Here is a 72,089-nt window from a genome sequence, read left to right on the forward strand (position 1 = left end):
TCTCTAGTGACTCAAAATTCGGAAATTACAGAACGTGGGTGTTTTGTACCTTTATTTCATTTGGGATGATCTCATATTTGAAATTCCCTTCTGTTGTTGCTGTCACTGCATGCCTATGAGATTCAACCTGAAAAACAATTATAACAGTTAATATTCAACTTTCAATCCTTACCTTCGCTGATTAATTCATATGAAGTACACCAGCATTAGCATCACTCAAATCAAAATATTAAAACAACATCCATATACCATTTCTTAATCCTGGCCTTGATGTGAAACTCCATAGCTCTCAACTACATTTTTCTGAGGTGATGCCCATGGGAAAAATACAATCTTGTGCTTTTCTGAAAAAATCAACCTATTGCAAGGGGCAACAAAAGCCATTAGTGCCTTTCACACAAATCTTCAATGTAGTACTTATATATATATATATATATATATATATATATATATATATATATATATATATATATATATATATATATATAAGAATATGAAGGCAATAGTAAGCTATATTAAAGACATATAAGAGTATGGACAGAAACATCAAATTGAAACCACTGTCAAAATTAAAGGCCTTATGTTTACAATATCATCAAATTTTATTGATGCCTACCTTTGAACTGATAGAACCTTCCCATGCCATAGGATTGACATTGACTCCACCCCTGCACCGATTCCTAAAGCAGACAAATTGAAATCAGAAACGTTTCTAAATTCAAACCTGCTATGATAATCCAGTGGTAGTAAACAAATATTGACATACCAATGTCATAAAACACAAATTTAACTGTAGCTAAATATGAAGGCAATAGTAAGATATATTAAAGACATAGAAGAGTATGGACAGAATCATCAAATTGAAACCATTTTCAAAATTAAAGGCCTTATGTTTACAATATCATCAAATTTTATTGATTCCTACCTTTGAATTGATAGAACCTTCCCATGCCATAGGATTGACATTGACTCCACTGCTGCACCGATGCCTAAAGCAGACAAATTGAAATCAGAAACATTTCTAAATTCAAGCCTGCTATGATAATCCAGTGGTAGTAAACAAATATTGACATACCAATGTCATAAAACACAACTTTAATTGTAGCTGCAACATCTTCCACTACTTTTAGGCCTGAAGGGAATTGTCTATTGACAATCTTGATAGGTATAGTCTATGGAGAGCTGACATGGTAAGAAGCAAGCAGTTGTCACAAGAACGCAGGAATACCACAAGAAAATAATTCATTTGGCACAAGAAATGGTAGGATATACACCTAGGAATCCAGCATAAACAACGACCATCTTGCACTTATTGGCAAGTTGAGAGTCAGGTGCAAGAACAATACCCACTACAATATCACCAACTTCAACTAGATTAAGCCCACTCTTGTCAATCAATTCCTGCAAGAATCTAGCGAACATTCAAAGACATTCATGCACTCATGGTTCATGGACCATAATGGTCAGGGGGAATTTTTAAACTGTGTAAAAAAACATCAATCAATTTATCGGTGTAACCACTAATTTAAGCCATCAAAACAGGAGCAAGAAAGTCATAGGCAAGATTATTCTTAAATCCTACACGTTTATCCTTGGAAATAGGGGTACAATAAGATCTGCAAAAGTGATAATCAGATAGAGAAATACTAGGTGTTGAACATAAATTAAGTGTTGGAAATACTGAGGAGGGGGGGTGGGGGGTGAATCAATATTTCTTTTCAATTGTTATTTTACCAGTTAAAACATTTATATTCAGAATACAAGATGAACAACAAGAATAAATGCTTTTATTAATATAATCTTTGCAATAAAATAGATACAATATATATATGGTTCCAATCTGTTGCCAAGCACCAACTTGGACTTTTGTGAGGCTCCAACCTCCAGAGAACCAACTATGTTTTGTCAAGGCACCAACCTTGGACTTAGGAGCACCAATTACTAGGACACCAATCCTTCCAGTTCTGAGGCACCAACCTCAAGGGCTCCAACCCTCTGCTGTCAAGGCATGTTTGATAGTGATTCTCTAATCCCAAAACTCTTCTTTACTGAATTTTGTCTGTTTATAGCTTCACTTTAGTCTCCATGCTACAACATCAATGGAAACCAGTCTTTGTATGAAGAAGTCTTTACAACTCTTCATATTGTCCACACAGAGTCTGAAAAAGTTATCTCATGATGATATCAAATAGCCATCATGATCTCTGGTAATATCTCCACACAACTTTAGTGAGTCTACTATTAGCTGCACTAAGCTCTGCACAAGAACCAACTCTCTGTTTCAAGCCTCTATTCTCACTATCACGGTGAATGCTTCCAACGTGACTATTGCGCACTGTTCTTGCTATTGCAATCGCTTACTTCCCAGAAATACATTCAAATATGCTTCAATGCTGGTGTTGGCTAGTATTCCCTTCAAGCGACATCAAATGAAACTTTATTTGTCTTTTCACAAAATTGTTCTTCAGGTTGTGTTATGTACCTGATTAATTCATCGCTGGTCCGAGCCTTTCACAGGTTAGCCCGATCAACAGATTTGCTCATCCGACGGCTTCCTCCTATCCTACTGGACCTTTGGCCCTTTTCTATCCTGCTAGACCTATGACTTGCTCCTTTCTTCCAGTTCGCCAACTTATTTTTTTTAACCTTCCTTGTTCTCTGTTATAGAAGCCTAATACACCTGACCTTTGGCTTCCTCCTTGCTCGCTTGAGCTTCGGCTTCCTCAATTCTCGCTCGACCTTCTGGCTTCCCTCCACTGGTCACTTTAACTTCCTCTGCGCTCGTTTGACCATCTATTCTCACTTGATACTTCAACTTCCCGATCCATGGCTTCCTCTGTCTATTTTAGTGTTCCAATACTCACAGGACATGTTAATTCGGAAGAGAGGCCGAATTACAATAGTGTTGCATATTAAAAAATATTAGAGAGGCTCTTTTTTTCTTTAATAATATTCATACAATAGACTTCATTATTTATGGAGGATTTCATAGGAGAGGCTGTACCAACAGGGAGGTCCCACAGGCCACGTCACTATCTCAATTGCAATCGCAACTTTCTGGAGGTCTTTTATAAGTTGTTCCTATACCATTGTCGATGGTTGATTGCTCCTACTAGATGCAATATTATATACAACTCTATCGCAATCAGAGGTTTGCACATAACATGGCCAATTCCCCTTCTACAGATGGGATGGATGCGACATGATATTAAAATGTAGTTAATATACACGTCGGGTCCATATGTATATATTGCAATCGCAGTTTATAGTGTGCCATCCCTTTAAATCTTGCGATACATACCTTCTGACATAGTAGATGTGATATAACATAGGGTGTGTTATAATAGTGGTCCTTGTTCCGCACCGTCGATTTCTTCTGTATTAGATCCGACGATCAACACTCAGTCTGATCAACACAATCCATTGGAAGCTTGCTACGCCGTAGATCTCTTCTCTCCAGATCTAACTGTCTCGACTTAACCCTATCAACCCAAAACCATCTGTTGATCATTCGTCATCGATAAACCCGTGCTAGATCCAACGGCCTACATGCATTTTGGGTGAGCCACTTGTAAGGGAAATAACCACCCGAAAAAAGGTGGTTTTCTCTCTCCACCTGAGTGCTACATGTTGCTCGGTTAATGGAATCAGGGGAGCTCCTCTAAATACCACTTACTGCCTAGCGTCCACCTGATAACCAATGCCACTATTACAAACCCAATTTTTGGAATATAACCATGTGCATTAATCAATCACTTAAATAAAGCGCTTAATCATTTAACCACGAGATTAACACTTAACACAAGATAATCATGATTTGTGAATAAAAGTGTTAAGTACTGAGATTTATGTTTTTCAGTGGGAGTACAAAGAAATACTCAGTTAACTGTTGAACGTGGATACACAAAGTAATGAGAGTCCACACCAGGCACGATAATGATACACACTTGAATCAAATTAATTAATTTAACATTTGTTACAGAGTCTTGCCCTCTCGCTTCTCACTCAAAACCTAATCATCTCAGCTCCCTTGACTTTCCACTCTTCTCTGGTCTGATATGGCTCCTCTGTTAACTCCTCTATTACTTTGCAATACTCATGGCTTGGCTGGCTTGGCTTTCCTCTGGCTTCTCCTCATGGCTTTGCTCCTTGGCTTCTTGCTCCTGTTTATTCACGGATCTGCTCTGCTTCTCCTTGGTTTCATATCATCATTTAGTATCCTACAATATTGCCATATTGACATACTCTTTTTGCTTCATGGATCTGCTCTACTTAGCTTCACATCATTGTTTACTATCCAGAATATTGCCATATTGACATCAATGACAACCTAGATTAACAATCTCCCCCTTTGTTATTGATGGAAATATTCTTCTTCTCTCCCCCTTTGACATCAATGGAAAAGGAGTTCACAAGGACTCCCCCTGTTGAACTGCTACTCTTCTTCATGAATAGTAGATCTTCACGGGTCTATTACTCCCCCTGTCATAGTGTTCTTCTTTTTACTCAAGATAGAAGGATTGCTGCAACTAGCACATTATCACATCTTCATGTCTCAGAACTACTTTATCATGGCTTCAACAATGCTTAGAGATTCTTCACTTCAATGCTTCTAAATAGATTTCAAATAGCCACGCATCAAATGTTCAAGTCCAAGTTTTTATGCTTCAATTCGTATTCTGTTGTCTCCACAGTCAGAATTAAGGGGCCTTCATAGTCCGATCAAGAGAAAAATTGCCACTGAAATTGCTATCTTTCTTTAGATCCAAGTTCCTTTGTATCTTTGTGCTTCTCACAACATTCTCCTTTCTATAGTATTTTAATGAGCCATCTTTTCCTTGAGTTCTTGTAAAAGTCTCTGCAAGTTATCTCCACTAGAAGATTTTGATATCCAAACTGTGACTAACTTTCAAATTCTTTTTGCTGATTTGCATCTTTTTGCAATGCTTCAGTTTTGTTTTATGCTGCTAGATGCTCTTACTTCAAGCTTCATTCCCAAATGTATCTGTTTGTTTGAAGGTTGCTTCTATTTGTGTCCATAATTTACCTGTTCTTCTATGATTTCCAATGCTTCCATTGTCTTCTTAGCTCCTTGGGATAACTTTCTTGCTTCTTGTAGTTGAGATTTGAGAGAGGAGACCTCTACCTTATACTGACCAATCTATTCTTCAAGTTTGTTCAAGCTCTTGTGCCTTTGTTTATGCTGACTTGACAAGGTATCTTCCCATTTCTTTGCTTTATCCAATTGATTTGTCATGGATATGACTTCTTCATGCTACTTTCTTTTGCTTTGATGAAATTCCTTCTTAAGCTTGGCAAGCTCTTCATCCGTTTTGTGTACTTGAAGCTTGACAAGGTCAACTTTCTTCCTTGTTTGGTCTTGGTCACTAGCTAGTGCTTTCTTCTTAAGTTCCTCATTTTCCTTTTTTCAAATTGATAATCACTTCCATGGCATCCATACGTTGAGCGAGGAGATCTTCTACAAAATCTTTTTAATTCTCTTCATCTTCTATACCTTCTTTAGCATTGATATCATCATTCTCATTTTCAGCTTTTGTGATGGGTTCTAGATTTCCTTCTTGATTTCCATCATCTTCTTGACTAATGGTCATGGTCAATGCTCCTTTTGAGTGAAGGTCATGAAGTTTGTCTCATATACCCTTTGCTGATGAACATTTTCCTAAATTGTTCTTTATAGAATCAGGTAGCCCATTCAAGATTGCCTTCATTGCTTTTGCATTGTACTCCTTGGATTCTCCATCCATCATGCTATCAACAATCACTGATTTCCAGATTTCAATGCCTTAAGTCTTTAAGAAATTCCTCGTTCTTGCTTCCCATATATTAAAGTTTCCATTGATCCATGGAGCCTTCTCAAATTGATTGTCTTCTATTTCAGTGGTAGAGGGAGACACATCTTTAGGAGGATTGGAGACTTTCTTCCTTGGCTTCGCCATTTGTGTTCTAAAGATCAACCTTCCAGCTATTAGGCTTTGAGTGAAGGTAATGGCTCTAATACCAATTGTTGGAAATATGGAGAGGGGGGGTGAATCAGTATTTCTTTTCAATTGTTATTTTACCAGTTAAAACATTTATATTTAGAACACAAGATGAACAACAAGAATAAATGCTTTTATTAATATAGTCTTTGCAATAAAATAGATACAATATATAGATGGTTCCAATCTGTTGCCAAGCACCAACTTGGACTTTTGTGAGGCTCCAACCTCCAGAGCACCAACTCTGTTTTGTCAAGGGCACCAACCTTGGACTTAGGAGCACCAACGCCTAGGACACCAATCCTTCCCATTCTGAGGCACCAACCTCAAGGGCTCCAACCCTCTGCTGTCAAGGCATGTTTGATAGTGATTCTCTGCTCCCAAAACTATTCTTTACTGAATTCTGTCTGTTTATAGCTTCACTGTAGTCTCCATGCTACAACATCAATGGAAACCAGTCTTCATATGAAGAAGTTTTTACAACTCTTCATACGTTCCACACAGAGTCTACAAAAGTTATCTCATGATGATATCAAATAGCCATCATGATATCTGATAATGTCTCCACACAGCTTTAGTGAGTCTACTATTAGCTGCACTAAGCTCTACACAAGAACCAACTCTCTGTTTCAAGCCTCTGTTCTCACTGTCACAGTGAATGCTTCCAACGTGACTACTGCACACTCTTCTTGCTATTGCAATCTCTTACTTCCTAGAAATACATTCACATATGCTTCAATACTGGTGTTGGATACTGTTCCCTTCAAGCGATATCAATTGAAACTTTATTTATCTTTTCACAAAAATTTTCTTCAGGTTGTGTTATGTACCTGATTAATTCATCGCTAGTCCGAGCCTTTCACAGGTTAGCTTGATCAACAGAGTTACTTGTCCATTGGCTTCCTCCTGTCCTACTGGACCTTCAGCTTCCTCCTGTCTTGCTGGATCTTCAGCCCTTTTCTGTCCCGCTGGACCTACGGCTTCCTCCTTTCTTCTAGTTCGCCAACTTATTTTTTTTAACCTTCCTTGTTCTCTGTTATAGAAGCCTGATACACCTGACCTTTGGCTTCCTCATGGCTCACTTAATCTTCGGCTTCCTCAATGCTCGCTTTAGCTTCCTCTGCGCTCGTTCGACCATCTACACTCGCTTGATACTTCGGCTTCCTCTATCTATTTGAGTGTTCCAATACTCACAAGACACGTTAATTCAGACGAGAGGCCGAATTACAATAGTATTGCATATTAAAAAATATCAAAGAGGCTCTTTTTTTTCTTTAATAATATTCATACAATAGACTTCATTATTTACGAAGGATTTCATAGGAGAGGTTGTACCAATAAGGAGGTCCCACATGCCACGTCATTATCTCAATCGCAATCGCAACTTTCTGGAGGTCTTTTATAAGTCGTGCCTATACCATCGTCGATGGCCGATTTCTCCTACTGGATGCAATATTATATACAACTCTATCGCAATCAGAAGTTTGCACATAACATGGTCAATTCCCCTTCTGTCGACGTGACAGATGCGAGAAGATACTAAATAGTAGTTAATATACTTTTCGAGTCCATATGTATATATCTCAATCGCATTTTATAGTGTGCCATCCCTTTAAATCTTGTGATACATACCTTCTGACACAACGGATGCGATATAACATTAGGGGATGTTATAATAGTGGTCCTTGTTCCGCACCATCGATTTCTTCTGTATTAGATCTGACCATCAACACTTGGTCTAATCAACACAATCCATTGGAAGCTTGTTGTGCCGTAGATCTCTTCTCTCCAAATCTAACGGTCTTGAATTAACCCAATCAACGCAAAACCATCCGTTGATCCTTTGTCATCAATCAACTCGCACTAGATCCAATGGCCTACATGCACTTCGGGTGAGCCACTTGTAAGGGAAATAACCACTCTAAAAATGTGGTTTTCTCTCTCAACTCGAGTGCTACATGTCACTCGGTTAATGGAATCGGGGGAGATCCTCTAAATACCACTTACTACCGAGCGTCCACCCGATAACCACTGCCACTATTACAAACCTACTTTTTGGAATATAACCATGTGCATTAATCAATCACTTAAATAAAGTGCTTAATCATTTAACCACGAGATTAACAGTTAACACAAGATAATCATGATCTGTGAATAAAAGCGTTAAGCATTGAGGTTTATGTTTTTCAGTGGGAGTACAAAGAAATACCCGGTTAACTATTGAATGTGGATACATAGAGTAACGAGAGTCCACACCAAGCACGATAACGATACACACTTGAATCAAATTCATTAATTTAACATCTATTACAGAGTCTTGCCCTTTCGCTTCTCACTCAAAACCTACTCATCTCAACTCCCTTGACTTTCCACTCTTCTCTGGTCTGATATGGCTCCTCTATTAACTCCTCTAATACTCTGCAATACTCATGGCTTGGTTGGATTGGCTTTCCTCTTGCTTCTCCTCATGGCTTTTCTCCTTGGCTTCTTGCTCCTATTTCTTCATGGATCTGCTTTGCTTCTCCTTGGCTTCATATCATCATTTAGTATCCTAGAATATTGCCATATTGACATACTCTTTTTGCTTCATGGATTTGCTCTACTTGGCTTCACATCATTGTTTACTATCCAAAATATTTCCATATTGACATCAATGACAACCTAGATTAACATTAAGTTGAATTTTGCATAAGCATCCATTAAACCCCATACAATAGAACCTCAAGCATTCCTAATCCATTAACACATTCAAACATATATCATCAAATTTCTCATTTGAAAACAGTATCAACTACCAAAACCATTGCATAGAAAGTTATGAACAATAGTTTTTCACCCAAAACTCCACAAAACAAAAGATGCACAACCCCTACACCAACCCCCAACCAGACTAAATTCAAAAAGGAAAACAAAAATAGGAAAGGCAGATATGTAATCATAGAGTAGAGTTCACCATATTTTTTATTTGAAAGAATTCTCAGTTATTTTCAATTTGTATGGATTACTTTAACTTTATTTCTAGTGTTACAATTCCCTTTAGGCTTTGACACAATAGATAGATGTGCGGGTTGGGGCTACCCAATCTTCAAGGCACATAAAGAGTTTAATTTTTCCTTTCATTCCCTCCTTTCTAGTAGCTTTTTGGAATTCTTTTGAGCAGTTCCAAACATGGTCCACTAGACCAGACTCATAGATAATCCTAAAAATGAATTGTAACACTTAATAATTCCCAGAAAACCATAGCCTCAAATTGCACCCAATAACCAAAATAAAAATGAAAAGGAGCAGAAGGATCTAGTTCCATTTTGAAAAAACAAAACATCTTGTATGAAGTTAGGTTCTACTGTAATTTTTAAAACCTATGTGGAAAAACCCATCAAAGTTCAAAGAACAATAATCCTGTAATTAAATTTAAAAATGAAGAAACCTCTTCATATTTTGGTTGTGAATACAATTTCCTGCAACCTTGGCTCTCATCTATCATCACTGAAGAGTCTGACCCTGATGTTTTCTACATCCCTCCGAATTTCTTAGATAGTTGAACTAACAATACCTTGGTCTAGATTGAAATGGTTTTGTCTATTATTAATATTCAGGTTGTCATCTGTTATGATGTCCTCTAGGTATGTGATTTTTCCATCATTATCCTTTACCATCTTTGATGGAATTTTCCATTTAAACTCAATGTTCATAAAACCCTTAACTTCAAGATGCCAATCCTCTTTGTTCAACTCCATTCGTTGTCAATCCTATACCTTCTATGCTTGTTTTCTCCACGTTTTATAACCTTAGGTCACCTCACATGATACAGTCTCTTCCTACTGACCGAATCATGTAAGTGGTGGAACCGTGGCTTGGTGACCTAACAAGCTTGAAGGAATTGTACATTTAACATGACTAGAGGTGCCAATATTCCCATACATCCACGTGTCACATGTTCTATTATTTTATTCCAACATGAAGTGGTCTGAATTCTCACTTAAATTTTCTTTAATCCCAAATGATCTCCTTAGTTACCTATTTGGTTCCTCATTTTATAGATCCATCTTGTTACATAACAAAACCTTATTACATTAATCTTTGCAACAAGACACCTAATTTCCTCTGAGAGATCTTGAATACTCCAATCTCTGATACCCCATTTATCTGAAACATGTTAATTGAAGTGTATATTCTCTTTCAATATTGAGCTTGTCATTTCCTTATTCAGTACTTAAGTTAGTCCCTGAATTGGAGCCTCAAATTCAACTTTGTTTTAATATGTTGATGGAGAAATAAAAAATGATACTATATTTGTGATTCATTATTCCCCATCCCAAATCTATCGGCTTGGACCCTAGTTGCCCCATCAAGATTTAGTATGAACCAACTCTCAGGAGGTACCTCTGTAGGCAAGGTGTTTAGTTTGGTGACAAATTTTATCAAGTTGTGGATGTATGTATATATGTGCTCTTGTTTCTATTACTTTGATTTTTATTTTCTTTGTTGACATACCATGTTGTTTTTCTTTTCTTTGTTGATAGACCTTGTTTTTTTTTCTGTGTACCATTTTTTACATTATTTCTACGATGTGTGATTTTCACACAATTTGGAAGATCCGTGACACTACAAAATATGATTGAATGGTAATATAATATTCTTCACATTATATGGATTATTACTTATCTTTTGGTATGCATGTTCTAGTATTTGGTGAGAATTTTTTGCTTGTCCCTTTGGAGAGCCAAAGTTCCTATCGGCATATGCTAAGTTTATAAATTTATGGAATTGATAATTTGTGTAATTTAAGAGGAAAATAAAGTGTATAAAGTGAATAAAAATTGTAGCCATTATGTGTGTACCTATATCATTGTTTCATAGTTCCATGCATTATGCAAAATCTACAAATAGTTGGTTACTCTTCAGACAAGCAATCTCATGATTTTTCCTTCTTGAGTAGTTCATCATGAACAACTTTGTAAAATAATACTGCATTTCCTCACATGTTTCTTTTGCATTTTAACTCTTAGTTGCATTGTGAGTAGACATTGTTGGGCCCTTGGCCAAGTTTTCTAGTCACTATCTTTGACAGTATCTTCTCAAAATATATAAAAATTGTTTAGAGACTACATCAGAATCTAGATCATATTATATTGGTTGCTTGTAGAATATTCTTAATTGTGCTTCTATTTATATCAAATATAGTTCTCTATTATTCATTCATTTTAGATATTTGGCAAATAGTTGAAGAAAAGTAAAATTTTTGAACACTAAATGGTTTTTGGAGCAAATTTCATTTGGATATATTTTTGCATCATAAATTTGCATGTAACTTTACTGATAAAATTATGATTATTGAAACAATGAATTTTCAAGATATGCAGATCCTTTGTAATTCTAGCACTCATTTCAAGGAATAGTTGTTGCATGAGTTTGATAACTATTCAACTATATTAACTTGGATTGAATTGTGTCCTGCAAGAGTTATGCTACTTTTTTCCTACTATTTTTTCCCTTCAATAAATGGACATCCTTCCATATAAGTTTGGTGATTATAGGCTCTGCTCTGGTCTGTTGTTGAGAAAAAATATTTTTATTATATTTTGGCGCGGTTGATGATTGTTTAGAATCATGATTGTTGGAAGTTGAGACCATGTTGTGGATCTGTCTCAACTTCTAGTGGAAATTAGAGGAGTGTTTGGATTGAACATGAAGTAAAGAGTTACAAACAAACCTAATATGAAAATAGATCAATTCTGTTTCTATATTCTAAGGATATCTTTCAGTAGTGATTCTAACAATTGGGAACAATGCATAATCCATCATTAAAATGCTAAATTTTGCAGTCTTACCCATTGCAAAGGTGTTGGTGATGTGTTTCCTTGTGTTCATCATGGCTACAAAGTACATCAATGTTTTAAATCCCAACAATTGCAAGCTTCTCAACGGGTAATCTTCCTATTTATCTTTGCTACTCATTGCATGTTGTAGCATGTTCATTTTGGGTGTGGGGGGGGGGGGGGGGGGGGCGGACAAAAAATTTCTATCGCAATTACACATAATTACATTAGTGCCTAGCAAAGGGTTCTACCAAGACCTTTATTCCGTGTCATCATTGGTTTGCCTAGAAAATACCACTGCCTAAAAGTTTCTAACCATTTGAACACGAACCACTGGTTCCTTGAGGGTGTAGATGGATAAGCAAAGTCCAGTTAGACACCTAAGCGATGTCATGAGTTAGAAACCCAAGGGGATAGGGTGGGTGCATCCCCATCAGGTGGATTTGGCTTGTTGGCAAGGGTTGTGACAAAAAAAAAATCTTTTATCCTTTACCAACTATGTCAGGATCTAATCCTTAAGTGCCTTTTCTTCAGGCATTCCTGCATGAAATGGAAAAAATATTTCCAATGTCCCTTTGTTCATCTACCATCACCCTCACCAATGTGTTAGCACCAAATCTCTATTGAAAGCTTCATCTTGTTTTATTGCTTGGGGTATTGTTGAGGGACATGTAGAACTACAAGGCCCTTTGTTTCTAGCAAGAGTCTGAAAAACTCTTAAAATTGGTCTACTCAATGCACTATGTTTCAAACTAGATCAGTGACTGCATTATACATATTTTAGATGTCTTATGTTATTATTTTCAAAGTAGGCTAGGAAAATAGAGGTAGGCAGTAATATTTTTCCTCCACCCAAAACTATGATAGTTGTGCTACTGATGTAATTCATTATGGTTGGTGGAGGAAAGTATGCCTCTTGCCTTGAATGAGAGAGCCCCGATTTAACATTACTAGAGGTGCCAGTATTACCATACATCCATGTGTCACACTCTTATTTTCTTCCAACATTGAATGGTATGAATTCTCACTTAAATTAGCTTTAATCCCAAATGTTCTCCTTAGTTACCTATCTAGTTCCTCATCTTATTGAACCATATGCTTACATAGGAAAACCTTATTACAAGAACTTTTCAACATGACACTTAATTTCATTCGAGAGATCCTGAATATTCCAATCTTTGATACCCCATTTATTTGAAACCCGATTATTGGAGGGGAGAGTCTCTTTCAATATTGAGCATATCATTGCCTTATTTAGTACTTAAGTTAGTCCTTGAACTAGAGCCTCAAATTCAGGTGTTGTTTGATATGTTTATGGAGAAATCTAAAATTATGTTATCTTTGTGATTCATTATTACCCCATCATTCCCATATATGTTTTCTTGGACCTTAGTTGCCCCATCAAGATTTAGTATGAACCCGTTAGTAAGAGTCAAGACAATCCGAGCTTGAAATCAGGCTTGTAGGAAGCTAAGCTACATAAGCCACCTGTAGTGAAACATAGAATTTGGTAGATACTTTAAATTATGGTTACATTGCTCTGAGGTAGACTTGGACTCTTGGGGTCACCTCTAGAGCAAGAGTTAAGCTTAGAATGCAGATATGATCATGAGTTGAATACAATAATTTTTTCTCCTATTGAAATCTCATGTTGACATATGTAGGTTCCAAGTGTCCACTCTCTAAAGGAACTAATGTATTTTTATCTTTCAACATGCCAGATAATTTTTTTGCTTGCATTGACCATCATTGGTACACATTGAAACATTGTACATACTCCAAAGTAAAAAATGTGTTTTTTAAACATACTATGTACCTATTTGTCTCCTTTAGTGATTACAATTTTAGCAGCTGGAACTATTAATTCTATTTTGTTTTCCTTTTTGACGTATGATAGGTTTAGAAATTTTGTTATATGAGAGTGGGTTCCAAGTACCCACTCTCTAAGAGAACTGATGTATTTTTATTTTGCAACATGCCACTTGATTCTTTTGCCTACATTGACCATCACTAATACCCATTGAAACATTTCACATACTCTAGACTAAAAATTGTGTTATTGAGACATGCTATATTTTTTTTCCTTCAACGATTAGAAATTTAGCTGCCACATCTATTAAAGCTCTTTTTGTTTTCTGTTTTGTTGTATGATTGGTTTGTTACTATTCCTTGTTATTTTGTTTTTTTTTGTTAGTGCATGTAAATCATAAGCTCTATCATTCAATAATTAAGGATACATGATGTTAATTTGTGACTTTGGTTGAGCATATTTAGTATCTGTAAATAAGTTTCTCACAAACAAAAGCATTGAAAAATTTGACTATACAACATAACTTCTTGATGAGTGGCATTCTGGGATGAAAATAACAATAACTGGAAGCCTTTATATTGAATAATGATTGCCATTAATACTATTTTTATATATGATGTACATAAAAAATTTGTTTCATTAATGGGTTGAATATCAGAACTAAGAACTTATTTCCTTTTCCAAGTTAGTTGATCATAAATTCCCTCACATATTAATATGAGATTAACATGTTTTTTTTGGTTTGAATGATTCTTGTCAATGATAGGAATTTCACCTGTGGACTTATGGAATCCATTCTTAGCTAAGTTGCCATGATTGAGGAATCTAATCCATCAAAAGCCACTCAAGGATAGCACTTGTCCCATCCACACGAAATATTCCCTTTCAGAGGCTATCAGCCTACGAGATGCAAGCATGTGAAGAGTGAGATTTGAATCTATATGGGGAGGATCACAACATCTCCTTTTAGCCACCCAAGCTAGATCTCAATGGCATGGGGAACATAATTTGGCTTCCACATAATTATAAATGGTAAATGACAATTTTTGTATTTCTAATTTGTGTTTTGCAATAATTTTTTCTCCTAGTAACTTTGAATTTAGTGACAATTTTGTAACTAAATGTTAGAGTTTTGTTGGTAAATAATGCAAGCTTTTTGGTGCTTAGTTACGTTGTGGTTAAATGTTCATATTATACATTGATATTATGCTCATATGCTATGCTTCTATACATTTTTCATCAATGATTATTTGTTCTTTGAAATTTTTTGGATGATTTGTAGTTAGACTCAAGTTTGCAATATATTGAGGTGTTATCTAACTTTACTCATCATCAGACACTTCTTCAATTATTTGTAAGTTGTATGAGCTTTATAGGTCAACCATGCAAAATTGTTGATGTAATTTTGTGTTTTTTCTTGTACAAGACTTTAGTCAATATGATAAATATGTTTATTTTAACTAGAATGATGTCGGGTTTATTTGATATATTTACTTGATAGATTTACATTCTCTAACTCTTATCTGTAAAAAAATTTCTTCCCTCTCCACTGCAGTCTAGCAGCTAAATATTAAGCCTATGATGTGTTAATCGTGATCATTCAACCTATATAACTTCGTACAATCCTGAAACATTACAAAAAATAATGTATGGACTATTTACTTCCACATTCCCCCCAGTCCTCCTATTGGTGTTCCTTTACACCACTTAGTGAAATTGCTAGTTATCATTGAAAAGTAGAGAGTGCTTTCCTTGTATTCATGCAATTGCATCTTTGAATACTCATGCTTGTTTTGGATTTGGAAGTGCTTGAATGTCCCCTAGATATTTTTTTGGTGTAGCGGAGCAATTGCCTTCCACATTCCCTCCAGTCCTCCTATCGGTGGTGCTTTGCACCTCTAAGTGCAATTTCTAGAAATCATTGAGAGGTAGATAGTTCTTTCCTTGTATCCATGCAATTGCATCTTTGAATACTCGTGCTTGGTGTGGATTTGGAAGTGTTTCAATGCCCCTTGTATATTTTGTTGGTGTAACGGATCTTTTGCCTTACACATTCCCCCCAGTCCTCCTATCAGTGTTCCCTTGAACCTCTTAAAGCAATTGCTAGTTATCATTGAAAGGCAGAGAGTGATTTCCTTGTATCCATGCAATTTCATCCTTAAATACTCATGCTTGGTGTGGATTTGGAATTGTTTGGATGCCCTTTGGATATTTTTTTTGGTGTAACAGATCTTAGCCAAACTTTGTGCTTACAATTTTAATGCTTGTTTAGAGGTTACATTTCAAGATCATTGTTATTGAGTTGTATTTTGACATCTTGAATTAATTAATAACAAGAATCACTCCCAATCAATTTTTTAGACCCCATATCTAGGGGGATTCAAGCATGTAGCTCATTATTCATAATTGCATCATATATACCCATTGCTTTTTACTTTTTGGCATGCAAATCAACTTTTTAGAGACATATTTTTATGACATCGCAACATATTTACATGGTTCAAAAGATGAGAAATCAATATTTGGTGTAATTATAGATTTTAGGTTTGATAATTATAGGTCATTTATAGTCTATAAATGTCTTCAATGTTTCACTTCTATTTGAGTATTCAACTGAACATATTATCTTATACGTAACTAATTTTCCCTTCACTTACTTTTCATAGCTTCCATAACCATTAGGTAGGGACCTACAACGTCGATGCTATTTTGCTTGTTTAGTAAATATTTGCCAAGACATTACAAAGTTTTATAATTTATTGAAAGTTGTAGATTTTACAATTTATAAAGTTTCAAGGTATAATTTTTTAATTCTAATTCTTTAAAGGGTGCTAGCTCAATGGAAGAGCACCTCCTTTACAAGAAGGAGGTTGGTGGTTTGATTCCATCGTGCCTTGATATTCATATGGAATGGCAATGACCAATTTGGAAACAAAATCTCTTTTGACCATCACCAATGAGCTTATGGTGACATTTTTAGATCCTTACAAAAATATGAAATGGAAATGGTCAACAAACGCCACCATATATGTGCATTAATAGTGAAGGCCATGAAAGGTTCATCACTATAAATTTTTGTTGTTTGTATGAAATAATGATGGTCGCTATTTGTCATTATAATCTTATTCGTGATAAAATTTGAATGTCACCACAACACCTACAATTTTGGTGATGAAGCCTTTGGTGACGTTCAATTTTTGGTGACAGAGGCTCTTTTGACCATCACCAATGAGCTTATAGTGACATTTTTTTACCCTCACCAAAATATGAAATGATGACAGTCAATGAATGTAACCATATATATGCATCAATAGTGACGAGCGTGAAAGGTCCATCACAATAAATTGTTGTTGTCCATATGAAATGGTGATGGTCACTCTCTGTCATTATAATAATTATTTGTGACGAACCTTGAATGTCACCTTAACACTTACACTTTTGGTGATGCCACCTTTGGTGAAGTTCAGTTTTTCAGTGATGGAGGCTAAGGTCCGTCATCATTGCTCATATGGAACAGTGATGGTCACTATCTGTCATTATACATCATTATGTGTGATAGACATTGAATGTCACCACAACCCCTATGTTTTTGGCGACGCCACCTTTGGTGATGTTCTATTTTTGGTGACGGAAGCTCTTTTGACCATCACCAATGAGCTTATGGTGACATTTTTCGACCCTCACCAATGTCCTTTTTTCTTGTAGCCCCCCAAATATAACATTTTATTATAATATGTCAATTATAATGATATGTCCATTGGCGGGTGGTGAGTTTGGTGGCCCGCCACCCCATAATTTTTTATTTTTTATTTTTTATACAACATAGTCGTTTTGTCAAATTGGCCGAAAATAGGGGTCATTAGAAAAATTAGGCGTTTGACAAATTCGCCCTCTTTTAGGAGCCAAATTTCATGCCCTAGACTTGGTTAATTTGTAGGATCATTAAACCTGACCCACATGCCCACTTTGACCAAAAATTTTACCAGCCATATCTTAATCATACGAACTCAGATTGGAGTTTTGTTTACAACATTGGAATCATGGCAATGAACACTTTGATTTGTCCCTAGTTTCACTTCTATCCAACAACTTTGATTTTTGAGCCATTCTGAGCCCTCTTTGACCTCTAAACATCTCTGGAGCCACCTGGATTAGAGGGGGTCCCAAAAATTTTTCACTTTCAATCTTCATTTCAAGAACCAAAATTAGAGTCACCATTGGACTTATATCTTCAAGATATTTCCAATGATATAAACTTTGTTCACTTTTAAATTCTAGGCACAAAATTGTGCCCTTAAAAAATCTCAACCTTTTTCCACCATGCCCACAATATGCACATGTAGTATACTAAATGAATGCCACAAAGCTTCTATGATTTTAGAAATCAATAACCACAAAGTGAATTTCATAAGGATTCCAAGAGTTCATGCCCATATACACAAAAAAGCATGTCAAAGGCATGCTAGAAATGCATGCTCAAGGAACAAAATGCATGCCTATACCACAAAAAAATATTGGCTAGGCTTAATGTTATATACCTAGGGGGGATAATATGGGGTACAAAGGGAGGTACCCAAGGGAATAATGTAATAATGGAATGGGCCATAGTAATAAATAAGGTGGTTAACCTGTATCATGTAAGGGACCACAAGTAGTTAGTAATAATGTAATGGGCCCATGGTATTAGATAGATGGTATTGAAGGAACCATGGTAATGACCCATGGTATTGTATGTATGAGGTCTATATAGAGGCTAGAGACTCCACATTGAGAGAGGTCAAGGAATATTGTATGAACATGCATATGGCTTGTGGAGTGTTCTCCTTCCTTAAGGAGTGAATGTATGGTGTTGCCCTACCTTAAGGGTTTGATATCAATAAAGAAGCATTTTTATCTATTTCTATATTATTGTTTCTGGGTATATTTGTATTATCTTATATTTTCAGATCAAATCTATAACAAGTGGTATCAAAACACTTTCTTGGGCAAAGTAGAGAATTTTTTTTTTTTAATTTTTTGCAGGAACTTTCTGGGGCAGCGAGTTTGCAGATCAGATCTGTACATTTTGGGGTAAAATCTGCAAAATATAATTGTAGATCTAGATTCTTTGTGAAAAAATACCTGATTTCAAAAAAAAAAATCGGCTTAATCGGAGTCTGGATTAAGGAGATATCGCTGATCTAAAAATCAGTGGTGTTGCAAACATTTTTTCAGAGCAGCGAGTTTGAGGCGTAGATCTGTATGTTTTGGGGAAAAATTTGCAAAATATATTTGTAGATCTATATTCTTTGTGAAAAATACCCGATTTCAAAAAAAAAATCAGTCAAATCGGAGTCAAGAGGAAGGAGATGTCGTTGATTTAAAATCATGTCTTTTTTTAGAATTTTTGGTGATGGCGGGAGAGTTGCAGCATAGATCTGAAATTCCAGTGCCTAGATCGGGATTTCTACCACATGGGAAGATGCAGAATGGTTGTTCCATTTCTGAAAATAGGTCATAATAGAGATTCTAAGCAATACTGACAGAATTGTGGCCATTTCAAATTTTCGCCAAGTAAGTGAATTTTTCTCAAACCCTCTTCATGGAGATGCTATATTTTACAGGGAAAGATAATGGTCCTACTATTGAAGAAGACATAAAAGAAGGAAAGATCATATATGGGAAAGATTGGAAGAACTTAGTGTGGTTTGGTTTCCACGATGAGGCTACCAAATGGTGGTTCTCAATTGACAACAAGTAGTTGACCAAACTTTTAGATGCAAAATTTGAAAGAGTCCTTTTAGACAAATGGTCTCGGGCTAGAAAAAAGAGAATGAGACACGTAAGGGGTTATTTTCTATGGGTGTCTCCTTATTGCAGGTTCATGGATTGATTCAGAAGGAGAAGATCGTTGTGTCTATAAATCCTAGTTGCAAGCATAATTTTATCAATGTTAATTTGGCAAAAAAATTGCAAGTTCTAGCTAAACACATTGAAAACACATAGGTGGATGATGAGGATGTTCAAGTGTATAAGGATTTGAAGATTTATATGGATAAGTATGTGTTGCATGGTGACTTTTATACTTCAAAGATGGATAATATGGATGTTGTTTTGGGAAATCCTTGGATGGAATCTGTGGGTATTATCAATATTAATGTGCAGAAGAAATTCCTGAAGCTCTGGTATAAAAAGAAGAAAATTACATTACAGGATATTTCCATCAATAAACAGGTAGAGTACATGGAGGCTGAAGCAGAAGATGTTCCAAGGACTGACATATCAGATGATGAGCCAGTGATGATCGACAATCAAACACAAACAAAGTCTGAAGCAGAAGAGGTTACAGGTGATGATACATCAGACGAGGGCTCAGTGGTTGAAGTAATATTGGAAGATAAGACACCACAGTAAGCACCACAACATTCACCAGATAACAGTCAAGCTCCAGTAAAAGGTGAATTAAAGAAAAAGACACGGTGGGTTAAAACTTCAACATATCATCATCCACATCACCCTGCAAGAAAACAACCAACAAGATAGCAACCAATTAGCCACAAGGACAACAACCCCCACATGATGGATAGCGAGGAATGAAGATCCACCTACTACACATCAACACAAAAGAGCTGCCACGGCCAACTTCCATCTCAAGTGAGCGAGGCACCAGCGAGATCAAGGGTTCACCTTTCTCTTGGATGGCTAGATGCACGTGCATGGTCCCAGTGGACTACTCTTTTGAGTAGATCTTATTATTTGTGTTCTTCCCATGTTTCGGGGATGAAACATGTTAAGGGGGGTGGAATGTTATATACCTATGGGGGATAATATGGGGTACAAAGGGAGGTACCCAAGGGAATAATGTAATAATGGGATGGGCCATAGTAATAAATAAGGTGGTTAACCCGTATCATGTATGGCACCACAAGTAGTTAGTAATAATGTAATGGGCCCATGGTATTAGATAGATGGTATTGAGGGAACCATGGTAATGACCCATGGTATTGTATGTATGAGGCCTATATAGAGGCTAGAGACTCCACATTGAGAGAGGTCAAGGATTATTGTATGAATAGGCATATGGCTTGTGGAGTGTTCTCCTTCCTTAAGGAGTGAATGTATGGTGTTGCCCTACCTTAAGGGTTTGATATTAATAAAGTGAAGCATTTCTATATTCAGATCTTGTTATTCTTGGGTTTATTTCTATTATCATATATTTTTAGATCAGATCTATAACACTTAAGGAGAATGTAAAATTACATTAAGAAAAATGATTGTTAAGATTAAGAGGATTGCACACCTAACACTTACGAGAAATATCGATTGCATAAATTAAATATGTAAACAAGTCTTGGATATATGCCCACAATGGCACTAGGATACCACCATGACACCCAAATTGCATTATACAATCCATACAACAATGCCAATATAATCATAGTTTTCCCAATTCTCAATAATATGTATTCCTTTTCCTAGAAATGAATTTGTAGGCATGTAAAAGCCTCATTTAAGAAGTTATAGTTGTCTTGGTATACAAGGTTTATGAGGATTTCATAGTTTACTCATTTAGATGTTCTATGAAGATAATTGAATGCAATTTTATCACAATTTATCATGGTTTCATGCAACTTGAGACTCAAGGTCAAATCCATAGTTTGGGGGATACAAAATTAAATGAACTAGAGTAACAAAAAGCAATAAGGCCACATAAATAGCATACCTTCATATATAAAAATAAGTGTTATATCTCAACATTTACACGTATGAAGAAATTTTGGTATTCTTAAGATAATGTCACATTCCTTTCTCCATTAGTCCCAAATTCCCAAATTTGATAATTTCTCCATCCTATGGGAAACAATCTAATAACAACAAATTCTTTGCTCATGCACAAGTTCATAATATACTATTTTAGAAATATATTAACTCTATCATTGGCCATGCATAATGCTCTCATGAGCTCATTTTAATTACTACTTATCCAATAAATTTTCACACAACATACAAGGGTATCTCACAAAACAAATGCATCAGCCCTGGTTAAAACTCCATGTAAAATATATAAGACCATGATTGATGGGACATGTATTCCAAGTTGAATGGTGGGAAAAAAATCCTAGCGGGTGTTCATTTATATTATTATGGCTAATGGAAATTGGCAAAGGATTTGGAAAGGAAAAATGGCATTTTTATGAAAAATGATGGAAATAAGCAGGAAAGGAAGGTGAAAGGCCACAAGTTGCATGTGAGAAGGAAAATGAAGGAAAATAATGGAAAATGAAGAAAATAGACGCCAAATTGATAAAAACGCTTCTAAGGATCAGTTGGTAGGCTTTTTCTCAAGTTTTGCATTGGATCAAGAAAGGAAAAGAAGGTAAGAGGAAGGAAGGAGCAAGCAAGGAAGATCAGGATCAAGCACCTACTACAAGGTTTTTTGCAGGTATCAATTTGCATGTGTGTTTTCCTTGCTAGATTTTGCATGCATGGTATCGCATGTGGTTCTTTTCTGTCATGGCATGGGTTTTTCCATGTGTGACAGTGTTTTCAGCGCAGCCTTGCCATTTCTAGATAGCCTTGATGAGATGGGTTCTCATAATTTGGTTGAGTTGGATTGCCGGATGGATTTGAAGCTGAGTGAGGTCGATCTCCAAAATGACAAACACATGGCCTAGTGGTCCCTGAACTGCATTTTGGATCACGATAAAGCCTCTATCCTGGTAACCTTTGAGATAGACTGTGGGTTGCGGTAAAGCCAGGATTATGTGCTTTGGTGGGCTTCAGAATACTCGCCGATAAATGGTGAGATATACGATAAAGCCAAGAGGTGGATTGCTCTCTGTTGGCCTAGTAGTCTCGGGATGGGATGTATGGTAAATCCTAGAGAGTGGGTCTCAATGTAGGGCCTAGTGATCCCTGAATCAGACTTTGGATTACGGTAAAGCTTGAGAGACTAGGAGGCACTAAATTCCTAATGGTGTACATGGAGAACTATGGTAGCATCCATGCTTGTTTGGTTCTTTTTGGTTGGTTATGAGTCCCACATTCATGCTTGGAATATGGCACGGGGGTGATTGGTGGAAGAGAGATTTAGCTCAACCAATATATGATTGGGTGGAATGTGGTAGTCCCATCCTCGGTTGGTTCTACATTCATTAATGGAAAATTCATTCCCTTGGATTTTCATGTGTAAATGTACTGCTTATATGTGGATTCTATGGATGATGTATTCATGGTATTTCTGTTGTTATTTTGCTGGTTATGAGCGTGTATTCTGACATTGATGATGTATGGATATCCTCATGTTTTTATTTGTAAATGAATAAACAATGTATCTATGACCTAATAGGTGATAACGCAACTAATGATGTAAGTGAATAATGCTTCTTAGTGATTATCAGATAAATATGAGACCCCTATGTTCAGATATGTTATTTAAACCTGTAGGTTTCATTCATACCAAAGTGCTTGACAAAATGTCAGTCCTGGTTGAGGATGGTTAGACCAAGTCTTAGAGTTGGTTTTTGGTTTAGTATTCTTGTTATCATGTGTTTAATGGATTCTAGAAGTTAAAAAAAAAAATTGGGCAGCGGCCAAAATTCTAGGCTTGAAAAGTGCCTTAAATCCTGTGGACTCTGGCATAGGTCTGCTGGAAATAGTCCCTGGATGCAGGCATGCAGGCTTGTGGGAGAATCCAAAGCTCTTTGGAAATTGGAATGCTCATAGAATGGGAGTGTTCAGGGGTTAATTAGTTTAAAAAATCAATGGGACCCAAGGTCATGATACCTAAGTGGATGGGATGGCTCCTGGGAGTGTTTTTTATGATGTGGAAGGTATGTTTGATGTGTTTCCATCGATTCCACTTCCTTAAGGTCATCTAAGAGGTTGAATCATATGATAGTCTCCCCTCATCACATGTTTACACCAGTTTGTTGGTTACTTGGGTAGACGTGGGAGGATGTGTTACAATGGTATCAGAGCAAGGTTCACCCCTCAAACTAGATGAGCATTGTGTTGGCCATGAATTCATGTCAGTTGCATATGTCTTTCTTATGGTTGTAGTCCATGTGCTTGTTGCATTTGCATGGTGTCGAAGATGGTTGTTGTGGTTGATGAGCCCCAAATTTGGTAACATTTTGGGCTCATTTGGCCTAATTACCCTTGTTCAATCCTTCATTTTTCATAACTTATGCATTATTTTTTAGTATGTTTATGTCATTTGTACGGATAAGGGTAGTCACTATTCCTAGCTGGCTAACACGTGCTCATTTCAGGATTTTTTGACACATGTTGGAGCAAAACCGAGCAGACATGGGCTAGGAGACAACCAAGCTTGGGTTGAGGATTCGTAGGGGGGTTGTCTATGGCATTAAATAGCCTCCCTCGGGATCTTCACCCCCAACTCCGAGCCCCAAAGGCCACCAAAACCGGATCTAGAAGGTAGCCAAACAGATTTTTGAAGGAGCTGTTCACTCACAGTTTGGGCAGCCAAGTCCCATAGATTTAGGAGGCCAGCTAGGGCCTCGTGGTGTATAAATGTTGAGGCCTCAGCCTTCGAAAAGGACTTTTTGAAAAACTCTTGCATATTCTGTACTACAGTGCTGCTAGCTCTGTTTTGTTCTTTTGTAGCCATTGTTGGCATAACTCTTGACTTATGATTATTTTTTGATAATGGGAAGCAGTCAGATTTGATATCACCTCTGAGTTTTCTATAGGAGCCATAGCTCTCGGGGTTGGGACCAACTTGAGAGCCTAGGACCTCCTTCTTTGTATTGTTATCTTTCCTTTAAGCACTGTGATTTTCCTTTTATGCATTTGAAACGTGGTTTTGTTGAGAAAGATTTAGTTGTGTTGGTTAAATAGGTCATTGTTGAGGAATAGAATTGCTTCAGATGTGTAGAATAGATTGATAGGATAATTGGTAAAGCTCCAGAAAAAGGGTTGCCTGCACTTTTAGTTTCACCTCTCCCTTATTGGATCAGGGGTTGGAATTGCAAAAACAGTGCTGCCCAACAAAAACACTAGTTTGCTTGACCATGCAATCTTTGGTGAAATGTCTTCATTTGTAGAAGTTAGTCATGCATTCAGACCTTTGTGGATGTTTCTTTGATTCAGTGCTATACATGGTTCTCTTTGGAAATAAAGCTGTTGTTCATTTGTTTCGTTGATAGTTAGGATAGATTAGCTAAGATTTTGATTGTGTGCAGGATTTGGTTGATTCGGTTAAGTACACACCGTGCAGGGCATATCCATCTCTCTCTCATCCACCTAAGCTTCGTCTAGGCCAGCTGCTCCATCTCCTAGTTAGCTTCCTCATCTCACAACTACTCTTCTGCCCACGTAACCCTACCTTCTTGCTCTTCCATTGCCTTAGCCTTCCTTAAGTCAAGTTAGCTTTCCACATCCTCTCATCACTTCATCCATCAGTCACTGGATCATTTCAGACCCCTACCCTACCTCTCTATCCATTCATGCATCCTCTTTCACTCACCCATCCTCCAAAATCAAATTTTAGAACATCCTGTAGAAATTCCTGAACATCCTGTAGAAATCCCCGAAACATCCTGTAGAACCCCTGCAGACTTCCTGTAGAAGCTCACAAGTGAGGTTGTTGGATAGCCAAACTTTGTGAAACTCTCTAGAAGGGTGTTAGGGACTCCTTAGACCTTCTTTGAGCCTTCCCAACCTTTTCCAAGCATTCCCCTTCCTTGATCCACCCCTGCACAGTAAAAATCTAGTTAAAACACATGCATGAAAATTCTGATAACTTATTTGAAAACACAAAAAGATGTTTCCTTCAGATAGAGATAGCCTAGGCATGTGCATTTTACCTTCATAGAAGTAATGGCATCCCTTCTAATAGTTTGCATTCTCTCCTCTGCATTAGTAGGACTAGCTGGTAGAATTAGGGTTTGCTAGGGTTTATGTTACTTTCTGGCTTTCAGTTTCTTTCTGCAAGTAGATTAGCTTCCTCTGAGTTAGCTTCCATCCATCAGTTAAAAAGATTCTTCTAAGAGCTCATAGAAGTTGGCTTGAACCCTAGCAGACTTGTGCCAGCTGACCAAGTGACAGCTGTGGCAAGAGCTAGTACTTGTGCATACAACACCGTCGCTTCCGAGTTTGTTACGAACTACCGGGTTGATACAATTAAAGAAGGGAGTTCCAGGAGTTGTAGCATTATTGCTGCAATACTGGGGTTCACCATATTTTTGGCGCCGTTGCCGGGGAAGCGTCAAAGTATTGGTGATTGTTGCTTTTCTTCTATTTTCCTACACTCGCCTTCTGCTAGATAGTTTATTTCATTTCCATCCTGCAATTTCATTTCTGCAAAAGTAAAATAGATATTTCCTACTTTCATAGATTAGCATTTCAATTCTGCAATTTCAATTCTGCAAGCGTAGATTAGCAATTTCAATTCTGCAAGCGTAGATTAGCAATTTCAATTCTGCAAGCGTAGACTAGCATTTCATTCCTGCAATTTCATTTGAGCAAAATAGATTAGCCATTTCCTGCTTTCATTTCAATTCCGCATTTTCATTTCGGCAAGATAGCTAGTTGCAGTTCAATCTATTTCAGTTTTGCAGGTACAAGCAGAAAAAGAAAAAAGCAATCAAAAGCCTTTCCATTTCATGCCTCGTAGGAACAGAGATAAAACCGGAAAATTCTTACCCAACACCCCCACCACTTCACTGAGTCACCCTTCTCTCTTCTTTGGTGACAGTGATCCAGAAGAACCTATAGGCGAGCCTCCTGAGATATACGAAGATCCTATACCAGAAGAAGAGTTAGAAACCACTCCGCCTGAAGCCATGGCTGAGAATGGAAGAGAAGATGAGAGAATAGAAGGTGCCTTTCCCATCGGAGAGACCAATGGAGACATGAAAATGAAAAACATAAGCCCCTCCACTTTACCTCACTTCCATGGATTGACTACTAAAGACCCTGATACCTTCCTATTTGAGTTTGTTGCCCTTTGTCGAACATATGACTATACAGAAGATGAGCAAAAATTGAAACTCTTTCCCTCTACCCTCAAGGATGCAGCATTACGCCGGTTCATGGGCTTACCTGGAAACAGTATCACCACTTGGGCTCAGATGCAGCAAGCTTTCAATACCAAATACCGGGACTACTGTAGGTCCAAGGAAGCCAAGGGAGAGATATTTCGGATGACCATGGGAAATGATGAGTCTTTAGAAGATTATGAGGAAAGGTTCCAACTTAGCTATAAACGGGCCAAGTGCACACTTGACCCTGAATCTCTCAAGTTGGTCCTGCTCCGAGGAGTCGCTGAAGACCTTTTAGATACCCTTCACATGTTAGCTGGAGGAGATATTTACCAACTACCTTATGAGGATATAAAGACAGTGTTTAGAAACCACTCTAGGGCAGCCCAGAAAAGAGGTAGGGGAAACCCCCTTTCAGCTAGTGCTACTTTCTCCAAGCATGAGTTTGTTAATCAGCTGGAGGACCTCAAAAGTGAGGTGAGACAGACCATTTCCATGCAACTTGATACATTCTGAATCCAGCAAAAGAAAGAGGAAGCTGAGAGGGCTTTGGCCATCTTCTGTCCTAGGTGTACAAGGAAGCACCCTAGGAACGAGTGTCCATTACACTCGGTAGAGGTATGTTTCGTTTGTGAGGAGGATCACCCCACAAAACAATGCCCAACCTTACCCGGGTTCAAGGCCATGTACCAAGGAACCAAGGCACCCACTGAACCTCTCTACTTCCTCAACCAAAGGAGGCCGCATGGACCTAGACCTTACCAGCAGGGGATGCAAGGGACATCCCAAGCTTATTATAGCCCTAACCAATTTTCTCTTATGCCTTCTTGGGGTCCCCCTGCTCATCCTTCCTGGTCTATGCCTCCTCCATGGTCTTACCCACCTCAATACCATACTCAGCCCACTACTCATTCGTTTCACTCCCATGTCCAGCCACATCCTCAGTGGAATGCACCTCAATCGGGGTGGAGGCCCCAATACAACACTCCTCCCACCATTTTGCCTCCACCACCAGTTCAACCACAACCATTACCTCCTGCTCCTCCAAGACAACCCCAAATGCTTGCTCAACCAAACCCGAACCCTAACAACCGACAGACCCAACAGGTATATACCGGGGAAACAACATGCCCTACCTATGCTGTGGAGATCCAGGAGATCAACCTGTGATCCGGGAAGACTCTTCCGGATCGCCAACCTCCTCCCCCAGAGGACGAGGAAGATAAACAGGAAAGTGAACCCAAGGCCACTCCACCCTTTCCTGAAAGACTAACAGTCACCACACAACCCGACCCAGAGGAGAATGAGCTTCTGGGAGAACTCAAACAGTTGTGTGTGAGAATACCACTTCTCCAAGCCATCAAAGATGTACCGATATACAACAAATTGGTTAAGGAAAAGTGTTTCAGGCACCCAGGTAGGCGAAAAAGAGATGCCTCAACCATCAATGTCATAGGACAACTGTCTGATCTTATGTTGGGGCAAGTAATCTGTCCAAAGTATTTGGATCCTGGGAGTCCTGTAGTTGATGTCCACATCAATGGCACCATCATACCCCACACTTTGATTGATTTAGGGGCTGCCATTAATGTGATGACCAAGGATACCATGCTCAAACTCAACCTTCAAGGTTCCTTAAGGAAGACCTCGACGGTCCTGCAGTTGGCAGATCGCTCCACCGTGACTCCCGAAGGGATCGTGGAGGATGTCTTGGTCTCTTTTGACTCTTGGGAGTATCCTGCAGACTTCCTAGTTCTTCAACGAAAGGCAAAGCTTACTGGATACCCCCTTATTTTGGGAAGACTTTGGTTAGCCACTGCGGATGCTTACATAAGCTGCCGAGCAGGAAACATGACCATCAAAAATGGTCCTATGTCCAAGCAGCTAGTCCTATACCCTCCTGCCCAACCTCTATTAGAGCATGACTTACCACTTTGGTTGGAAGAAGGAGAAGAGGACGAGGTGTGCTCTGCACCCTTATGCACCTTAGAAACCACCAGGGGAGGTCCTCAAACTAAGGATGATTTGATTGAGACCTTGATTCAGAATTCGCCTCCCAGTGCATTGTCCTTAGAGAAATTGGTGGAAGATACTCAGCCAGCACCTTAGTGGACCTTTGTGTGACCGATCCACTCTCTCCCAGAGTCAAAAATGTGGAGTTTGGCCCCGAGAGAACGTTAAAGATCAGCTCCTCCCTATCTCCTTCCCAGGAAAAGGAGCTGTATAGTTTGTTGGCCAGTCATCTAGATGCTTTCGCTTGGAACTATAAGGAGATGAAAGGAGTCCATCCTTCAGTCTGTACCCATCACATCTACATCAAAGAAGATTGTAAACCAGTCAGGCAACCTCAGAGGAGAATGAATCCAGCCCTTGAGGACATTGTCAAAGAAGAGTTGCAAAAACTGTTGGATGCAGGATTCATCTACCCCATCTCGGATAGCGAGTGGGTGTCCCCTCTGGTGTTGGTACCCAAGAAAAATGGAAAGTGGAGAATCTGTGTGGACTATCGAGAACTGAACAAAGCCACCAAGAAAGACCACTTTCCTCTGCCTTTCATAGATCAAGTGTTGGATGGACTGGTGGGGAAGAAGTTTTTCTCTTTCCTAGATGGGTTCAGTGGGTATAACCAGATCCAAATCAGCCCGGAAGACCAAGATAAGACCACCTTCACTTGTCCTTGGGGTACCTTTGCTTACCGAGTCCTTCCCTTTGGGCTATGCAACACTCCTGCCACTTTCCAAAGAGCAGTATTGAGCATCTTTTCTGAGTTGGTCCATGATTCGGTGGAAATATATATGGATGACTTCACCCCTTATGGGTCCAACTTCCAGGAAGCATTGTCCAATCTGGGAAAAGTTCTAACCAAGTGCATTGAGATGAACCTGTCCCTTAGTCCTGAAAAATGTGAATTCTTGATGACTGAAGGGACCGTGCTAGGACATACCATTTCTCGCCAAGGATTGCAGGTGGATCCTAATAAAATTGTTCTCATCAAAAAGGTTCCACCTCCTCAAAAGGTAAGAGATGTTCGGAGTTTCTTAGGCTTAGCAGGATATTATAGAAGATTTATTAAAGACTTCAGTAAGCTAGCTTCGCCACTGTTTAGCCTCTTAGCAAAGGATGTTGAGTTCAAATGGACGGACGACTGTTAAAGGGCTCTGAATGAATTGAAGGATAAGTTGGTGTCCGCCCCGATATTGAGAGGTCCAAACTGGGCCCTACCTTTCCACATCCACACTGATGCCTCGAACAAAGCCATAGGGGCAGCCTTAGGACAGGTTGAACAAAAACTCCCATATGCCATATACTTTGTCAGCAAAAACTTATCCAAGGTAGAACTGAATTATACTGTAACTGAGAAAGAGTTCTTGGCCGTGGTCCATGCCCTGAACAAGTTCCGCCACTACATCACTGGCTATCAAACATTTGTACATACTGATCATGCTGCAATTAGATATTTAATGAATCAACCATATGTGAATGCTCGTATTATTAGATGGTTACTTCTGTTGCAGCAGTTTGATTTGACTATCGTTGACAAACCAGGTAAAGAAAATGTTGTTGCTGACTTCTTGTCTAGACTGGATTTACCTGCAGGTGAAGATGGGACAGTGGATGACCAGAAGCCAAATGAACATCTGTTTGCTATCTCAGTACTCTCTCCATGGTTTGCTGATATAGCAAACTACCTGGTCTCAGCACAGTTCCCTCCACATCTACCTTCAAAAGAGAAAAGCATAATTGTAAGGAAGAGTGCCTCATTCACTTGGATCGAGGGCAACCTGTTCAAACTTGGCCCCGATCAGATCTTAAGGCGTTGTGTCAGGGAGGAGGAAGTCTTTGACATCCTCCTAACCTGTCATGATGGGCCTTGTGGAGGACATTTTGCAGCCAAGAGGACTGCCTTCAAAGTTCTACAGGTAGGCTACTATTGGCCCACGCTTCATCAAGATGTCAAGAGATATATCAGCTAATGTGACCGATGCCAAAGGATGGGGAAGCCAACCCCAAGGGATGAAATGCCTCTCCAACCTCAAGTGAATCTTGAACCATTTGAGAAGTGGGGTATGGATTTTGTGGGTCCTATCAATCCTCCTTCAAGGCAAAGGTCTTACATCATTGTGTGCATAGACTATCTGACAAAGTGGGCGGAAACCAAGGTAATCAAAGCAGCGACAGAAGAGAAGGTGGCTGGGTTTTTAAGAGAAAACATCTTCTACAAATTTGGCTACCCAAGAGAGCTAGTCACCGATCAAGGAAGCCAGTTCACCTCCAACTTAATTGAAGACTTGCTTGCTCATCACAAGATCAAGCATAGGACTTCCACCCCCTATCATCCTCAAGCAAATGGGCAGGTGGAAGTCACCAATAGAGCATTAGAAGGGATTTTGACTAAGGTGGTGAGCAGCAGCAGAAAGGATTGGGCAGATCGTCTGGTTGAGGCCACTTGGGCTTACAACACCACTTGGAAGACCACAACCGGCTTCACACCTTATGAACTGGTCTATGGGAAGAGAGCTTTGCTGTCAATTGAGTTTGAGTACAACACATTGATGATGGCAGCTCAGCTGGACCTAGATCTCAGCCATGCCCAACAAAAAAGGTTATTGCAGCTGAATGGGCTAGATGAACACCGAATGCAGGCCCTTCTCCACTCAGAAGTGGTTCAACTCCAGAGGAAGATATGCCATGACCGGCACCTCAATGACAAGCAATTCCAACCGGGAGATTGGGCGCTGCTGTATGATTCCAGACATAAGGATTTCAAGGGGAAGCTGAGGACAAGATAGCTAGGAGCATATGCAGTGGAGAAGTGTAATGATAATGGGTCTGTTCTTATTCGGACCATTGATGAGGAAGCCATCCCCATGCTCGTCAATGGGAATCAACTAAAGATCTACAGGAAACCTCTTTCGAGGCAAGAGTTCATCAAAACTGTGGAAAAATCAGTGCTGGTCATAGAGAAGGGTTTTGCCTCTGTTTTGGGCATACCCTGAGCATCATAAAAAAAAAAAAAAAAAAAAAATCATAATAAAAAGATCCTTGGGTGAAAACCTTTCTGAGGCTCCCAAGGCAGATGGTAGGGGTGAAAACCTCATTGAGGCGCCCCTGCTGTCTCTTTGAAAAAATTGGAATAAAAAAGACCCTTGGGTGAAAACCTCTTTGAGGCACCCAAGGCAGATAGTAGGGGTGAAAACCTCCTTGAGGCGCCCCTGCTGTCTCCTAAAAAAAAAAAAAAAAAACAAACAAAGGAAAAGGAAAAAAAGGAAAAAAGGAGGAGGCAGAAACAGAAAAACAGGCTCAACCTTTGGAAATTAATGCAGGTTGCAGGTATTCCATGCAAAAAGGAGGCCTCTCAACTCCAGAACAAGGGTCCCTACCATGCTACCAGGAGACCTCACCAGCATTCCCTCCATAAACACTCATCTCTTCCAAGGTTTGGGCACAATCTGGTCATAGTTTAGCCTTCTACAGGAAGCTACAGGACTTTCTACAGGAAGTTCTGTATTTCTACAGGAAACTTCCTGTAGAATCTTTGGACGGGCCAGGACCGACTATGTAGAAGAATTTGAAGCTCGAAGCCCAATAAGGAGGCATGCAACCAATGTTTGTCTCCATCACCCATTGTTGTCGCCTCCTTCCACCACCATTGTTGCCATACGATTGAAATACCTGCACAGTCATACCAGAACGTTGGACTCTCAGAAGAAATATTTTTCAAATGGAAAATAAAGCATGTAGAGGCCAAATGCGCTACCTGTCAAGGCGATCTGAGGACCCTGCACCTGTGAAGGTGACTCCACCATTTCGGCATGCACCCTAGGAGGAGAAACGACTACAGGATGTCCTATAGGAATCCTGTAGCAGTTGATCCGGCTAGAGCACACACCATGAAGATACCTGCAACTCATGAAGCCGGCACATGCACCATCCACAGCCAGGAAACCGGTCTCGTAACCAGCAGCAGTCAACGAAAAGGAGCTCCCGTGCCTGTGCACGAAGCGGCAGCAAGCGGATCCGTCACCCCTCGTCCTGAAGCATGAGAAAAATCACGTCCACGGCCGCACAGGTAAGTGCCTCACCCTGTTTCGTCAAATTACATGAACGATGCTCTAAAATGTGTGTAAATATGAAAATGAATGGATTGAACAAGTCGGGTAGCCATTCAACTGGCCACCACAACTAGCCCGACGGCCGCGTCTGATCCGAAAAGCTTTGGTTGTGTCGACGAGACAGGAAATGGACACGTGGGAAGCGTCCAGTCAGAGAGAAGCGGCGATCTAACAGGAGTGGCGACGGTAGATATACAGGAAATGATTCGGTGGTCAGGCAGACATGTAGCGGAATGATAGCAGGTGACGTCAGCCAACGGGCCGATGGGGACAGCTCACCCCCGCACCACGAATTCCGCAGAAATTCAAATCCGCCGGCTAGATCACGTATGGCGCACTGCACTCATTTATTCTCAACCACTTTGCAGCCGAGTACGCATCCTAAATTTTCTGAAGGCTGTTACTTCGAGTTCTCGGCCTGTTCCAATGTCCTGTTGCTGCATAGAAGGCCCATAACCACTGAAGCGCTCCCTAGCACCCGTGCACGACTTCTACAGGAAGCTGCGCTACGGGAAGCTCAACGTTACGGAGGAAATTGAACTATTCACGTTGAAGGTGGCAATTCTGGAACGAGGTAAGCCTGAACATAGTCCTCCCATACAATTGGTTCGAAAGGTGGTGAAGTCGACGTGTTAAAGGGGTAGGAAACCATGAATTACAGTCTGTGCATGAATTTGCAAGCATCTTCTTATTGCTGCATGAGAATTGTCGTCGTAGTGTGTATGCGGGATTTTCTCCAATGTTTTCATTCATAATTGAGCCACTGTCAAGGCTCACTCGTAGACAGTCGTGAATTTTATAAACTGTGTGCATAACAGAGGCATAGCTCTGCGCTCTGTCTAAGGAAATCCCAAAGACCCACTTTTGTATACGAGCAGGCAGGCTCAGGCCAACACAGCAAGTGTTTACCATGCCAGGAGGGTTCATTAGAAAAGAGCCTACAGATTCAAAGAAGTTACGGGAAACCCCTGAGGTGGTGGACCTGTTTTCTCGTGCACGATGGATGTCATTCTGTGACAAGCTTCAAGGTCACGATGACGAGGTTGCAGAAGAATTCCTGCGATCCTTGTAGCCAAAGTCAAAGACGTTGGCCGTTGTCAACTTCAGAGGTTTGACCCTCAGACTCACCCCACAGTTCATTAGCAGAGTCACTGATCTACCGATGGGGGTACCTTGGGATAAGGAGGAGAGAAAACTGGGTCAGAAAGCTAAGAAGGAGTTCTTTTTTCCAGAGGAACAATTCTCAGAAGACAAGAATGGAGTTCGAAGAACTAGCCTACAGCCATTCTGGAGTGAGGTCAGCCTCCAAATTATGAAGTATATCACGTGCGAGGGGAAATTCAGCATCGTGTATGGATATCATTTCCGGCTGCTCACAGAACTTAGGCACCAAATGGACCTACCCTCAGAGAAAAAGTTGAGCATTCCTTACTTCCTCCTGCAGTCCATGACTGAGTGTGCCACCAAATTGAGAGAGGGAACGCCAGACCAGATAGCCCATCATGGGCTCATTAAGCTCCTCGTGGAAGATGCACTCCACACGTACACTGTCCCTCTCTCCTGGGAAACCTTTCGAAATTTGACTAAGGATGATGACATCCAAGTGTTGGCTGAGGAGCTCACCTCCTCCAGCAGCGAGGAGAAGGAACCCATTCAAGCAGAGAAGAAAGGTAAAGGCCAAGAAACCATGGCCAAAACACCAAAGAAAGAACACAAGGGAAAACAAGAGAAAGACCAAGCTGCGAAAACAGAAGGTGACAAAACCACACTAACCCCTAGGGAGAAACGACTACAGAGCAGGGTGGAAAGGACTGAAAAAGTCCATGTCAGTGAGGGCACCTCTAAGGCAGCCTCAACAAAATTGAAAGAAAAAGCACCTTCAGCCAAGCAGGCTAAAACGGTGCCGTTTGTTTCTACAGGAAAGTTAAAAACGGCTTCTACAGGAAGCCAGAAATCAGCCACTACAGAGCTTTCTACAGGAAGTCTTGAGAAAGGAAAACAGAAGGAGAAAATGGCCGAAATTATTGCTAGGGAGGTAGCAGCTGTGCTGGCCACCCTAAGTACCTCTCCCAAGCCAAAGGAGAAACGAAAGAGGGAGACTCCTCTGTATCTCAAAGCGAGGAGAAGTGTAAGAATTAAAACCGGCAGGCCCCAACCTCCATCCAAAGACCCAATTACCATTGAAGACACCCCTAGCTCGCCAAAGGAGAAGTCCCCCTCCAAAGTATCAGTCACTTATGAGCAGGGGAGCCCGAAGACAACTACCTGGAGGGAGAGAATGGAAAGGTCAACTTCAAAAACCCCTCTACAGGATGCTGAAGCAGTTCTACAGGAAAAATTAGCCAGGCGCAAGGAGACCAAAAGAATGGAGGGGGAGGCAGCCACATCACCACAAAGGGAAGAAGAGGTGGAACACATTATGGAGCCTAGCCCCCAGCCCAGCTCGAGCTCTTATTATAACTTTTTGGAGGCTGGGAAAATTATTCCACAAAAATTCATAGTGCCGCTTTTCTTTGCGCTGGAGGAAGAAAGAGTGAGGACCCACACATGGATGAGGATAGCTAAATCTAAAGGAGTAGTAGATATAGGCCCCTTAGAGGAACAACTCAAGGAGGCAAGAAGGGAATTAGCTATGGCAAAACACGTGGGAAACTGCCAGCGAGTATTTCTACAGGAAGAGAATGAGAAGCTCAAACTGTAGCTACAGGAACAGAGGAAAGAAAGGGGCACAACATCAGAGGACACTACAAGAGAACCTCAAGGCAAAGAAGGAATGCAAGCTGATCTTGAGGAACTAATCCAGCAACTACAGGAAAGGGAATTGCAAGCAAATATAGAGATACAAGCTCTCAAACAGAAGTTGCAAGAAAAAGAGGCACAACTGGCCTGCATGGCCAGTTGGGCTATGGATGCTCTACAATGTAGGCAGCCGGCCAAATCTTATGGCCTATACCTACGGGACCAGTGGCTGCAATTCTAAATTAATGCATTAGCACAGAGGGGTATCTCCCAGATCCAAAACCCCCAGCAGTTCACAGATTTATGCAACAGCAGCTCCACAGAGGACAAGGCCAAGCTATCAGAGTTCTACCTCCATAATTTGGCCCTTCCTAACGTAACTTCATGGGACCCCAACATAGTCATGGGAGATATGCAGCTGATGGTATTTACCTCATGGTTAAACCACGAAGAAAAGAGAGTGAAAGAGGTCAAAGATGTTATGAACCGAGAGTTACATGAACCACTGTTAATTAGAGCAGAGCCAGGGGACCCCACTGCATTGATATCCGCCCACCAACACCTAGCAACCAACCCTCAGGCTTTATTAAAATACATGGATCAGCAGGCTCAGGCTATAGCACATTTCGAGGATATGGAGTGATTATTAGGGGACAATTGTGTTCATTCTTTCACCCGAAGGTGGAACACATTGTCCCACTGCCTCAAAATCAGGGAGTATCACACTCCAACTAGAATGAGGGAGGGCCTAGTATAGGTACCTCTCTACAAGAAGTCCATGCAGAACCTCCAGGCCAGCTGGATCGGCCTCAAGCTAAGCCCACCTTTGCTTTTGGGATTGGTAGAAGGAAGCACAGAAAAAGAAGAGCATAAGCAGTGGGAAGAGGTGGAAAAGAAGGCCGGGTTCCATGACAGTGAGGAGGATACTACTTCAGAAGCCTGGGATGTGAGAGTGGCAATTAAAGCAATGAAAGATGAGGAGCTAGACTAGTTGCTCAGGGATGAGCAATCATTTTAGCAGGGGGGTGATGATGAGCCCCAAATTTGGTAACATTTTGGGCTCATTTGGCCTAATTACCCTTGTTCAATCCTTCATTTTTCATAACTTATGCATTATTTTTTAGTATGTTTATGTCATTTGTACGGATAAGGGTAGTCACTGTTCCTAGGTGGCTAACACGTGCTCATTTCAGGATTTTTTGACACATGTTGGAGCAAAACCGAGCAGACATGGGCTAGGAGACAGCCAAGCTTGGGTTGAGGATTCATAGGGGGGTTCTCTATGGCATTAAATAGCCTCCCTTAGGATCTTCACCCCCAACTCCGAGCTCCAAAGGCCACCAAAACCGGATCTAGAAGGTAGCCAAACAGATTTTTTGAAGGAGCTGTTCACTCACAGTTTGGGTAGCCAAGTCCCATAGATTTAGGAGGCCAGCTAGGGCCTCGTGGTGTATAAATGTTGAGGCCTCAACCTTCGAAAAGGACTTTTTGAAAAACTCTTGCATATTCTGTACTACAGTGCTGCTAGCTCTGTTTTGTTCTTTTGTAGCCATTGTTGGCATAACTCTTGACTTATGATTATTTTTTGATAATGGGAAGTAGTCAGATTTGATATCAGCTCTGAGTTTTCTATAGGAGCCATAGCTATCAGGGTTGGGCCCAACCTGAGAGCCTAGGGCCTCCTTCTTTGTATTGTTATCTTTCCTTTAAGCACTGTGATTTTCCTTTTATGCATTTGAAACGTGGTTTTGTTGAGCAAGATTTAGTTGTGTTGGTTAAATAGGTCATTGTTGAGGAATAGAATTGCTTCATATGTGTAGAATAGATTGATAGGATAATAATTGATAAAGCTCCAGAAAAAGGGTTGCCTACACTCTCAGTTTCACCTCTCCCTTATTGGATCAAGGGTTGGAATTGCAGAAACAGTGATGCCCAATAAAAACACTAGTTTGCTTGACCATGCAATCTTTGGTGTAATGTCTTCATTTGTAGAAGTTAGTCATGCGTTCAGACCTTTGTGGATGTTTCTTTGATTCAGTGCTATACATGGTTCTCTTTGGAAATAAAGCTGCTGTTCATTTGTTTCGTTGATAGTTAGGATAGATTAGCTAAGATTTTGATTGTGTGCAGGATTTGGTTGATTCGGTTAAGTACACACCGTGCAAGGCATATCCATCTCTCTCTCATCCACCTAAGCATCGTCCAGGCCAGCTGCTCCATCTCCTAGTTAGCTTCCTCGTCTCACAACTACTCTTCTGCCCACGTAACCCTACCTTCTTGCTCTTCCATTGCCTTAGCCTTCCTTAAGTCAAGTTAGCTTTCCACATCCTCTCATCACTTCATCCATCAGTCATTGGGTCATTTCAGACCCCTACCCTACCTCTCTATCCATTCATGCATCCTCTTTCACTCACCCATCCTCCAAAATCCAATTTTAGAACATCCTGTAGAAATTCCTAAACATCCTGTAGAAATCCTTGAAACATCCTGTAGAACCCCTGCAGACTTCCTGTAGAAGCTCACAAGTGAGGTTGCTAGATAGCCAAACTTTCTGAAACTCTCTAGAAGGGTGTTAGGGACTCCTTAGACCTTCTCTGAGCCTTCCCAACCTTTTCCAAGCATTCCCCTTCCTTGATCCACCCCTGCACAGTAAAAAGCCAGTTAAAACACATGCATGATAATTCTGATAACTTATTTGAAAACACAAAAAGATGTTTCCTTCAGATAGAGATAGCCTAGGCATGTGCATTTTACATTCATAGAAGTAATGGCATCTCTTCTAATAGTTTGAATTCTCTCCTCTGCATTAGTAGGACTAGCTGGTAGAATTAGGGTTTGCTAGGGTTTATGTTACTTTCTGGCTTTCAGTTTCTTTTTGCAAGTAGATCAGCTTCCTCTGAGTTAGCTTCCATCCATTAGTTAAAAAGCTTCTTCTAAGAGCTCATAGAAGTTGGCTTGAGCCCTAGCGGACTTGTGCCAACTGACCAAGTGACAGCTGCGGCAAGAGCTAGTACTTGTGCATACATCACCGTCGCTTCCAAGTTTGCTACCAGGTTGATAAAATTAAAGAAGGGAGTTCTAGGAGTTGCAGCATTATTGCTGCAATACTGGGGCCCACCAGTGGTATCGCCATATGAAGGTTGATGGTATTGTTGTGGGATGTGTCGTCATGAGTGTATGGTCATATATGCATTTGTTATACATGTCGGTGTCTATATGTTGTTATGCAAGCATTTGCTTGGTGATGCTATTGTGCATAAGGTCATTGTATGTAATTAGGTCATCATGATTCTATTGGTATGTTATGATGCTAATGTGTTTGCTGAGATAAAGAAGGAGATGAAAGAAATTAGAGTGAGGTTGCAACATTAGACTTTGGGGTAAGGGAAGATCGTCATATAGGTTTTGCTTGTTTGGCATGTAGGTATGTTGGTTAATGTATTGTTATGTGCATTAGGGTTATATACATTAGGATTATGTACATGTCTATTGATGTTATGGTTACATACACGATTGATGCTAGTTGAATAGTACAGTCATATTCACATGTGTCGAATAGTCATGAATGATAGTAGCTTATGGTTGTATGCATCACTATTGTTGTTTTATGTTAGATAACTTGATGATTATATTATATGTTGTTGATGAGTATGTTATAGGTTAACTTGTTATGATCATTTTATATGTTGTATTTTGTTGATGAGTATGTTATAGTTTAACTTGTTGTGATCATGTTATATGTTATATGTTGTTGTTGAGTATGTTATAGGTTAATTTGTTGTTATATGATAGTTAGCTTGATGATTAGGTTATATGTTGTTGATGAGAATGATATATAACTTCTTGTTATTATATAAATTGATGACTAGGGTTATTGCATTTAAGATATTCATGTTATATGTATTGTGTTAACCTGGATTTGCCTATGCAAATGGTTATGGCTATGATATTCAGGTATGAGCCGACATATTTGGGATATGGTGTTGTACTAATCTAGATTGACTGTGTAGATGTGATTATTATGTATGAATGAAACTTGTTTTTGAGTTTATGATGTGAACATGTTAGCTAGTTACCGTTATGGATATCATGACCTTATTTATGTTTGAGATGATATGTTGTGAAGTTATATCGTGCTAATATAGCTTGATTGTGCAAACAAGATAGCCTCCCTAAGATACAATAAGGTATGAGTTTGCTTATGTCGTGTATTTGGTGCTTGATTGTTTGATTATGACATCTATTTGGTGTCTGCGTGTTTGGTGTCTATTATGTCATCTAGTTGATTTATTTCACATGGTATGTTTGCAAGTTGGTTGAATATTTGATGAATTGAATAATACGATTGTGTTCAAATGATCTTGTTTTAAGATGGTCGTACTAACACATATGTGTTGAGATAGTTAATATGTACTTAAATGTAAGTAGGTGAGAGTTGTAGCATTATGTCTAATGACTATAAGTTGACTATGGATTATGACATGATTGTTAGTCTTGGTAAAGGCTGATTTCAAATTGATAGATACGATTGTCTTGATATTTGGAACATATGGTTGACATGTGTAAATAGTTGCAGGAAACATGCTTGGTATTAGCGTGACAAGGTAACAATTGACATGTTTATATAACTAACAGTTGGGTGATGTGACAGTATGTAGTAAGACTCAATTATAGCAAGGTAAATGGTAAAAGAAAAGGAATTGGGCAAGAATTCCTTTGGCTATGTTTGGAAACCCTAATTCCAAACAAATGAGTGTTTTGCATACATGAAGTCTTCTTAACCTTGATTTTGTCTGACATTATGTGGAATATGTACTATAGTTATGAACATGTATTTGATAGGTACATCAACTAGTTGCTAGTTATATCTAGATATGTCAAAGGATTGGATTCCCTTGAGAGGTGGCTTGGATATGTTCAGTTACAGACAACGTACTTGGCACAACAAGGTAAGCTAACTGGTATATTGTTATATTTATTTATACACTGACAGTTATGTGCTTATGGCAGTATGATGCAAGGGATTGCATGGCAAGAGAGGTTTCCATGAAATATTGAAGAAGGCTCAGGTTAATCTTCCCTTGGGAACTATGGGGATTGAGTCATCGTGTTTGTTCCTAGTCTTTTGCTTTTTCTTTTTTGTGATTTTTTGCGCTTGATTTGTGGTTTTTATTGCGTCTTATGCATGACCATGCTACTTTACTTGTTGTGTCATATTGTTGTTTTTTTGCCATGTTTTTCTTCTTGTTTGCTTCTTGGTCTTGCCTTTTATGTCTTGAGGTTCTTATAAATCGGTTGGGAAAGAGGAAAGTTAATGGAGCTAGGGGACAGATTAGTGAAACCCAATAGGTGATGCAAGGCATGGATGAAGCTTGATGCATGTATAAGGGCAGTTGAACGAAAGAATATGACAATCGATTGGATTGATTGGGTCCATTGGTGTAAATGGACAATGGCAGGACAATCATGAGAAATGTGATAGGAAAGGTAAAGTAAATGGACTTGAGGTGTTAGATGCCTTGGCTATGTTGGGAATCATTTTTCTCAATTTTGTGCATGTTGTGAACATGTAAAGGGTGTTCTCTTAATATTGACCTTATCATATGTGGTAATTATGTTGTGATCATGATTATGCTAATATTTATGTATATGTATGTATGTATGCATGTATCTATGTGACTGTCTGACAGGGTCATCATGGATCATGACTATTAATGCTAATATCTATATATATCTATCTATCTATCTATCTATCTATCTATCTATCTATATATATATATATATATATATATATATATATATATATATATATATATATATATATATATATATATACACATCAACATAAAACAATCAATATCCCTGATGACCCTTTCAGACAATGACATAGATACATGGATACATACATACATATACATAAATATTAGCATAATCATGATCACAGCATAATTACCACATACGATAAGGTCAATATTAAGAGAATACCCTTTACCTGTTCACAACATGCACAACATTGAGAAAAACAATTCCCAACATAGCCAAGGCATCTAACACCTCAAGTCCATTTACTTTACCTTTCCTATCACATTTCTCACGATTGTCCTGCCATTGTCCATTTACACCAATGGACCCAATCAATCCAATTGGTTGTCATATTCTTTCATTCAAATACCCTTATACATGCATCAAGCTTCATCCATGCCTTACATCACCTATTGGATTTCACTAATCTCTCCCCTAGCTCCATTAACTTTCCTCTTTCCCAACCAATTTCTAAGAACCTTAAGACATAAAAGGCAATACCAAGAAGAAAACAAGAAGAAAAACAATGGCAGAAAAACAACAATACAACACAACAAGTAAAGTAGCATGGTCATGCATAAGACGCAATAAAAACCCAAATCAAGCGCAACAAATCACAAAAGAGAAAAAGCAAAAGACTAGGAACAAAAACCATGACTCAATCCCCATGGTTCCCAAGGGAAGCTTAACTTGAGCCTTCTTCAATATTTCATGGAAACCTCTCTTGCCATGCAATCCCCTACATCATACTGCCATAAGCACATAACTGTCAGTGTATAAATAAATATAACTATATACCTGTTAGCTTACCTTGTTGTGCCAAGCACACTGTCTATAACTGAACATATCCAAGCCACCTCTCAAGGGAATCCAATCCTTTGACATATCTAGATATAACTAGCAACTAGTTGATGTACCTGTCAAATACATGTTCATAACTATAGTACATATTCCACATAATGTTAGACAAAATCCAGGTTAAGAAGACTTCATGTATGCAAAACACTCATTCATTTGGAATTAGGGTTTCCAAACATAGCCAAAAGAATTCTTGCCCAATTCCTTTTCTTTTACCATTTACCTTGCTACAATTGAGTCTTACTACATACTATCACATCACCCAACTGTTAGTTATATAAACACATCAATTGTTACATTGTCACGCTAATACCAAGCATGTTTCCTGCAACTGTTTACACATGTCAACCATATGTTCCAAATATCAAGACAATCATATCTATCAATTTGAAATCAGCCTTTACCAAGACTAACAATCTTGTCATAATCCATAGTCAACTTATAGTCATTAGACATAATGCTACAACTGTCACCTACTTACATTTAAGTACACATTAACTGTCTCAACACATATGTGTTAGTACGACCATCTTAAAACAAGATCATTTGAACACAATCGTATTATTCAATTCATCAAACATTCAACCAACTTGCAAACATACCATGTGAAATAAATCAACTAGACGAAATAATAGACACCAAACACTCAGACACCAAATAGATGTCATAATCAAACAATCAAGCACCAAATACACGACATAAGCAAACTCATACCTTAATGTATCTTAGGGGAGGCTATCTTGTTTGCACAATGAAGCTATATTAGCACGATATAACTTCACAACATATCATCTCAAACATAAATAAGGTCATGATATCCATAACGGTAACTAGCTAACATGTTCACATCATAAACTCAAAAACAAGTTTCATTCATACATAATAATCACATTTGCACAATCAATCTAGATTAGTACAACACCATATCCCAAATATGTCGGCTCATACCTGAATATCGTAGCCATAACCATCTGCATAGGCCAATCCAGGTTAACACAATACATATAACATCAATATCTTAAATGCAATAACCCTAATCATCAATTTATATAATAACAAGAAGTTATATATCATTCTCATCAACAACATATAACCTAATCATCAAGCTAACTATCATATAACAACAAATTAACCTATAACATACTCAACAACAACATATAACATATAACATGATCACAACAAGTTAAACTATTAGATACTCATCAACAAAATACAACATATAAAATGATCATAACAAGTTAACCTATAACATACTCATCAACAACATATAATATAATCATCAAGTTATCTAACATAAAACAACAATAGTGATGCATACAACCAAAAGCTACTATCATTCATGACTATTTGACACATGTGCATATGACTGTACTATTCAACTAGCATCAATCGTGTATGTAACCATAACATAAATAGACATGTACATAATCCTAATGTATATAACCTTAATGCACATAACAATCCATTAACTAACATACCTACATGCCAAACATGCAATACCTATATGACGATCTTCTCTTACCCCAAAGACTAATGTTGCAACCTCACTCTAATGTCTTTCATCTCCTTCTTTATCTCAGCAAACACATTAGCATCATAACATACCAATAGAATCATGATGACCTAATTGCATACAATGACCTTATGCACAATAACCTTCACCAAGCAAATGCTTGCATAACAACATATAGACACCGACATGTATAACAAATGCATATATGACCATACACTCATGACGACACATCCCACAACAATACCATCAACCTTCACATGGCGATACCACAACAACCATGTTCGACACCATGCAAATGCAACAAGCACATGGACTACAAACATAAGGAACACATATGCAACCGACATGAATGCATGGCCAACACAATGCTCATCCAGTCTGAGGGGTGAACCATGCTCTGATACCACTGTAAGACATCCTCCCACGTCTACCCAAGTAACCAACAAACTGGTGTAAACATGTGATGAGGGGATACTATCATATGATTCAACCTCTTAGGTGACCTTAAGGAAGTGGAATCGACGGAAACACATCAAACATACCTTCCACATCATAAAAAACACTCCTAGGAGCCATCCCAACCACTTAGGTATCATGACCTTTGGTCCCACTGATTTTTAAATTAATTAACCCCTGAACACTCCCATTCTATGAGCATGTTAATTTCCAAAGAGCTCTGGATGCTCCCATAATCCTGCATTCCTACATCCAGGGACTATTTCCAGCAGACCTATGCCAAAGTCCGCAGGATTTAAGGCACTTTTCAAGCCCAGAATTCCGGCTGCTGCCCAATTTTTTTTTTAACTTCTAGAATCCATTAAACACATGATAACAAGAATAATAAACCAAAAACAAACTCTAAGACTTGCTCTGACCATCCTCAACCAGGACTGACATTCTGTCAAACACTTTGGTATGAATGAAATCTACAGGTTTAAATAACATATCTGAACATAGGGGTCTCATATTTATCTGATAATCACTAAGAAGCATTGTTCCCTTACATCATTAGTTGCATTATCATCTATTAGGTCATAGATACATTGTTTATCCATTTACAAATAAAAACATGAGGATAGCCATACATCATCAATGTCCGAATACACGCTCATAACCAGCAAAATAACAACAGAAATACCATGAATACATCATCCATAGAATCCACATATAAGCAGTACATTTACACATGAAAATCCAAGGGAATGAATTTCCCATTAATGAATGTAGAACCAACCGGGGATGGGACTACCACTTTCCACTCGATCATATATTGGTTGAGCCAAATCTCTCTTCCACCAATCACCCCCGTGCCATATTCCAAGCATGAATGTGGGACTCATAACCAACCAAAAAGAACCAAACAAGCATGGATGCTACCATAGTTCTCCATGTACACCATCAAGAATTTAGTGCCTCCTAGTCTCTCAAGATTTACTGTAATCCAAAGTCTGATTTAGGGATCACTAGGCCCTACACTGAGACCCACTCTCCAAGATTTACCATACATCCCATCCCGAGACTACTAGGCCCAATAGAGAGAAATCCACCTCTTGGCCTTATCGTATATCTCACCATTTATTGGCAAGGATTCCAGCTGCTACCCAATTTTTTTTTAACTTCTTGAATCCATTAAACACATGATAACAAGAATACTAAACCAAAAACTAACTCTAAGACTAGGTCTAACCATCCTCAACCAAGACTGACATTCTATCAAACACTTTGGTATGAATGAAATCTATAGGTTTAAATAACATATATGAACATAGGGGTCTCATACTTATCTGATATACATACATACATACATACATATATATATATATATATATATATATATATATATATATATATATATATATATATATATATATATATATATATATATATATATATATATATATATATATATATATATATATATATATATATATATATATATATATATGTCGTTGTTTGACAGATTGTTTATTGCTAATATTTATATGTATATATATGTCTGTACGTATGTAATTTGTTGTCTAACAGGGTCATTAGGAATCATTCTTGTGGAGGAATGATTGCTTATGCAAGTGAATGGCATGACGAGGTTCCTGGTCTTATGGGAATCAAGTGGGAAGAGTAGTCATGAAAAATATATGAGGTCAATATCATGTGGATATGAATCAATATTATATGTGTGTATTATGCCTATGTTTATGTTATGACAGGTAATGTTGAAGGATACATCAACAGAATAAAAACAATCTACTTTGTGGCATGCTAGGATAAGCATGGATGACGGAGAGACACTGGAAGCAAGGTTTCTTGGTAGAGATAGTGTGGTTTGGATGTGTGGTACTATTGTTGTATATGTTGTACATGTTGCATCTGTGATGTTGTGCGTATTTGGTGATGTGTACATATTTTATTGTGCGCAAGATAGATATGCGACGTTGTGTGCATATGGTGTTGTGCTCACGTTGGATATGCAATGTTGTGTATAGATGATGCTATGTACATGTTGGATATGTAGTGATATGTACATGTAGTGTTGTGTGCATTTTGTACATGTGGTGCTATGTACATATGGTTGTACACACGTTGGATAAGCAGTGTTGTGTACAGATGATGCTATGTACATGTTGGATATGTAGTGATATGTACATGTAGTGTTGTGTGCATGTTGTACATGTGGTGCTATGTACATATGGTGTTACGTGCATGATTGTACAAGTGTTGTTGTGTGCATGTGGTGCTATGTACATGTGGCATCGTGTACATGTTGTGCAAGGGGTGTCATGCACATGTGCTGCTGTGCACACATTGTGCAGGTGGTGTGGTGTACAGGTGGTATTGTGTACATGTTGTAAATGTGGTACTAGTGTACATGTGGTATTATGTGCATATTGTACATGTTGTGTTGTGTAAATGCAATACTATGTATGTGCATTATGTAGTTGTGGCATCGTGACATGTGTATTTGTTATGTTGTATGCTATATACGTATAGGTATTGTGTTGTACATCTGGTGTAAGTGTATGTATTTTGTGGTGGTGTACACCAGATGTAGGTATATGTATTATGTTGTGTCGTACACTGGGTGTAGGTGTATGTGTTGTATGTTAGGTGTAGTTTCATGCATTGCATTGTGTTGTATGTCGTATGGGGTTCTATGTGTGTGATGCACACTATGTGTATGAGCAAATGGTTAAGGAGAAGGAATTGGGTGTTTTTTGGGTGTGGAAACCGATCTGGTGTGTGTAAGGAATAAGGACAAAGGTAGAAGCTAAAGATTGATTAAAGGAGAAGTACCAATATTTTAGTTTAGTTTTATTATGCATGTGATTTATGATTCTAGTCTATGCTGATTGCATGTGATCTATGACTATGGTTTATGATGATTGCATGTGATTCATGATTTTGATCTATGATGGTTGTGTTTTGAGCTAATCCGGTATGATAATTTTATACGCATTGATTTGATCAAAGATGTTAGTTTGACTTGTTGTGACAGGAAGCAAACAAAATTGCGAGTATACCTTATTGGTGAGCCACCAATGAGGTATGATTTAAAGTTATTCAATTTATTTTGAATCTAATGGAAATTATGTTCTTGGTATAGGAAAGCATGGAATTCCTGGTTGGGTGGTTGAAACCGACTGCAAAAATTAGCAGCAGCAGTGAAAGAAGTTGCAACATGCAGCGGTATGCTGGTAAAGCACTTCAGGAGAAGGGCCATTGTGGGACACTAGTACCCAATAATTTCCATTGATTTCCATGAGTATGCTATGATCGGTATGATGGTTTAAGGTAGGTATGTGCCTTTGTTTTTGTATCTTCCGATGCAAGGAATCATTTCCAAGGGATGGACTGCCCGGGATAGGGGTGCCAATGAAACTTGGAAGGTGTGCGAATGCATGGAAGGGGGTCACTGGATTGCCCGAGGGACTATGTAGTAGAGAAGAGAAGGTTAGAGATATATTTTTTGTGGTCATTAGCATTTCCAGATGGAATCATATGCACATTGGGAGTGAGCCCTGGAACAATGAGTCAGTAACTGTTCACTAAGAGGACAAGTGGTGCTGGATTGTAGCACTGGACATTGGATGTATATTTGACCTTGCAGCGGATTTTGTACTTCCTGGGAAGGAGGTGAATCTTGGTATTAGGGTGGAGGTGTGAGCCTCTATATTCCCTTGTTGTGGATGTAGGAATCGCATCCTTTTATTTGTTAGTTAAGAAAATAGGCATATCTGTATATTATTGTAAATATTGTATTGAGATGGTTTATAAATATAAATAGATAGTTTATTATTTGCTGGGTGAAGAAAATGTGTATGTGTGTATATGTGGTTATTATTGTAAATATTGTAATGAGTTGTGTTATAAATCTCTAGTAAACAGTATGTTTGTCATGTTTCATTAGTGGTCATTGTAAATACTACAAAGAGTTGTGTTATAAAGCTCCATGGGCAACATGTTTTTATTTCAGTAGTCTTGTTGGTTATAGGTGTCATTGAACATCGGGGACAATGTTCCCCCAAGGGGGAGGGTTATCTAATAGCCTTCGTTAAAAATCCATGTAAAATATATAAGACCACAGTTGATGGGACACATATTCCAAGATGAATGGTGGGCAAAACATCCTAGTGGGTGTTCATTTTGGTTATTATGGCTAAAGGAAATTGGCAAAGGCAGTGGAAAAGGATTTGGAAAGGAAAAATGGAATTTTAGGCACGTTATTTATGAAAATAATGGAAATAGGAGAAAAGGAAGGTGAAAGGTCACAGGTTGCATGTAAGGAGGAAAATGAAGGAAAATATTGGAAAATGAAGAAAATAGAGGCCTAATTTATAAAAAGGCTTGTGAGGATCAGTTGAAAGGCTTTTTCTCAGGTTTTGCATTGAATCAATAAAGTCAAAGAAGGTAAGAGGAAGGAAGGAGCAAGTAAGGAAGAGCAGGATCAAGAAGCTACAGTAGGATTCTTTGCATGTATCAATTTACATGTGTGTTTTCCTTGATATATTTGGCATGCATGGTATCACATGTGGTTATTTTCTATCATGGCATGGGTTTTTCCAAGGGTGACAATGTTTTCAGCCCAACCTTTCCATTTCTAGATAGTCTTGATGCGATGGGTTATCATACTTTGGTTGAGCTGAATTTCCACATGGATTTGAAGTTGAGTGATGTGGATCTTCGAAATGACAAACACATGGCCTAGTGGTCCCTGAACGAGACTATGGATCACGGTAAAGCCACTGGCCTAGTAATCCTTGAGCCAAACTGTGGGTTGTGGTAAATCCAATATTGTGTGCCTCAGTGGGCCTAGGAATCCTTGCCGGTGAATGGTGAGATATACAGTAAAGTGAAGATGTGGATTACTCCCCGTTGGGCCTAGTAGTCTCGAGATGGGATGTACGGTAAAGACTAGAGAGTGGGTCTCGGTGTAGGTCCTAGTGATCCCTAGATTGGATTGTGAATTATGGTAAAGCTTGAGAGACTAGGAGGCAGTAAAATTCCTCACTGTATAGGTGGAGAACTCTGTTAGCATCCATGCTTGTTTGGTTATTTTTGGTTGTTTATGAGTCCCACATTCATGCTTGGAATATGGCACAGGGGTGATTGGATGAAAAGAGATTTGGCTTTGTAGGTTTTAACCCCGTACAGAAATTACCTGCATATGAATTCTAAAACACAGAAAATAGACAATGCGAGAGCATAACACATAAAACACATATACACAGATATTTTCCCTTGGATCCCAAAACCAGGACTACCAGCTTGATTTTTCATTATTTTCATTTCAATGTTCCAATACATATTTATACATGCCGAAGCATCCAATACCATGGACTGAAAACCATCGCGTCCAAAACCATGGACTAAAAACCATAGGTAGGTTTTCCCAACGTAATATAGGGTCCAAAAAAAAAATTCCTGGGGCACTGCCCTAGACCTCGTAGAGGGGGTCTACCCACCCCCCTCAAACCCCCTGGACAAGGGGGGGCTGCCGCCTCCCCTATGACCCCCTCGTTGTACAATCGGCGCAATGAAGGGGGGGCTTCGACTGCCCTCTAACCCCCTAGTTCACTACGTAGGTTAGTCATGGAAAGAATATAACACAACCCAACATTCTCCCACTTGTTGTTTTCTTTCCATAGGGGGGCCACAAGAGAGCTTGGTCATTTTTCCAGCCCTGAAACCCATTGTTTCTCTACACTAGGAGAACTTCTCAGAGCTCACAGATTTTGTCAATGCATTTGCAATATTCTTCAAAGTGTCCACCTTTACCAACAATACCTTTTTGTCTTCTATCATATCCCTCACAAAGTGATACTGAACATCAATGTGCTTTGTCTTTGAATGATATGCAAGGTTCTTTGCCAAGAAAATTGCACTTTGGCTGTCACAGTCTATCCTTATAGCTCCCTGAACTAACCCCATACTTGAACACATTCTCTGCAACCAAACTGCTTCCTTGCTTGCATGAGTGGTTGCCATGTATTCTGCCTCTATAGTTGATAGTGCCACTACAGTTTGTTTCGTACTCATCCAACTGACTTCACCTCCAAATAGGTTAAACACATACCCACTTGTAGATCTTCTCTGATCCAGATCTCTAGCCCAGTCTGCATCAACAAAGCCATGAATATCCAGCACTCTATCCAATCCTGGTCTTCCTTGGTAGCACAAACCATAATCACTAGTGCCACACAAATACCTGAAAACCCGCTTCACTGCTGTCCAATGCTCCTTTCCTGGTTTTGACATAAACCTGCTCAATACTCCCACTGCATGTGCAATGTCTAGTCTAGTACAGACCATTGCATACACCAGGCTACCGACTGCACTTGCATATGGAACACGGGACATGTCCTCTTCCTCTTCTTGTGTCTTGGGACATTGTTCAACAGATAACTTTACACCTACAGGAATAGGAACCTTCACCGGTTTACTATCCTGCATATTAAATCTCTGCAATATTGTCTCGACATACTTCCTCTGGTTTAACCAGAGCTTCCTCTTTACCCGATCTCTTTTAATTTCCATGCCAAAAATATAGTTTGCGGCACCAAGATATTTCATGTCGAATTTGGAGGACAATTGGGTCTTCAAATCCTGGATAATTTCTTTGTCATTTCCAACTAGCAACATATCATCCACATACAAGACCAAATAAATAACACGATCACCAATTAATTTAAAATACACATGGTGATATTCTTTGCTTCTGGTGAAGCCAAGTCCCCGTATAAATGTATCAAATTTCTGATACCACATCCTTGGTGACTATTTTAACCCATACAGAGACTTCTTTAACTTGCATACCAGTTCTTTCTTACCCTTCACCGCAAAGACTTTAGGTTGCTTCATGTAGATTTCCTCTTCGAGATCCCTATGAAGAAATGTTGTCTTCACATCCATCTGTTCTACCTCAAAATCAAAAGCAGCAGCAACAGATAAAAGTAATCTAATAGAAGTTACCTTGGTAACAAGAGAAAAAATATCACCAAAATCAATTCCCTGCACTTGGGAATAACCTTTTGCTACCAACTGAGATTTGTATTTCTCCACCTTTCCTTCTACATTTGTCTTCTTTTTTAACACCCATTTGCTGCCAATGGGTTTCCTTCCAGCCGGCAAATCCACCAGATCCCAAGCCTCATTTTTGTGCAAAGATGCCATTTCATCAACCATGGCCTCTTTCCATAGTTTTCCATCCTCTGAATCTACTGCTTCCTTCACAGTTCTGGGATTGTCATCAGTAATAGATAAAGCAAAATTTGAACAAAAAGCAGATGGACTATACCTTTCTGGCTGCCTTCTTTCTAGAACTAATCTTCTTACACCTGGAGTTTGTGGCTCTTCATCTTCTAATTCCTCCTCTGCTGTAGAGTTTGATTCTTCCTCCTTTAGCTCAAACTCTATCTTCTCAGGTTCCTTTGGTTGGACTTCATGTTTAATAACATCTTTCACCTCTTTGAACACCACATCTCGGTTGTACACAACCTTCCTTGTTACTGGGTTCCAAAGCTTATAACCCTTTAAACCATCCTTATACCCAATAAAGATGCACTTTTCAGATTTACTATCCAACTTGGTTCGTTTCTTCTTTAGAACATGTACATATGCATCACATCCAAATACCCTCAGATGTGAAAGAGAGGGTTTCTTACTAGTCCATACCTCTTGTGGATTTTATCCTCCAACGCTGATGAAGGTGATCTATTGACCAGGTAATATGCTATCTCCACTACCTCTGCCCAGAATTCCTATCCTAACCCGGCACCACTGAGCATCCTTCTTGCCCTTTCCATCAACATCTTGTTCATTCTTTCTGCAACTCCATTTTGCTGAGGTGTATATGGAGTAGTCCTCATCCGTGCTATACCACACTTCTTACAAGATTCTTCAAATTCCTTACTGCAAAACTCTCCACCATTATCTGTCCTTAGCACCTTTATCTTCTTCTCTGTCTGGTTTTCCACCAAAGCCTTGAATTCTTTAAACATGTCAAAGACTTCAGATTTCTTCCTAAGGAAATATATCCATGTATTCCTTGAGAAGTCATCTATAAATGATACATAGTACCCAGACTTACCCAGTGATGGAACCTTCACAGGTCCAAACACATCATTATGCACAAGCTCTAATATATGTTTCACCCTCTTACCACCAAAGGGGAAACTCACCCGATTCTGCTTCCCATATACACAATTTTCACAGAAATCAAAATCCAGAGAGCTATTACTCATACCTTCTACCATACCTTTACCATGAAGTATTCAAAGGCCCTTCTCTCCAATATGTCCAAGCCTTTTATGCCACAACATGGTCTTCTCTCCAGAGACCACTAGATTTTCTGCTCCACTTTCAGGAACCACAGAACTGTTGCACCCAAACAACCGTGCTACCTTGCATCTTGTACAGAGTTCCAATCCAAACTCCTCGCATCAATACCAGTGCTCCCCGAATCATCTTGCAGGTATCCTTCCCGAACACTGGTTTTACACCTGCGTCATCTAACTTTCTTATAGAAATCAGATTTTTGTCCAATGCAGGAATATGCAAAACACCCGGAAGTGTTCTAACCCTTCTGTTAGAGTCGGTCTAGTAGCCCTCCATCAGCGATCAAAACTCTTTGCATTTGCATTAGTAGGTGTCTCATCAGTGTCATCTTATTGCATTCCATTAGGCATGCCACAACCCTGATGGAGGAGCTGGTGTCTTTATTCCCCTCTTGGCACTGCTGGATCAAGTTGTTTCAGTCATTAAACTTTTTCAAGGTTACTTGTCTTGTCTTGAGGTCAAAATTCTAGGTCTAGGGTTTAGGTCCAATTTGTCTTTAAGGTCATGTCTTTAAAAGTCAATAAATGCCCAGCAGGCCAGAGGGATGATTGCCAAAGTGCTTCTTTTAAAGATTTCATCTTGTATAGCTAATTTTTACCTTGGATTTAAAAACCTTGTTTTTAAAGCCAAGGTCATTTTCTCAAATTTTGTAAAAAATTGTAAAAATTCAAAATTCTTTGAAAGTCAGCACGCAGCCCTGGTCCCTTTTGCCAAGACTCCTCAAAAGCTATCCCTGCAAAAATTTTCAAGAAAAACATCAATTCAACCAATTTCAGGACAAAAGGAAACCATAAAGTCAGCAACATTCAAATTTTGAAAAAGTGTCATGATAAACATTAGAAAGAGGGTTTGAAATGAAATTAATTTAAAACAAGACTATAAAGCCCCTCTCTCCCTCCATTTAGTCTTCATTGTGCCTCAAAGCAATGGAGAAAATCGTTTTGAAGAGAATTTGGGTGAGTTTGTCTAGTCTGCCTGCACGCAACCCATTGAGACTGGCGCGCGACCCGTTGGGCGAGCGCGACCCGTTAGGCTGCCCATTCCAGTTCAGAAATTACACAGGCGCCGTTGAGGGCGCGCGACCCTTTGGGCAGTGCGCGCGAGCCGTTGGGAATTCCTCCACCAAATTTCTCCAGTAAGCTGCTAAATAACCCCAGATTGCTTCAAGGTTGCAGGTAGGCCTCTCCTTGTGAAAATACATTGTTTGCCAAAGCTTGAAAAGCATGAGAATATTGTTTAAAGCCATCATTTTGAAATAATGAATCCAATGCATATTTGCTCAAGAAGGTCAAAGTGTTGGTTGAGCTAGGGTTTGTCTTGTTATTTTCAAGGTTATCCTTTTCACCCCCACTTTTTCCCTACATCCTATTTCCACCTCCCTCATCATTTTACTCATTCTCCCTACCAAAAAATACCAAAAGCCCTAAACCTTACCCCTATCCCTAAAAATCAAGAAACTAAACCTAAACCCTACCTCTCATAAAACCTTTGCAAATCATAAATATGTGATGGGGTATATATCATGATTCCTTCCCTTAACTCCCTATTTCATATGTTTTTCCCAATTTCCCTTCAAAGTCTCCCTTCCGTAACATCTCCCTTGTGTTTTTGACCCCTTGGAGCAACATTTAAACAGTCAAAACAGCAGGGTATCCCATGGGAGAATTTTATCTCTCGAGAGGCTATGCTTCTCCGGGTCAATGCTCATTTGGAGAGGTTGCTGGCCAAGGCCAACCAAGATAAGGAATTGCTCAGGAACATGAAAAATCACTATTGGGCACGAATGCACGTATGCAAGGCAAAAATGAAGGTGCTCCAAAGACGGCTGGCCAAAGCACAAAAACGAAGTAAAAGGTCCGATCCCCTCCATATCTTGGATGAGGCTTCCTTGAAGGAGCATGATGCTAAATAACTCAACTCTAGCACAAATTTCAAAAAATTTTGAGCATTTTGGGTCATTTGTGATTTTTTTGGGTAAAAAACAGGTTTTCTCCACCAATGGGTCGCGCGCCGCGCGCGACCCTTTCGTTTGGCAACTCCATTTTGGGAAAACTCAGAATTTCTGGATTTTTCATGGAAAGTTACACTTGCTTAGCCATTGACAAGAAATTTCACCAAGTTTTGGGCCTCCAGAAAATCAAAAAACAAGCAAAAAATGACTTTCTGCCACATTTTTGACACACAGGAAGCAGTCTTGGGAGATTGAAATTTTGGAGGAGCAAATGACCACCAAATTCCGAAATTCCACTTGGGTCGGAAAGTAGACATCCAGACCTTTCCAACAAGCCAACTTTTGTCTCATTTGGACACCTGAAACTGCCTCAAAAATGCCTCCAAAGGCACGCGACCCATTGGGCAGTTTGCACAGGAATTCAATCTACAGCTCAGCAAAACGCAGTTTTGACTGGATTTGACTTTTTGGAGTTCATTTTCATCCTACTTGTTGTAAATTATGTAACTTTATGATATTTTGACACCTATTTATCTCTTCTAGAAGATTCATTCATAAGATAGGCAAAAATTTAATGAATGAATTGGTTTCCTAGCTTATAGAGGCAAGTTGTTTTGACTGCCTAGTTTTTAGTGCTTAGTTTAGAATTGGTTGAAATAGCTCCTAGGATAGTGAGATCGACCCCTAGAGGCAAGGAAAGATGTTAGATTTCCTATATTATGTACTTTCTTGGTCATTTTCATGGTTGGACTCTTGAGGGAGAAGCTCTTATTGTATTACTCACTGTATCTCTGCAATTTTTGGCAAAGGAAGACCAGGGTTTTGCAGTCCTTTTTGGGATTCTTGTGGTCACATGTATTGATGGTGTGTTTCTTTTTGTACTTGTAAGTGTGTTATGTGAATCATTTCCTTACTTTTCCTTCTGCAAATTAGGCAAATGAAGTGTTAAAGTAGAATTCATGACTGTCATGCTCTGCTTTTAAGTTTGCTTGATATCAATGTTTTCAACTGTTTAAGGGGAATTCAAGGTTATTGCTTGCTCTCCCTAACTCCTCACCAGTCATTCTCATCCATCCACCTCTATCAAAGGCATCAATACTATCTCCTACCTCGCCCCAAAGAACCCCCTGCAGAAACTGTGTCTAATCCCCGCACCCGAAATTGCTATTCCCCAATTTTCCACCAAAACCCAAAAAATCCCAAATCAAACCTTTTTATCAGTTTACTAGCCTAAAATCAGTGTTTCCTTATTGGTTATCTCGCTCGTTGAAGATCTTTACCGAGATAGACTGGAGAGAGCCCTCTCCTGCCCCGTAGGGCTAGCTACGAGGCTAAGTGGTTTGATGTTGCCTTGGAGTTTACCTTTTTCAGCCTGAGGTGAAATTTCAAGCGCTAACACCTTCCACCTTGCAACTTCAACTTTACTTTTCCGCGACCAACAATTCTAGCCTTCATATCATCCCCTAAGAATACATCACCACCATCATATTTCTCATACTCACAGAACCACTCTCTATGGGGAGTGAAGTGAAAGGATGCACTTGAGTCATTTAACCATGCCTCATGATCTACATGTGTACTTGAAGAAGCCAAGTACACATCCCCACCTTCATCTAAGGTGGTTTTCCCCTTTGTAGAAGGAGCATCATTAGATCCCTTTCCTTCATCATGAGCTTTAGATTTACAGTCCCTTTTGTAGTGTCCTTCCTTTCCACATTTCCAGCACACTGCCTTTACAGATTTTCCTGGAGATTTAGATCTCCCACTCGATGAATTATTTTTGTTTCTGTTCTGGGACCGTCCTCGTATAGACAAGTCATCACCATTTTGGCTCTCCATATTTTTCTGTCTCATCTCCTCCGTTAGCAAGGATGAGACTATTTCATCAAACTGCAAGGCAGTTGCATTGCTACCTATTGCAATAACCAGACTATCCCACGAATCTGGTAGAGAACACAACAAACTGATGCACTTATCTTCATCTGAAATTTTAATATCAACAGATGCTAATTGACTTACCACAGTATTAAATGCATTCAGATGCTCTGTCACCGAGTCTCCATCTTTCATCCTTAGGTTATACAGCTTTTTCTGCAGGAATAATTTATTCACTAGAGACTTATATTGGTATAAAGTCCCTAACTTCTTCCACAAAGCCTTCGCCGTAGCTTCCCCTAATACATTCAGCAATACTAAATCTGAGACACACAATCATATTATGTTCTTTGCCTTTCGATCCAACTTTCCATTCTTCATCGGACACTGCCGTTGGTTTAGTACTTAGATCTACCATGATCCACTGATCTTTATCCACCAACAGATCCTCCATATTGAGTTTCCACAACTCAAAACTCTGACCTTTAAATTTCTCGATCTCTATTTTTCCACTGCTCGCCATCTTCTTTCACCACCAGAATCGATCTCACAGATCTCCCACTGAATAGGGTCTACCACAGGCCTGAGCAAAACTCCTCAGCAACAAAGGTGTCCTCTTGAAGCTAAAACAACTCTGATACCAAATGTAGGTTTTAACCCCATATAGAAATTACCTGCATACGAATTCTAAAACACAGAAAATAAACAATGCGAGAGCATAACACATAAAACACATATACACAGAGATTTTCCCCTAGATCCCAAAACCAGGACTACTAGCTTGATTTTTCATTATTTTCCTTTCAATGTTACAATACATATTTATACATACCGAAACATCCATTACCATGGACCGAAAACCATCATGTCCAAAACCATGGACCAAAAACCATAGGTAGGTTCGCCCATCCTAATATAGGGTCCAAAAAAAAATTTCCTAGGGTGCTGCCCCGAACCCTGTAGAGGGGGGCTACCCGCCCCCATCAAAACCCCCGGATAGCGGGGGGCTACCGCCCCCCTTGTGACCCCCCCACTGCGCAATCGACGCAATGAAGGGGAGGCTCTGCCCCCACTCTAACCTCCTGGTTGGTTCTACATTAATTAATGGGAAATTCATTCCCTTGGATTTTCATATGTAAATGTACTAACTTATATGTGGATTCTATGGCTTATGTATTCATGGCATTTCTGTTTTTATTTGTCTATTTACGAGCATGTATTTTCATAGTGATGATGTATGTATCTCCTCATGTTTTTATTTGTAAATGAATAAATAATGTATCTATGACCTAATAAATGATAATGTAGCTAAGGAAACAATGGTTCTTTGCGATTCTCAAATAATTATGAGACCCCTATGTTCATATATGTTATTTAATCCTGTAGATTTCATTCATACCAAAGTGTTTGACAGAATGTTAGTCCCAGTTGGGGATGGTCAGGCCTATTCTTGGAGATAGTTTTTGTTTTAGTAGTATTTTTATCATGTTTTTAATGGATTCTGGAAGTTACAACAAATTCTGGGCAGTGACCAGAATTATGGGCTTGAAAAGTGCCTTAAATCCCACAGACTCTGGCACGGGTCTGCTGGAAATTGTCCCTGGACGCAGGTATGCTGGCTTGTGGGAACATCCATAGCTCTATGAATGCTGACATGCCCATATCATGGGAGCGTCTAGGGGTTAATTGCTTTAAAATCTCAGTGGGACCCAGGGGCATCATACTTGAGTGGTTGGGATGGCTCCTAGGAGTGTTTTTGCTAATGTGGAAGGTATGTTTGATGTGTTTCCATCAATTCCACTTCCTTAAGGTCACCTAGGAGGTTGAATCAAATCATAGTATCCACTTGTCGCATGTTTACCCTGGTTGGATAATTACTTGGGTAGATGTGGGAGGAGGTGTTACAACAAATTAATATGTAGGATTTTATACATTAGATCAATTTACTACCTATAAAAATGAATCCATACCAATGAGAGACACATAGAGTTTTCCATTAAGTATTTAACTTTATTTTTAGATTTAGAGACAAGTTTTTCAATAATCGGAAAATATATCATTGTTTTTCATACTTAGCTATTGATTATTCCTTTAATTTCTTCCATGACAAATACAAATTCTCCAAATAACAATTACCAATTCAACATATTCAAAAACACATAATAGATATTGGATATTAAGAAATACAAGCACTTATCTAAAAATAAAGCTTTCCAAGACTCTTCTTCTCTCTGGAGCATGCCTAGGAATCATAGGAACCTTTGTAGTTGTTTATGTTTATGCACCTAAGGTTTATCCAACATCTATGACAACCATCTAAAGCCAAGCGTAAAATTGTTTATTTTTAGTATGAAGGTAGAAAATTTTGGGGAACATATGAGGCTACATTGATCCCTATATTTGAATTTGAAAATGAATATTTTAATGGACCTAGAGTGGACATCCCCTTACATAACGAGTTTCCAAGTTGACTCAATTATTCTTCTTGAGATGGTTATTGAGTAAGCATATCATTAAACGTATCCCATAGTCATTTGTTCCAAGGGGTATTGTTCTTGCTTTGAGGATTCACAAAGGAGTATTGATTGAAATTTGAGACAAAGATAACATTCAAGAAAGGGACATATTAATATTAATTAGAAGAAAGAATTCAAGTGGAAATGAGGATTCAGGTCTTCATGAGTTTTTCTAGATGAATGAACTCTAACCATGAATATAATAATTAAAGATTGGGAATTTTTTCTAATTTGGAATTTGCAGATGGAGGATATTTCATCATGAATTTTTGTTGTGCAAGATAATGGGTTTCAAGTTGATGAGTAAGGTAAATATAGAAATCACCATGAAATGATGAATACATTTTTTCCTTAGATTTGATATAAAAAATTGAATCTAAAATAGAATTTTCCTAGTGAGTTATAGAAGGAAAGAATGTGAGTGGTACAAAGCATCAATGAGCATATAAATAAGGATATTGGTTATGAGAAAACAATAGCACATAGGTTTTATATATTTTTAAAAAAGACTAAAAGAGGTCCTGGAACTTGAAAGAGGAGATAGCATGAAAAATATATTATACTTGTTAGAAAAACCGATAATAATAAACCATTGTAGCACTCAAAATTTAAGCCTTATAATTGCATGACTTGGATCAAGGAGTATTCGATGATTTGGCCAATCTTTTGTTTGAAATCATTCTCTCAACACATGACCAAATAAATCAACTATAAATGAGGTAATTGTATCCACATAATAGGCACATGCATTTGCAAAGGGAATTATTAGAGCTCATCTAAATTCAATAATGTCCCTATTTAGTAAGTCACAAATGAGGATTTATTACATGTAGGCAATATCAAGAGCACAAAGGTAGAAGATAGAGTTACTTGCATGTATGTGTATGTTGATATCTATTGGCACGTTTCTTGTACCAAGAGATCCTCATGTAACACCAATAGTTGGTTGAACAACTATAATGGGAAGTGGACTAAAAGCACTAGCATAATATAAAACTTGTGATTGTGGGCCAAAAGTAAATAGGTTGCTAGCTATGCTATTAGTAACAATTTAAGGTGAAAAAATATTGTAGTATATGCATATGCATCAAGTGTAGAAGTCATACCTAATCCATGATGGGATTAGGGCCATGATCTATATGGAGAGATGTATATTGCAAGACCAACATTTGCAATAGATTTAGCTTGCATAAAAGCTATAAAGTACATAATAATTGGTCATAATTACATTGGGTCAAAAAAATGAAAATTATAGTGAAAGAAAATGTTTCAATTAGAGATAAAAAATACGATATTGCAGAAATTGTGTATATTTGAAACTACTCATGAAATTTACTAAATCAAAAGACTCAAACCTACTCTATTGTTATGCTAAATTCAATTCACAATCTAGAACTCAAATCATAAGCATGCAATAAGAAACATCACACATACACAATGATTTATCTAGGGGAAAGAAACTTCTCAAAACCCCTTCATCCTTGTGTTCATTAATCAAGTGAGTAAGAGAAGCTATTACAATTGTCAGCGCAATGTCAGAGATCAACCTACAAAAGTAATTTTATTCTCTCCTATTGAATGAATGATCTGGCCAGTACTTAACCAATTCATCCCACCACGCCCCCATTTCCTTGCACCATTCGTAAGTAATTGGACCTCTATTATTTAGGGAATTCCTCTAATTGATTGCATAAATCCCAAGGATGGTCCACCTGACATCATGCAACACCTTGTTTTGGGAAGTTTTAGTGTCTACGGATAAACGCTTAAACCCCTAAACTAGTAGCTAAGTCTAGAACAATAGTCCAAAGCATTCTCTACTTTTGCTATGACCAATAGATTAAATAAGAGATAAAGAAGTCTACCTGAAGCTTTCACTTACTCATTATCTCCCTCGACCAATTTTGTCACTCCTTTCCATACTTAATCTGCTTGAAGAGTACCTGCACACAGACAGAAGACAAAAACCGATCAAAGCATATGAAAATGATCTATTTATTAAACATAGCATGGAATCAAGTACATAGTACACATATGAAAGCATCAATGGACAATACAAGCATATGGAAAAAAATTTGAACACTTTATTAGTAAAAGGAAGAGTTACAACCCAATTTACTTGTTTTAGCATCACTCCTCCAATTCAATCCGATCCTCTCCTCATAACAAGCAAGAAATTTTGACATCATTACAATACTTGAAATCAACTCAAGTCTCATACTAATAGCATCTCCCTATAATTCAATGATTTCCAGCCCAGCCAACCCCTAATCACTTAGATGAGTGGTATTTTTATAGGTGAATGAAGGAAGTTATGCCATTAATGGTGATAATGAATGCCCTCCCAAACTTAGAATTTAGTACCATGGAGGAAGGGATAAAGGGATTGATGTTCCTTAACTCCCTACCTCATCCAATTTCGAGCCCAAAGGAGTAGATAAACTTGGGAGATGCATCCAATGGATAAGAATATTCCCAAACCCCAATGCAATTTCACTCAAATTCGCCCAGCGCAGGCGAAAGAGGGCTCAAGTGCAATGCATAGCACCCTAGCAGTGTACTGGACTGCATTGCGGTGCACCCTAATGAAGGCCTACCTGCGCTGATCTTATTAGAGGCAGTTTTTGGATGATTTCAGTCATGGAAATTCTTGGGAAGCTAGGCATTCTGATGGTTGAATTCTTTAGGGCATGTAACAACTGAATTAGGGTTTTATGGGCCTTAAAGCACTGATCTATAAGATGAGAGTGATGTGCCCAAATGGATCTGTAACAATTGCCCCCTAAAGCATGAAGTTGTAAATATGTATGTCAAGTGAAATGCTTTATCATGTGGAGAGGAGGTTTCGAAGTGGAATGTGACCTGCATCAATTACAATACATATATCATGATAAATTGATTTTTTCTCATGAACTTGTTGAGGGAAGGCATACCCATGCTTAGCTTATAAACTTTCATTACATTTACAAATATAGTTGTCTACAGATATAGACCCATGAATGTAAGTCCCTTTTACATTTGATTTAGTACTCTTGAAAATATTGCAGCCCTGATGGATGAAACTAGATCCGGGGTCTTCAATCTTGTTCAATCTTTCACTCAAGTACAATTCTAACCATGTGAATAGATGATCTAAAGTTGAACACGGGAAGACATCGTCTGATTACCAGCCAATGATGTAAGCCATTAACAGATGCGAGAGGAATCATCGATAATGATAACGACCCTCAAGGTACTACAGTACATTTTTCATGGTGTGAATAAATAATTTGATGTCGAACACCATACAAAGTCTTTCGGTCGAAGGCTAGTGATGTCAACCTATCACCGGAAGAGAGAAACCTGCCATTGATGTATGCAAGCCTCAAGGTACTGAAGGGGTGTTTCTAAGTCAACTTCTTGGATAATGTGCTTATGTTGACAAGAAGTGACTCGTCGAAGGAGGGCCTTGATGTATCCCACACCAATGACACAAAATGAGGTAAATGATTTTGGAGATGAAAAATCGACTGACGACAGAAGGTTCAAGAATGGCAGTCATGAAAATGAATGTTTACGGTATTGCAAAGGATGAATTTTGACTGAATGACTTCTCTTGAACATGTCGGCGACACTAAGATGAATTGGTAGCATTGACCCAAAACAAAGTAATGGATGGTATGATAGACCAACGGTGTGATAACCATCTAGCTAAATGACCCAACCCACATAGTCACAGTGATGAGGTGAAAGTGTCATGTTCAAGAGCGACTTTCTACCATAAAGTGTTTTCCCCTTTTTCCAATTTTCCCTAGTCATTGCTGACCAGTACCTCTTTGTTTTTATCAAGCTTGAGGAGGATAATATATGCTTGTTCTATAATTCCACCCTTCAGGTGAATCCTTCGCTATTTGATGCTTTAACAAGTCTAGCAAAGGTGAAACTCGGTCTTGTCTAAATGGACAAGTTTGTCGCTATTTGATGTTTTTAATGAGTTTAATGACAAAGATAACTCGTTCCTTTTCATGTTTAGAGAGTTTGAAAAGGGACGAAAAGGAAACTCCAAAAGATATTTTTCGTAAATTAATCTCTCAAGTCCAAAAAAGCGTAAAATAATACAAGAGAGATATCGTTTCCAATCCTTTAACGAGTTGGAAAGGACAAGAGCTCGGCAATCTTTTCATGTTTAGAGAGTCTAAAAAGAGCTTAAAGAGGACTCCAATTTGAGGAACGAGTGGTGTGTATGGTAGCAAATAGTTCCGATGATGTTGGAACTTCTCAAAACATGTTGATTTATGTGAAGAGGTTGGCTAATAAGACCACTATTGCAACTGTTCCTCAAAAAAGGTAAAACAAACAAGTGAAAGCATATGATCGGCCAAAAGGATGGTGGCAATGGGATGAAAACAACCAAGACTCATATGACGAAAAAGGCTGATAGAATGGCAATCACGAGGTTTAAAAATGGAAGTTAAGTTTCCCTGTAGGTTATGTGAAGGGAATCACCCCATTCACCTTTGTCCCTATTCTGGGTTCGATCCCCAATGGAGTCACCAATTTGTTTTGGGAAGTTCTAGTGTCTACAGATAAACGCTTAAACCCCTAGACTACTGGCTAGTCTAGAACAACAGTGCAAAGCATTCTCTACTTTTTCTATGACCAATAGATTAAATAAGAGGTAAAGAAGCCTACCTGAAGCTTTCGCTTACTCCTTATCTTCCTTGACCAATTTTGTCGCTCCTTTCAGTACTTAATCCACTTGAAGAGTACTTGCACACAGACAGAAGACAAAAACTAATCAAAGCATATGATAATTATCTATTGATTAAACAAAGCATGGAATCAAGTACATAGTACACATATGAAAGCATCAATGGACAATACAAGCACATGGAAAAAGCTTTGAACACTTTATTAGTAAAAGGAAGAGTTACAACCCAATTTGCTTGATTCAGCATCCCTCCTCCAGTTCAATCCCATCCTCTCCTCATAACAAGCAAGACATTTTGATATCATTACAAGACTTGAAATCAACTCAAGTCTCATACTAACAACATCTCCCTATAATTCAATAATTTCCAACCCAGCCAGCCCCTGATCACTTAGATGAGTGGTCTTTTTATAGGTGAATGAAGGAATTTAAGCCATAAATAGTGATAATGAATGCCCTCCCAAACTTAGAATTTAGTTCCATGGAGGAAGGGATAAAGGGATTGATGTTCCTTAACTCCCTACCTCATCCAATTTCAAGCCCAAAGGAGTAGATAAACTTGGGAAACTTCTAGATGCATCCAATGCAATTTCCCTCAAATTCGCCCAGCGCAGGCCATAGAGGGCTCAAATGTGCTGCATAGCACCCTAACAGTGTACTAGACTACACTGCAACGCACCCTAATGAAGGCTTGCCTACGCTGATCTTCTTAGAGGCAGTTTTGGATGATTTCAGTCATGGAACTTCTTGGGAAGCTAGGCATTCTGATGGTTGACTTATTTAGGGCATGTAACAATTGAATTAGGGTTTGATGGGCCCTAAAGCACTGATCTATAAGACAGGATTGATGTGCTCAAATGGATCTGTAACACACTTGTACACTCGAATAGTTTACAATTGTTGGTTAATTGCCTTAGAAGCTCCACCGCAACTGGGTAACTTGAATTCTTTGCATGAATGAGCTAGTTTAGGTTGATTGATCATTTAATTGGATGGTCAATGAGTTGGACTAAGGTCACACTACTCAACTAACCACCAACTAGTTCTATTAATAGTTAGAACTAGTTTAACTAATCACAACTGAAATTAACTGAACCTAGGCTCCTAAAATTTAGGAATCACTACACACAACTGAAAGTCATGCCCCTAACTCAAATCAACTAATTTAATTGAGTGAAAATTTCCATGTCACCTTAGTTAACTCATCCAAGTTGTTTGTTGATGTGAAATTTCAAATTTTCCCAATTTAATTATGGCAAAAATCAAATTGAGAATATCTTGCTACATTTTTCAACACTCCCTCTTGCAAGAAAGGGATTATAAACCACCCCTATCATGCACCTATGGAATGTAATGTATATAACACTTCTCACTATTGTTGCTACTACTGAAACATCTACAACTGAGAAGCATCCAAAAAAGCATAGAATCAACTATGTCTATAATTGTCTACTGGGAAAATTGTGTTGCTGCTGATTCTGCTACCAAGTCTCTTACTCTATTTTCAACACTCCTCTGCACTCCTTAGTATCTGAATGACATTGACCCTCCTACTACTGAATACTATGGGCCCCTTGTAGCAAGGTCATGATCTATGAGAACAACACCTCAATGGACCCTGCCCAAATTTCTGTAATTCTGGGACTAGGGATCTACATCGCCCCAACTCACACCTAGAGGTATGCATGAATGTGCTCCCTCTACCCACTTAGATTGAACTCTCCTCTTACTGGAGGTCTCTGACTGGTCCTCTTCATCATCATCCTCCTAATCAAATCAACTGCCAACTAAATGAGGCTCCCTCTTGAGATCTAAATCATGCTCCCTCTCAACCACAACATCTCTAATCCCTCCCTTGCCCCTCAAGGTTGTGCATGCATCTTCCTCTAATGTGTAGAGGATTTCAATCTTGACACCAAATTTCTTAATTTGACATGAAGAAATATGCTTGAGGTAGTCATTCCCATATCTCAAGACTACCTCATGCCCTTTGTCTTCAATCCTCAGTTTGTTCAATAGATCAAGTTTCCTGGCTTCATTTCTAATTATGAATAGCTCATTGAGGGTCTTCCACATAGAAAAGGGAGTTTCTTTTCCATCTAGTTTCAAGACTATGTGGCCTCTCACACCCTCTAGGATGATCCTCCTAGCTCTAGCTACATCATTCTTCCACTGAGCTAGGTTTCGGGCATCGAATGCTTGTGGTTTTGCAACATCTATCTTGATGTATTCTAGCAATCCATTGTCACCAAATACTACCTCCATTTGATCCTTCCATGCGATGAAATTAGAGTTGGCTTCCAAGGCATACTCTAGTCTCAGCCCGTTGAAGCTCATCTTCCCAAATGTGAAGAAATGCTGCTACACTGATCTGCAAATTCGAACCTCCTGAGAAACAACTTCAAAATTCCTGTTCTACTATGAATCCTACTTTGATACCATGTATAAATTATGTGTATATTTGAAACTGCTCATGAAATTTACTAAATCACAAGACTCAAACCTACTTTATTGTTTTACGGAATTAAAGTCATAATTTAGAACTCAAATAATAAGCATGCAATAGGAAACATCACACATACATAGTGATTTATATAGGGAAAATCAGCTGGTCAAAACCCCTTCAACCTTGTGTTCATTAATCAAGTGAGTAAGAGAAGCTATTACAATTGTCATCTCAATGCCATAGCTCAACCTACAAAAGAAATCCTATTCCCTCATGTTGAATGATTTATCTGGCTAGTACTTAATCAATTCAACCCACCATGCCCCTATTTCCTTGTGTAATTCCTGAGTAATTGGGACCCTATTATTTAGGGAATTCCTCTACTTGATTGTGCAATTCCTAAGGATGGTCCACCTTACCTCATGCAACACTTGTTCACTCAACTAGTTTACAACTGTTGGTTAACTTCCTTGGAAACTCTACCACAACTATGTATCTTGAATTCTCTACATGCAAGAGCTAATTTATGATGATTGATCAGTTAACTAGATGATCACTGAGTTGCGATGAGATCACACTACTCAACTAACCAACAACTGGTTCTATTAACAGTTAGAACTAGTTTAACTGATTACAGCTGAAATTGACTCAACCTAGGCTCCTAAAATTTATGAATCACTGAACACAACTAAAATGCATGCCCCTAACTTGAATTAACTAAGTTAACCATGTGAAAAGTGCCATGCCACCTCACTTAACTCATCCAAGTTGTCTGTTGATGTGAAATTTCAAATTTTCCCAATTTAATTAAGGCAAAATCAAATTGAGAATTTCTTGCTGAATTTTTCAACACATACATGATATTATTATATATGCATAAATACCCTACTTGGTATGCTCAAATAAAATAACACTTCACAACCACAATATTCAATTTGTGGTACCATTCATCTATCAAATGAAATATGATCTACACGTATAAGCCAAGTATACATAAAAGAAACATATAAAGCACACGGTGACAAGTCCAGATTATGGTTTTAATACAAAAATAGAAACCTGAATCTTAGTACTTACCCTTCCCATGCTCTCAAACAAAACATATAAATAATATAGTACTTGTTGACAAAATTAACATTTAAGTATGGATTTCAATAGATTACATGCTTGTTCAACTAGTTTACAAGTAAAAATTGGGAATGGTTATTTTCCATATCCATTATGCATGTGTAGCATAACCCAACCTCAAGTCATTATAAATATTTGAAAGTTATATTATATAAAAATACATATGTTTCATGTATTTAACCATAAACTGACATGTATATCTTGTTGAATATTTGTAGCTATGGTCGGTCTTCATTATCTATATTTTAGCCCTTGAAATGTATAATGTAATTGTAATACATTTTATTCATGTCATTTTCATTTGATTAGACCTTGAAATAATTATTATAAGACATGTTCTTCATGCCCAATTTCAAAGAGAAAATTTCAAAATTTGAATTTTGAACTTTTGGCTCCAAAGTTGTCAAGTTGGCCCTCCCTCAAGTCAAGTCGACCGCATTGAAGAGACACACCCATTCACAAATTCAGAACATTATATAAAGTGAATTTAACCTCACACAAGAAAAGACAGTTTATTGGCATTCAAGCGAAGGAGAAGAAGGATGAAGAAGTAATTTCTTGGCATCCAAGAAAAGTAGAAGAAGTACAAGAAGGAAAAATTCATCTCTATTATATATCTCTATCTCTTGACTTCGCATGTGTGAATTTTTTGACAAATTCTAGGAAGCATATTTTGGCCAAAATATTCTGGGCAGGCCTCATTTTTGGGCATATTTTGGGAGGCCAAAATTTGGCCTAATCATATCAAAGAGGGGCGAAGTTATAGGGAAGAAAGGTTTACTTGAATTGACTTTACGAGAGGTTTGGTTAACTAGGTTTGACCATAGCTTTTTGTTCAGTTTGACCTCATATTTGACTAGCTACGTGTGATGTATCTCTTGTTGAAATAAAGAATTTCTCGAAGGATTGTTGGGTTTTTACCTAAGTGGGTTTTCCCAGGGTAAATATTGTGTTCTCTTTGTGCATTGTTATCTCTATTTTCCTTATGCTTTTATGGTTGAATTTTTGAAGTGTAATTGCTTAATGATAAATGAGAATTGTTAAAAGGAGATATTCATCTTAGAAGTAATGATCATTATTTCAAAAAAAAAATCTTGTATCTATTGCACTTGAAAAATCAACATGGTTTCAGAGCTTTGGTGATGGAAATCACATTGAGATTGATCTTGAATAATCTTTGGTAAAATATCACTCTTGAATAAGTCCTATATCTACAATCTACTTATTTATCTGTGATCATGGGTTCCTCTATCAATTTTGAGAATAAAATGGAAGGATCTCCAAATTTCAGGGCTTGGAAAACAAGGATCAACCTTATCCTTCCAATGAATGATCTATTAGGTATTGTAAAAGGAAAGTTCATTGAACCCTCAGATGGTGAAGGAAAAATAAAATATGAGAAGGATGACATCATAACTATGAGAATTATTGTGGACTCCATTAAATATCACTTGATTCCTTATGTTGCAACTCTTGAACCTTCAAAGCATATGTATGATGCCATATTTTTATTATACACTATCAACAACATTGATCAAGAAATTATTTTGAAGAATGAGATTTGTGATGTTAAGATGACAATAAATGGCACTATAGCCTCATATTTCATGAGGATTTATCAATTAAGAGATCAAATTCAAACAATAGATGAAGTCATTTATGAAAAAGAACTAGTGACTATAGCACTTAATTGTTTACCAGATTCATGGGATTCATTTGCATCTAGTATATGTGCCAAAAAGGAAGATACAAAGTTTGCATAACTATGGACTACTTCTACTCAAGAAGAATTGAGATTCATATCAAAATGAAATATTTGAAGATTTTATGAAGGTGAATCTCAAGCATATGCATCACGTTTCAAGAAGGCCGGAGGAAGAAAGAAGTTTGGGTTCCAAAGAAAAAATGAAGGTAGAAGACCTAAAGGAAGAAGACCTACTCCTCAAGGGAAGAATAATATGTCAAAAGATCAATGCTATCATTGTCACAAATTTGGTTATTATAGAAGCGACTATATTGAAATATCGAATCGTAGAAAAGGAAAGGGATGGCAAAAATGGATGCACTTCCAAAGAAACATAAGAATTAAGATTCAGGTACCAAAGACTTCTTCCATTTTTTTGCTCTTACAGGTTCTATTGTAGATGATGATGATTTGTGGCTAATAGATAGTGGTGCCTCAAGACACGTGATGGGAAAATGTGATAACCTGACAAGTCTAATGGAAATAATATTATCTCAAAATGTGGAGCTTGGATACCACAACTATTATGTAGTCAAAGGCATTTGGAAAACATCGATTGAGCTAGAATCATGTGAAAATGTTCATCTTAGCACCATATTATATGTACCAAGTTTGAAAAAGAATTTGGCTTCTAATTTATGATTGGAAGATATAGGAGATAGAGTAGCATTTTTTGATGGAAAAATTCTTGAATGGCCTAAGGGCTCAAGTAGAGTAAGTGGAGTTCATGAAGGAAGGTTGTATAGACTTTTGAAAAAAAAACTGCTCAAGCATTAATACATAATGGTATCAATCCATGTGAGCTTTCACATAGAATATATGAACACCTTTATGTTGGAAATAATACTGAGAGGGGGGGGTGAATCAGTATTATCAAATCAAACACTTTTTCATTTTCATACTTAGATATATATATGCTACTTCAGTTATGGGAACCCATGTATACACGCAACTGTGTCTAAAGCAACTAGCGTATATCAAGTAAACTTATGATTCAGTTAATCCATTAAATGTTGATCTTTAATCAGTGCATCAGAACTTCATTAACCATAAGAACAGTAAACAGGTGCAGTAAAACAGAACAGATCATCACACACATGAACACAAGATATAAGGTGGAAACCCAATGTGGGTGAAAACCACCTGCTACAATTCGTCTCTATCTTCTTTTAATAAGAAACTTCTTTTTACAATATTTCTGTACTAGTGCAGTCTTATACCAATACACAGGCTTCTACCTGTAGAAGGCTACAACCTTCTCTCATTCTCCAGCTTCTCCTGGAAGGGAGCTACAACCCCCTTAGCTCTTGTACTAGCTGATGTACTAGTACGTAGGTGTTGACCTACAGAAGGCTACAACCTTATCTTTTCTTCCAGTGACCACGTTTCATAAATTTTCAGACTGGATCCATCAATAACATCAATCAAACATCAAATATATCTATATCAACCAATCTCCTTTGCACCAACCAAAAACTAAATCAAACACTCACTTCTCTAAATGCTGTAACCTGAATACAGTAAAAGTAACCAGAAACCAATCCTAAATCCAGAACACTGCAGCAATAAACAAAAGTAGCTAAAACATATTTTATGAGACGTACGCTACTTCAATTTTTAGAATCTGCGTGCATGCGTTGCTATATTAAGGCAAACCTGCGTATATGTTGTTTTGAATTACCGAACTAGCATGTATACGCACCTTGGATATGCTGAACATGCATACGGATCTATAAAAGATAATTTACCCTTTTCAATTATTCAGACATCAGTTATACCCAGATTACCAGATTTATAGATCAATTCATGCGCCAAATATAACAAATCAAAATCACACAAAGATACTTCTCTTCAAGCCTTAAGATCTTAACCCATCAATAAAACTTATCCTTCTTCTAGCGCTCAGGTTCCTCCTTGATTTAGATCCAACTATGCACCATAACCTAATGACCAGTATTCTAGATCTTGCTTTTCATGAGATATTCAATCCTTGAGTGCCTTTGCCTAATAATCTCCTTCCCCTTTTAAAACCTTATGTATTACTCAATACCATGGTCCAAAACCAGTTAGAACCATTACTTGGGACCCAATACCTGGGTTCAACACTTCGGACGAGATACCATGGTCCAAAACCATAGGTCCAAATACCAAGGACTAAATACCATGGTCTAAAAACAAGTTTTCCCACATGTACACACTTTCCCTTGCATGAAAGTGTGTGCATACGCATACACGCCTTTTGATTGGTGATCCCGCGTGTATACACGACTTGGTTAACTGGAACCTGCATATATCTCTTTTTCCTTCATTCTGAGAGCCTAAACTATGATCTGTCATCTGAGTGAGTTGTCATCAAGGACAACACCTATGTCATAGTGCCAAACCTGTGTCATAGTGCCAAACCTATGTCATAATGCCAACAATCTCCCCCTTTGGACTTGATGGCAACCCCAAGTCACTCAAAGTCATTCTCCCCCTTTGTCATCAAGGGCAAAGGGTTATGCTCCCCCTAAGTACATGCTGAAATCTCTGCTCTTCTGTGCTATTCATGCTCCCCCTGACTATCGGCAAGGTCTGCAAAAAGATGTTCTACAAGAAAGAACATGACTTTATACATCATAAATGACCTTCCTATCACCAAAGGCTCATACATACATCCATCTCCCAACCAAGTGGGGATATACCAAGATTGACTCATCCACCCAACCAAGTGGTGATACACCAAAAGTTTATACATGAGAACATTACATCATCCATCCTAGGCATAGTGGGGAAACAAAATAGGTCGTTACATGACCTTGATAATAAAAGAAATAAATGACATAGAGACCAAATATCTAAGACCAACAACCATGGTCTCACTCTACACTTGTTCCACTTGAAACAAAAACAGTTGTGAAATTGAACCAAAATCTTCTAAGATAATGCCAACAATGCATTATTAGAAGTATATGTTCCCCCTGAACCTATGCCAGATGGTCTCTGTCATACCCATATTAGACTCTTTTCATCCTGATTTTGGCCCACTGTTTGTCTTCAAACCAACATATATGCGACTGTATCAATAGAAACTAGCGTATGTATGCGGATACGCTTCATGAGACTCGCGTGCAACCACTGTTTTCTAAACCAGATAAGTGTCAATGGCAAGATGATGCATCAACTACTCCCAGATTTTGTCCAAGGTATTCAAATTTCTCTCTGGGCAGTGGTTTGGTGAATATATCTGCAACATGTTCCTTGGAGGGTACATACTCCAATTTGACTT

Source organism: Pinus tabuliformis, chromosome Q (genome assembly GCF_031772625.1).
Source record: "Pinus tabuliformis cultivar Carrire ecotype Pingquan chromosome Q, CPIR1, whole genome shotgun sequence".
Taxonomy (NCBI): Eukaryota; Viridiplantae; Streptophyta; class Pinopsida; order Pinales; family Pinaceae; genus Pinus; species Pinus tabuliformis.